Source organism: Poecile atricapillus, chromosome 11 (assembly GCF_030490865.1).
Source record: "Poecile atricapillus isolate bPoeAtr1 chromosome 11, bPoeAtr1.hap1, whole genome shotgun sequence".
In the NCBI taxonomy this organism is placed as follows: domain Eukaryota; kingdom Metazoa; phylum Chordata; class Aves; order Passeriformes; family Paridae; genus Poecile; species Poecile atricapillus.
Genome location: NC_081259.1, coordinates 18734746 through 18804781, shown reverse-complemented (window position 1 = coordinate 18804781; position 70036 = coordinate 18734746). Strand labels below are relative to the sequence as shown.

Sequence of the window (70036 nt, the reverse complement as noted above, 5' to 3'; positions counted from 1 at the left end):
GGCTACGGAAATGGATTTGTGCCATCCATGGATCCAGGGATCCACCCAGGGATTCCGGCCATCCATCCATCCATGGGATGTGGGGAATGGGAATGGGAATGGGGAATGGGAATGTGGGATGGGAATGTGGGATAGGAATGGGGAATGGGAATGGGAATGGGGAATAGGAATGCAGAATGAGGAACCGGGAATGTGAATGGAGAATGGGGAATGGGAATGGGGAATGGGGATTGGGAATGTGGGATGAAAATAGGAATGGGAATGGGGATGGGGATGGGAATGGGAATGGGAATGGGAATGGGAATGGGAATGGGAAATGGGAATGGGAATGGGAATGGGAAATGGGAATGGGGAATGGGAATGGGGAATGGGAATGGGAATGGAAATGTGGGAATGGGAATAGGAATGGGAATGGGAAATGGGAAATGGAAAATGGGAAATGGGAATGTGGGATGGGAATAGGAATGGGAATGGGAATGGGAATGGGAATGGAAATGGGAATGGGAAATGGGAATGGGAATGGGAATGGGAATGGGAATGTGGGAATGGGAATGGGAAATGGGAAATGGAAAATGGGAATGGGGATGGGAATGGGAATGGAAATGGGGATGGGAATGGGAATGGGGATGTGGGATGGGAATGGAGAGCAGGGAATGGGGAATGGGAATGTGGGATGGGAATGGAGAACGGGGAATGGGGAATGGGAATGGGGAATGGAGAACGGGGAATGGGAAACGGGAATGTGGGATGGGAATGGAGAACGGGGAATGGGGAATGGAAATGGGAATGTGGGATGGGAATGGAGAACGGGGAATGGGGAATGGGCGCGGCAGCCGCAGCTCGGGGCGGGGCCGGTGTCTGTCGCGACAGAGCCGGGTCGGCGACACCGGCAGGAGCCGCTCGACCCTCACCGCCGGCCGTGGGGTGGGCATGGAGAGATCGGGATCGGGATCGGGATCGGGAATGGGAAAAGGCGGGCTGGAGAGAGCCGGGAATCCACCCCGCTGCCCACACGGATGTTCCTGCCTGATTCCAGGGCCAGGAGCGGCACTGGGGGGGAGCCGCCCCCGCCTCCAGCCGGGATCCCTTTATCCCGTTTTTCCACAGGGATGAACCCTCCGGGAGCGGGGTGCGAGCCCCCCGCTCCCATCCCCGTCCTCCCTCCCTTCAAGGAGCGCCAGAATTCCCTCCCGGATCGGGAATAGCGGCCCGGGAAGATCCAACCTTCTCTCCCCGCGACTCCCGGGGACGCGCGGGCGGGACGGGGGGAGCCGCGCCTCGACGGCATCGCCGCCTCTCCGGGATGGGGGGGGTTGGAAAAGCGGGAACGGGGAGGGAAAATCAGCGGCTTTTTTTGGCGATTTCCGTATTTTCGGGGGTCAGCGGCGGTGCGGGAGCGGCGGCTGGCGGGCGGCGCCGCGGGGTGGGTGGGTGGCTGGGCCGGGAGGAGGGGGAAGCGGCAGAAATGCAAATCGCTGCCGCTCGCTGGCAGCGCACAGCCCCGCTCGGCCCCGGCAGGAGCGGGGACGGAGGGAGGGGAGGTCCCCCCAGACCTCCCCCAGCGCCCCCCGGAGCCCCTCGGGCAGCAGGAGGATGAGGAAGGGCTGAGGGTGGAGGAGAGGCAGCAGGGAGAGGGTGAGTGGCGGGGGACGAGGGGACAGGGGCGGTGACTGAGCGGGGAATGGGGCGGTGACGGAGTAGGGAGAGACGGGAGGGGGGAGAGGGAGGGGAGAGCCGGAGGGGAAGGGAAGCGGAGGAAAGAATTGGGGAAGGAGGAATGGAAGCAGAGGGGAAGGAAAATGGAGGGTAATTAAGTGGTAATTTATAGAGGGCGGGGGGGAGTGGGGAAAGGAAAGGCTGATTGAGAAGGGAAAAAAGAGTGAGAAGGGTGGGGAGAGCCGGGTGGGAAAGGGGGGAAGGACAAACCTGATCCAGCCGGGAAAAAGAGAGCGAGAAGGGTGGGAAGAGCCGTCTGGGGAAAACCCGATCGAGCAGAGAAAAAGAGACCGAGAAAGGTGGGGAGAGATGGGTGGGAAGGGGGAATAGAAAAACCCGATCCAGCCGGGAAAAAGAGAGTGAGAAGCGTGAGGAGAGCCGGCTAGGAAAGGGGGGAAGGAAAACCTGATCGAGCGGAGAAATAGAGAGTGAGAAGGGCGAGAAGAACCGTCTGGGGAGAGGGAAGGAAAAACCCGGTCGAGCCGAGAAATAGCGAGTGAGAAGGGTGAGAAGAACCTGCCAAGGAGGAGGAAAGAAAAACCCGATCGAGCCGAGAAACAGAGAGTGAGAAGGGCGGGGAGAGTCGGCTGGGAAGGGGGGGAAGAGAAGAACCTGATCGAGCCGAGAAATAGAGAGTGAGAAGGGCGAGAAGAGCCGTCTGGGGAGAGGGAAGGAAAAACCTGCTGGAGCCGAGAAAAAGACAGTGAGAAGGGTGGGAAGAGCCGTCTGGGAAGGGGGAATAGGGAAAAACCTGCTCGAGCGGAGAAACAGAGAGTGGAGAAGGGTGGGAAGAGCCGGCGGGAAGGGGCGGAAAGCGGCGGAGGCGGGCGAGGAGGGGATGAGCGGGAGGCAGCGGGCGGCAGCCGGGGGGAGCCGGGCACAGACAATGGGGCGCGGCCCCGCCGCCTCCACCTCCCGCGGCCGGGCGGGGCCGGGCGGCGCCGGCGCTGAGCCTCGCGCTGTCCCCTGCCAGGGGGACATGGCCCCGCTGCTGGCGCTGCTGCTGGCGGCCCTGCTGGGCTCGGGCCGGGCGTGCCCGGAGCCCTGCGCTTGCGTGGACAAGTACGCGCACCAGTTCGCCGACTGCGCCTACAAGGAGCTGCGGGCCGTGCCCGCGGGGCTCCCCTCCAACGTGACCACGCTGAGCCTCTCGGCCAACAAGATCAGTTCTCTGCCCCGCGGCGCCTTCGCCGAGGTGACCCAGGTGAGCTCGCTGTGGCTGGCGCACAACGAGATCGCCGCCATCGAGCCCGGCGCGCTGGCCGTGCTGGTGCAGCTGAAGAACCTGGACATCAGCCACAACCAGATCGTGGAGTTCCCCTGGCGGGACCTGCGCAACCTCAGCGCGCTGCAGCTGCTCAAGATGAACAACAACCGCATGGCCGCGGTGCCGCCGGACGCCTTCCGCACGCTCAAGGACCTGCGCTCGCTGCGCATCAACAACAACCGCTTCGCCACGCTGGCCGAGGGCATCTTCGACTCGCTGGGCTCGCTGTCGCACCTGCAGATCTACAACAACCCCTTCGAGTGCTCCTGCGCGCTGCGCTGGCTGAAGCGCTGGATGGAGAGCACGCTCATCTCCATCCCCGAGAAGGAATCCATCGCCTGCGCGCTGCCCGAGCGCCTCCGCGGGGTGCCGCTGGCCAGGCTGCCCGAGCTGCGCTGCGCCGCGCCCGCCGTCAGCATCAGCTCCTCGCCCAGCCTGGAGGCGGCCGAGCTGCCGGACGGCTTCGCGCTGAGCCTGCACTGCTCCGCCAGCGGCTCGCCGCCCCCCGAGCTGCGCTGGAAGATCCGCACGGCCGGACAGAGCCTGGAGCTGGGCGGGAGCGGAGCGGAGAGCGCGGCCAAGGAGGCGGCGCGGGCGGAGCCCGAGCGCTTCGTGGCCTTCAAGAACGGCACCTTGCTGATCCCGCGGGTGAGCAAGCGCGAGGAGGGCACCTACACCTGCGTGGCCACCAACGAGGTGGGCACCAACCACTCCTCGCTCAGCGTGGCGGTGGCGGGAGCGCAGAAATACCCGGCGGCGGCCGGCAGGGACCCGCTGGGCGGCAAGGCGCAGCAGGGAGACAAAAAGACCGGCGCCAAGGCGGCCAAAAACAGCGTGCTGACCCCCGAGGAGAGCGGCAAGGCGCAGGGCCCCACCCGGCAGAGCCGGCCCTCCCCGGCGGCGGGGCCGGAGCCTGAGGGCAGGGTCCCCGCCGAGCCGCCGGGGCTGGAGGAGAAGTGCGGCTCCTCGGCGGGAGACACCAAGTACATCTCCAACCACGCCTTCAACCGCAGCGGCGACTTCAAGCAGCACAGCTTCGAGCTGGGCGTCATCGCCCTGGACGTGGCCGAGCGCGACGCCCGAGTGCAGCTGACGCCCACCCAGCCCGGCTCGGGCCACCTGGGCGTGCTCTACCTGTGCCAGCAGGGCCGCCAGGGCCACTCCCTGCTGCAGTGGTCGCAGATCGAGGCCGGTGTCAACTCGTACTGGTTCCAGGGCCTGAGCCCCGGCACCAACTACTCGGTGTGCCTGAGCTCGCCGGGCGAGGAGTGCCGGGTGCAGGTGGTGTTCACCACCAAGAAGGAGATCCCGTCGCTCATCATCATCGTGGTGGTGGCCATCTTCCTGCTGCTGCTGGCCACGCTGCCGCTGCTGGGCGCCACGTGGTGCCACCTGCTCGCCAAGCTGCGGGCCAAGCCCTACAAGTTGATCGTCAAGGCGCAGAACCCCGACCAGATGGAGAAGCGCATGGCCGCCGACTTCGACCCCCGCGTCTCCTACCTGGAGTCCGAGAAGAACTTCGACGCCGGCGAGGCGGGCGAGGCCGAGGAGGAGGAGGAGGAGGAGGAGGAGGGAGATGAAGAAGGAGCGCGGTGGCGGCGCGGGAGGGAGGGGGAAGGCGCGGCGGAGCTGGAGCGGGAGGAGAGCGTGGCCGCCAGCTCCATGGCGGAGTCGCAGTCCAAGGGCGGCGCCGAGGAGTTCGAGGTGCGCTCCGAGTACAGCGACAAGCTGCCCCTGGGCGCCGAGGCGGTCACCATCTCCCCGGAGATCAACGGCAACTACCGGCAGCGGCCCCGCTGAGCCCCCCTCCCGCCCCCCCGAGCCCCGGCCCCGCTCCCCACCCGGGGGAAAACCTCTCGGAACGACCGGAGCCGTCATCCCCGCCTCTCCTCCTCCTCCTCCTCGCCCCTCGGCCCCCGGGCACGCTTCGGTGCCGCCGGGATGAGCCTCCCACGATTTCGTTGCCATTTCGGGCACCGGCTCGGCGACAACAACGATTGCCGCTCCCCCTCCTCCCCCCGCCGCCCGCCCGCGCCGGGCTCGCTTTCCCCTCCCAGGCAGAAAACGAAAAACAAAACAAAACAAAACAAAACCCGAGAAAACGGCAAAAAGCAAAAACCTCCCCGGCCCCAAATTCTCCTTGCTGGAATCGCTTCAGCCCCCGGCGGTTCCTCGGTGCCCGGTGAGTCCCCTCTGCTCTCCGGTTCTCTCCTGTCGAGCCGCGGAGCTGTTCCCGATGAGCCCGGAGCTGTCCCCGCCATCCCGGAGCTGTTCCCGATGAGCCCGGAGCTGTCCCCGCCATCCCGGAGCTGTTCCCGATGAGCCCGGAGCTGTCCCCGCCATCCCGGAGCTGTTCCCGATGAGCCCGGAGCTGTCCCCGCCGCTCCCCGCTCTGTCCCCGCTGTTCCTCTCTGTGTCCCCACCGCGTTCCGACTCATCCCAATTTTCCCCGGCGGGTGCCACATTCCCGATCCCGGCCTCTTTCCCGGCTGCTTTTCCCTCTCCCCGATGGATCCCGGGGTTCCTCTGTCCCCGCCGCTCCCGGGCGCTGCTCCTCGTTCCCCGCTGGGTGCCGAGATTCCCGCTCCCCGCCTCCCCCGGGCGGTTTTTTCCATCCCTCGATGGATCCCGGTGCTCCCGGATCCCCGCCACTCCCGTTCCCGCCGGATCCCGGTGCTCCCGGATCCCCGCCACTCCCGTTCCCGCCGGTCCCCGGTGCTCCCCTCTGGTTCCCGGTGCTCCTGGATCCCTGCGACTCCCGTTCCCGCTGGTTCTTGGTGCTACCGGATCCCCGATGGATCCCGGGATCTGCTCCCCGCTCCTCCCCACTCCGGTTCCCACCCGATCCCGCTGCTCCCGGATCCCCCCATTCCAGTTCCTGCTGGTTCCCGGTGCTCCCGGATCCCTGCGGCTCCCGCTCCCGCCGGTCCCCGGTGCTCTCCGCTGGTTCCTGGTGCTCCGGGATCCCTCCACTCCCTCTCCCGCTGGATCCCGGTGCTCCCGGATCCCCCCACTCCCTCTCCCGCTGGATCCCGGTGCTCCCGGATCCCCCCACCCCTCTCCCGGCTCCCCGCCGCTCTCCCCGTTCAGCACCGCGCTCTCCGGGACAGCTCCGCGCTCCCCGCTGAGGCTCCGGGGGCTCCCCCGTCCCATCCCCGGGGCTCCCCGCTCCCATCCCCGGGGCTCCTCGCTCCCATCCCCGCGGCTCCCCGGTCCCGTCCCCGGTGCCCTCCCCGCTCCCGGCGGGGCCCCTCGATGTGTTTTGGGTAGAGTAGCCTTGTAGCCAAGTGTGTGTGGCGCAGGTAGCCCCGGTAGCCCTGCTGGTCCCGGTGGTCCCGGTGCCCCCGGTGGCCCCGGTAGCCCCGGTGGCCCCGGTAGTCCTGGTGGCCCCGCTGATCCCGTTAGCCCCAGTGGCCCCAGTAGCTCCGGTAGCCCTGGTGGTCCCGGTAGCCCCAGTGGCCCCAGTGGTCCCGGTAGCCCCGGTGGTTCCCGTAGCCCCGGTAGCCCCAGTGGCCCCGGTAGCTCCGGTGGTCCCGGTAGCCCCGGTGGTCCCGGTAGCCCCGATAGCTCCGGTAGCCCCGGTGGTCCCGGTAGCCCCGATAGCTCCGGTGGCCCCGGTGCCCCCGGTAGCCCCGGTGGCCCCGGTAGCCCCAGTAGCCCCGGTAGCCCCAGTAGCCCCCGGGTCTCTCCCCGCCATCCCCGGTGGCCCCGGCGAGCGCCGCGGGCGCTTCCCCTGCGCGTTGTGTCCGTGAACGAGTCAATAAAAGGGATTTGAAAGCGAATCCGCCTCAGTGCCTGGAAAAGAGGAGGAGGAGGAGGAGGAGGAGGAAGGGGGTGGGAAAAAAAATCGGGAATTTTGGTCCCCTCGGGCGCATCGCAAAGAAAAACAAACCCCCAAAATAAAAATCCACATCCGTTCATTCTCCCGGCCGTAAAAAACGCAGAGGGAGAGGAAATGGAATCGCCCGAATCCATTAAAATCTTCCCTTGGAATTCATCCCGGAGGGAAAAAAAATGAAATTCCATTTTCCCCTCCCAGCCCGGAATCCGCTGGAGCGAGGAAATATCCCACGGATCCGCCTTTTTTATGGGATTTCCCATCATTTTATTAGTTTTTAGCATTTCTATTGGAATTTCTATCATTTTTTATATCGTTTGGATAACCCTGGGATCATTTTATCTCTCTTTTATATAATTTTATTTCTCTTTTATATCATTTTATCTCTCTTTTATATCATTTTATTTCTCTTTTTTTACCATTTTAGATCTCTTTTTTTACCATTTTATCTCTCTTTTATATAATTTTATTTATCTTTTTTATAATTTTATCTCTCTTTTTAACCATTTTATCTCTCTTTTATATCATTTTATCTCTCACTTAAAACATTTTATCTCTTATTGACATCATTTTATCACTGATTTATAAAATTTTATCTCTTATTTATATAATTTAATCTCTCTTTTATGCAATTTAATCTCTCTTTTATATATATTTTTTTCTCTTTGATATCATTTTATCCCTCATTTATTTCATTTCAGTTACAGTTCCCACCAAAACAAACCAAAAATCGCTTTTTTGGGGGTCTTTTTCCATCCCAAATTCATTAATTGTGGATATTCCCACTAATTGTGGATATTTTCATTATTAATTGTGGATATTCCCATTATTAATTGTGGATATTCCCATTAATTGTGGATATTCCCATTATTAATTGTTGATATTCCCATCATTAATTGTGGATATTCCCATCATTATTTGTGGATATTCCCATTATTAACTGTTGATATTCCCATTAATTGTGGATATTCCCATTATTAATTGTTGATACTCCCATCATTAATTGTAGATATTCCCATTAACTGTGGATATTCCCATCATTAATTGTAGATATTCCCATTAATTGTGGATATTCCCATCATTAATTGTAGATATTCCCATTAATTGCTGATATTCTCATCATTAATTGTTGATATTCCCATTAAGTGTGCATATTTTCATTATTAATTGTGGATATTCCCATTATTAACTGTGGATATTCCATGAAATGCGGATATTCCCATTAATTGTGGATAATCCCATTATTAACTGTTGATATTCCCATTATTAACTGTGGATATTCCATTAATTGTGGATATTCCCATCATTAATTGTAGATATTCCCATTAACTGTGGATATTCCCATCATTAATTGTGGATATTCCCATTAATTGTGGATATTCCCATCATTAATTGTGGATATTCCCATCATTAATTGTTGATAATCCCATCATTATTAACTGTGGATATTCCCATTATTAACTGTGGATATTCCATTAATTGTGGATAATCCCATCATTATTAACTGTTGATATTCCCATTATTAACTGTGGATAATCCCATTAATTGTGGATATTCCCATTATTAATTGTTGATATTCCCATCATTAATTGTGGATATTCCCATTAATTGCTGATATTCCCATTAATTGTGGATATTCTCATCATTAATTGTGGATATTCCCGTCATTAATTGTGGATATTCCCATCATTAATTGTGGATATTCCCATTATTTATTGTGGATATTCCCATCATTAATTGTGGATATTCCCATTATTAACTGTGGATATTCCCATCATTAATTGTGGATATTCCCATCATTAGTGGTGGATATTCCCATCATTAATTGTTGATAGTCCCATCATTAATTGTTGATATTCCCATCATTAATTGTGGATATTCCCATCATTAATTGTGGATATTCCCATTATTAATTGTTGATAGTCCCATCATTAATTGTTGATATTCCCATCATTAATTGTTGATATTCCCATCATTAATTGTGGATATTCCCATCATTAATTGTGGATATTCCCATTATTTATTGTGGATATTCCCATCATTAATTGTGGATATTCCCATTAATTGTGGATATTCCCATCATTAATTGTGGATATTCCCATTATTTATTGTGGATATTCCCATCATTAATTGTGGATATTCCCATTATTAATTGTTGATAGTCCCATCATTAATTGTTGATATTCCCATCATTAATTGTGGATATTCCCATCATTAATTGCGGATATTCCCATTAATTGTGGTTATTAACTAATCCGGCTCTCCCGGCTCATCTGGTGTTCCCCCAGTTTGAAATTCCCGGGAATTTCCCAGTTTGCCCAGTTTGGGGCTGGGCAGCGCTCCCGGCATTCCCAAGGTGGAATCTGCGGGATGAGATCCCAATATTCCCAATATTCCCAATATTCCCAATATTCCCAATATTCCCAATATTCCCAAATCCTGCCCCCAAATTCATCCCCAAATCCTGTCCCCAAACCCTGAGCCCAAAATTGTCCCCAATCCTGTCCCCAAATCCTTTTTTCTTGGGATTTTGGGGGGCAGAGATGGGCGAGAAATGGGATTTCAGGAGATTTTGGGATCAGGGGTGCAGAGGGAATGGGATTTTATGGGATTTGGGGGGGAAGAGATGGGAGGACGGGGTTTTGGGGGGTTGGGCTGTGGGGGAAATGGGATTTGATGGGATTTGGGGGGCAGGGGTTTGGAGGAAATGGGATTTTATGGGATTTTGGGGGGCAGGGGTGCGGAGGGATGGGATTTTATGGGATTTGGGGGGACAGAGGTGTAGAGGGAATGGGATTTGATGGGATTTGGGGGTCAGGGGTGTGAGGGATGGGATTTGATGGGATTTGGGGGGATTTTGGGGGGCAGGGGTGTGAGGGATGGGATTTGATGGGATTTGGGGGGATTTTGGGGGGCAGGGGTGTGAGGGAAAGGGAATTTTCAGGGAATTTGAGGCACGGGGTTCTGGAAGAAACGGGGTTTTATGGGATTTTGGAGGGCACGGGTGTGGGGGATATAGGATTTTATGGGACCTTGGGGGGCAGAGATGGGAGGACGGGGTTTTGGGGGGTTGGGCAGTGGGGAAAATGGGATTTGATGGGATTTTGGGGTCAGGGGTGTGAGGGATGGGATTTGATGGGATTTGATGGGATTTGATGGGATTTGGGCGGCAGGGGTTTGGAGGAAATGGGATTTTATGGGATTTTGGGGGGCAGGGGTGCGGAGGGATGGGATTTTATGGGATTTGGGGGGACAGAGGTGTAGAGGGAATGGGATTTGAAGGGATTTGGGGGTCAGGGGTGTGAGGGATGGGATTTGATGGGATTTGGGGGGATTTTGGGGGGCAGGGGTGTGAAGGAAAGGGAATTTTCAGGGAATTTGAGGCACGGGGTTCTGGAAGAAACGGGGTTTTATGGGATTTTGGGGGGGAAGGGTGTGGGGGAAATAGGATTTGGGGGGACTTTGGGGGACAGAGATGGGAGGACGGGGTTTTGGGGGGTAGGGCAGTGGGGAGGAAAGGGGATTTGATGGGATTTTGGGGCCAAGGGTGTGGAGGAAATGGGATCTGGGGGGATTTTGGGGTCAGGGGTGTGGAGGGAATGGGATTTGGGGGGGCAGAGGTGTAGAGGGAATGGGATTTGATGGGATTTTGGGGTCAGGGGTGCGGAGGGAAGGGGTTTGGGGGGATTTTGGGGGCAGGGGTGCGGAGGGAATGGGATTTGATGGGATTTTGGGGTCAGGGGTGCGGAGGGAAGGGGTTTGTGGGGATTTTGGGGTCAGGGGTGCGGAGGGATGGGATTTGATGGGATTTTGGGGTCAGGGGTGCGGAGGGAATGGGATTTGATGGGATTTTGGGGTCAGGGGTGCGGAGGGATGGGATTTGATGGGATTTTGGAGTTAGGGGTGCGGAGGGAATGGGATTTGATGGGATTTTGGGGTCAGGGGTGCGGAGGGAAGGGGTTTGGGGGGATTTTGGGGGGGACGGGTGTGGGGGAAATGGTATTTGATGGGATTTTGGGGTTAGGGGTGCAGAGGGAATGGGATTTGATGGGATTTTGGGGTCAGGGGTGCGGAGGGAATGGGATTTGATGGGATTTTGGGGTCAGGGGTGCGGAGGGATGGGATTTGATGGGATTTTGGGGCCAGGGGTGCGGAGGGAATAGGATCTGGGGGTATTTTGGGGTCAGGGGTGCGGAGGGATGGGATTTGATGGGATTTTGGGGCCAGGGGTGCGGAGGGAAGGCGCAGGAGGCGCCCGGCAGGCGGGATCGGGCCGGTGCCATGGAAAACAACCGGGCCCGGGGGACGGGGAGGGGACGAGAGCAGCAGGAGGAGGAGGAGGAGGAGGAGGAGGAGGGGGAGGAGGAGGAAGAGAAGGGCCCGGGAGCGGCGGGACCGAGGTCCGGAGGAGCGGGGACCAGCGGGGCTGCACCGCCGGTGACCGGGCAGGGGCGGCGGGGCCCCGGGAGCGGGGCTGGCAGGCGGGAAAACCGGGAAAAAATCCGGGAAAAAAGTCCGGGAGAGGAGGGAAGGAAGAGGGCAGGGTTATTCACGCCTGTGGAATGCGCCGCGCGGGCCCGCGGGGGGACTCTGGAAAAAAGCTGGGATGGGGCAGGGAGGGAAAAAAATCCGGGATCCACCTCCGTAATCCCTGGGAAATGGGGTCTGGCTCTCCCCGGGCATCCCAAAAATGCCACCGAGCCCTCGCTGGGCTCCTCCAGCACCGCCGGGGAGCCCCAAATCCCCGTCCCGGGGTGTCTCCCCCGCCGAGGAGTGCGGGGTTATTCCGCCTCCGCATTCCCAAGGAAGCGGCTCCCGCCGGGAATGTCGGGCTGGGAGCAGGGGAGCTCAGACAAAGGGCTCTGGCTGCCAGCTGCTGGCCGAGCGGGAATCCTTAACCTCTTCCCGGTGGGACACGGCCTCGGGAAGCGCGGCTGGAGCGGCCCGAGAAGCTCCGGAGAGGGGAAGAAGGAGTTAGTCGGGAAAAATTCCCCTGCAGAGAATTCCAGCGGCCGCGGGGCCTTGAGGGAGAATTTCCATGGGATTTTTTCCATGAGACGGGAAAAGCCGGAGCTCGGGGGTTTGGCTGGAAATCCCAAAAATCCCATGGTTCGAGGGGAGGCTGCTGGGGAAGGAGCCGCGGGTGCTCCGATCCTCCTGGGGAGGAGGAACCGGGAACCCTGCGGCCGCCGCTCCTCATCCCGAGGAGTTCCCATCCCAACTTCCCATCCCAAGGGCGCTTCCCGGAGGGGCCAGGAGAAGCTCGCCAGGGCGGGGGGAACTTCCCTGCTCGAGCCGGGATTTCGGGAACATCCCAAAGCGCCTTTCCCAGCCGGAATTCTCTCCGCGATCCTCTCCGGGGTAATCGCGCCTCTCTGTTCCCGGCAGGACGGGAGGATGAGGAGGGCGCTCGGTGTCCTGGCGCTGCTGGCGCTGCTGTCCCCGGGCCTGGCCTGTCCCAGCCTCTGCTCCTGCTCGGCCAAGAGGAACGGGCGGCTGCTGGCCGAGTGCGCCTACCGGGAGCTCCGCGAGGTCCCCCGGGGCTTGTCCCCCAATGTCACCATCCTGACGCTCTCCGCCAACCGCCTGAGCCGCCTGGGCCGAGCCTCGCTGGCCGAGGTGCCCGAGCTGCAGTCGCTGTGGCTGGGCTACAACCACATCTCGGCCGTGGAGCCCGGCACCTTCTCGCGGCTGCCGCAGCTCAAGAACCTGGACCTGAGCCACAACCGGCTGGTGGATTTCCCCTGGCAGGACCTGCGCGGGCTGGGAGCGCTGCAGATCCTCAAGCTGAGCAACAACCGGCTGTCCTCGCTGCCGGCCGGGGCCCTGAGCGGCCTCCGGGAGCTGCGCTCGCTCTGGCTCAACGACAACGAGCTCACCACGCTGGCCCGCGGAACCTTCGAGGCGCTGCCGGCGCTGGCGCAGCTCCAGCTTTTCCGCAACCCCTTCAACTGCTCCTGCAAACTCTTCTGGCTCAAGGAATGGGCCGAGGCCACCTCGGCCGTCATCTCGGGCTCGGGCTCCACGCTGTGCGCCGCCCCGCCGAGGCTGCGGGGGAGGCCGGTCAGGGATATTCCCGGAGAGTTGTGCGTGGCTCCCACGGCGCAGCTGACCTACCTGTCCGGGAGCCGCGGGGATGGGGAGAGCCGCGAGGGGCTGACGCTGAGCCTGCACTGCAGCGTGGCCGGCAGCCCCCCGCCCGAGATCCACTGGCAGATCCGCACGGCCGCTCGCCGCTTGGACATCCACGGGCCCACGGTGGCCCGCGACGGAGGCGTCAAAGCGGGCGGGAGGCGCTTCCTGGCCTTCAAGAACGGCACCGTGGCCATCCCGGATTTCGGGAAGGAGGATGAAGGCACCTACACCTGCCTGGCCATCAACGAGGTGGGGACGCGCGATGTGTCGGTCAACGTGGCGCTGTCCGGCTCCGGGAACCCGGCCGAGGAGCTGCCCAGGGATGACCCCCAGGCCGGGCAGCCCGGAGGGAAAAGCTGCTCCAAGGGGGATGAGCTGGATCCATCCGGGATGGGAGAGAAGTTGGTCATCGTCTACCGCCTGCCCAAGGAGGTGCGGAGCGCAGCGGCGGCGGCGGCCCGGGAATTCCGCCCGGGAATTTGGCCGCTGGTTCTGCTGATGTTGCTGCTCTGGTGAAGGGGGAGCGGTGGTTTTTTTGGGGGGGGAAATTCCTTTTTTCCCATAGTTTTTTCCCCTCTCGCGGAGCCTTTGCTGAGCTTCTAGGATCCCGGCGGGTCCGGCCCTTCCCGATCCTGGAGGGGCTCAGGGAATGCGGGGCAGATCCAGGCCGGATCCAGCTGCGATCTGCCGCCACTTCCCGCTTTTCTCCCGGCCCGGATCCAGGAGCAGGAGCCGGGACAATCCCTCCCCAGATCCCGCCCAGGGATCCAAGGATAAAATCCCTTCCCCTGGGAATGGGCTCCCGGGGGACCCAGGGGCTTGGATCGGGAAGAAATTCCTGGGTTTTCTCCTCATAGGAGCTCCGGGAACACCCCGAGCTCCCATCCCGAGCTCCCATCCCGAGCTCCCATCCCGAGCTCCCATCCCGAGCTCCTCCTGGAATGCCACGGGAATTCCAACACCGCGATCCCAAAGGACCCGTCTGGGCTGGACCCACCGCTCGAGCCAAAGATTCACAAAGCATTCCCAGTGGGAATGGGGGGAAGATGGGGAAAAGCAGGGAAGCGGAGCTGCCTTTAAGCCATGAACATTCCCGATGTGCTCCGGAATTCCCGGCAGGACAAACATTCCTTATCCAGCTTATCCCGGGAATCCCTCGGAGGGCGGGGATTTGGGAGTGGATCCAGCTCTGGAATTCCCAGTGGGATCTGGGCCCCTGTAGGGCCAGCAGTTAACGCCTTTAATTAACGCCTTTAATTAAGAAATACCTGTAATAAACACCTTGAATAGAGGAACGGTTTTTAATGAATGCATTTAATTAATGAGCACTTTGAATTAATAATGACTTCTTAATAAACACCTTGAATAAACTCCTCGGGTTTTTCTAAACCAGCCGGGCTTCGCTTGCTCTGTGCATCCCAAAATCCTCCCCCAAGAAATTCCCAAAATCCTGGGATACCCCAAAATCCTGGGATACCCAAAATCCCAAATCCCCAAAATCCTGGGATACCCCAAAATCCTGGGATACCCAAAATCCCAATCCTCAAAATCCTGGGATACCCCAAAATCCTGGGATACCCTACAATCCCAATCCCCAAAATCCTGGGATACCCCAAAATCCGCCCCCAACGGAAATCCCAAAATCGGCTGGAAAAGCAGAGCCTGGAGCTCTCCAGCGCCAGAATTCCTTATCCAGACAGATTTTAGGGAAAGGGAATTTGGCAGCCGAGGTCTCTGTGAGGAATTCCCACAAATTTTTCCCGCTTTGGGATAAAAACCGTAGCCCCCAAGGAAAATTTTGGGGTTCATTCCACAGGATCCAACTTTTAAGCTCTGGTTTATCCCTGGGCGATTATTCCCGAAATTCCAGCTGGGATGTGGGAAGAGTCAGGAAGGGCAAGAAAATCCTAAATTCCACCCAGGGTGCGGCTGCTATCCCAGAAACCCCAGAAATTCCATGGATCTCCCGGGAGCCTTGGGTGGGGATGTGGAAACAGATCCCAAAAATTCAGCCCCGCCCGTGGCATGGAGCTGCCACAGATTTTTGGGATTTTTAAAGGGATTTTTGGGATTTTTAAAGGGATTTTTTGGATTTTTAAAGGGATTTTTGGGATTTATAATGTGATTTTTAAAGCGATTGTTTTATTACTGTTTTCAAAGGGATTTTTGGTATTTTTTAAAGGGATTTTTAAAGGAATTTTTGGAATTTTTAAAGGGATTTTTGGGATTGTTAAGGGGTTTTGGGGATTTTTAATGGGATTTTTAAAGGGAATTTTTTAAAAATTATTTTTAAAGGGATTTTTGGGATTTTTTTTTAAGGGATTTTTAATGGGATTCTTGGGATTTTTAAAGGGATTTTTAAAGAGATTTTTTTTAATCTTTAAAGGTATTTCAGGGATTTTTAAAGGGATTTTTTAAATTTTTATAGGAACTTTTAAAGGGATTTTTGGAAGAGATTTTTGGAATATTTAAAGGGATTTTAGGGATATTTAAAAGGATTTTTGGAAGGAATTTTCAGCTGCCTTTGGAGCCGCAGGGGTCGGGATGGGCTGGGAGGGAATCCTGGGAAAAGGGGGGGGGATGCTCCAAGGAAACCCCAAAGCTCGGGAATCATCCTGAGGGTGAAGGGAACATTCCAGAAGGAGGAATGGGATCCTTGGGATCCTGTGGAGAACAGGTCCGGCCATTCCTGAGGAAATCCTGGGATGATCAGGCAGCTCTGTGTGGGCTGGGCTGAGAATTCCCAAGGGAATCTTGGGATGTTTGGGATGGAAGGAGCCACCAGGAGCCTGCTCATTCCAGCCCAAAAAGTCAGGAATTCCGGGATTTAAGAGCAGGAAGAGAGGATCCAGCACCGCCTCGTTCCCATCCCGCTGGCGTTTCATCCCCGAAATTCCCCGTTCTCAAATTGTGGGAGTGGTTTTCCCTTAAAACCGCCCTAAAGTGGGACCGTGGATTGGATCCCGACATTCCCAGCTGGAGAGGATCCCCAAAATCTCTGCTGTCATCCCAACCATTCCCTGGATTTGGGGCTGGGATGGTCCCAAATCCCGCCGGAGCTGGGAATATCCAAGGAAGAAGGCGCATCTCGGGAGCGGGAATGAGGTACCTGTTTATTCCCTTCCCCCTGCACTTCCCAGCGAGGTTTTCCATGGATCCCAGCCCTGGAAAACCCAGCAGGAATGGTAGAGGACGGGGAGCAGGGAGGGATTTGATCCTTCAAAACATGGCAGGATAAAAAAGTCCTGGGAGCGGATGTGGAGCCCAAACGGAGCCGGGATCGGGGAGGGAGAAGCTGGGAATGGGAATTTTCTCCCACGTGGAGCTCCAGGGGTAATTCCAGGCGGTTGGGGATTCCTTGGGATGGAGAAGATCCCTCGCGCTCCTCTCCCGGTTCCCTGGAAATTGTCCCGTGGTGGAAAAGCTGCTGAGAAAGGCGCTGGCCGCGGGAGTGAATCCCAAAATATTTTTGGGATGTTGGGAGTGTTTTCCTCGGCTTGGATCCATCCAGGCCGGGCTCAGAGGCATCACCTCCGGAGCTCAGGAGGGGATTTAGGGATAAACCCTTGGAGAGAGTCCGGAGGAAAAGGGAAAGGGGGAGGTGGGAAGAGCCCGAAATTCCCACCGGGGATGGGATGGGAGACGGGATGGGATTCCCGGGAATTCAGGGCCTGGGAACGCCCAGCTGGGCGCCGTTGGCAGCGGGATTGGCCAGCGCGGTTTTCCGGGAAGCGCTCAGCGAGGGATTGTGCAGGAGCGTGTAGGCCAGGCACCAGCGTGCCCGGATCTGCCGGATCCGAGCTTTTCCCAGAGCCGGATGCTTGGGATGCATCAGCTGGAGGCCTGGAAGGAGACGGGAGCAGCAGGGAAAGCATTCAGGGCCTGGAAAAGCACCAGGAGAGAGGGAGAGGGATTGGGATGAGGTGCAGGGGGATGGATTCCTGTTGGGAATTTGGGAGATTGGGGGGATATCGGGAAGGAATTCCTGGCTGGGATGGAATTCCCAGAGAAGCTGTGGCTGCCTCTGGATGCCTGGAAGTGCACAAGGAAAAGTTGGAGAGGGATTGGAACAGCCTGGGATAGTGGGAGGGGTCCCTGGATGGGCATCAAGGTCCCATCCAAACTGAAGCATTCCAGGATTCCCGGATTCCAGCCCCATTTCCCTCGAGCCACCAAGATCCCACCACACCCCAAAGAGCCAAACCTTGGCATGGGATCAGCCCTTGGATGGATGATGGATGGATGGATGATGGATGGATGGATGATGGATGGATGGATGGATGGATGATGGATGATGGATGGATGATGGATGATGGATGATGGATGGATGGATGGATGATGGATGGATGGATGGATGATGGATGGATGGATGATGGATGGATGGATGGATGATGGATGATGGATGGATGATGGATGGATGATGGATGGATGGATGATGGATGGATGGATGGATGGATGATGGATGATGGATGGATGGATGGATGGATGGATGGATGATGGATGGATGATGGATGGATGATGGATGATGGATGGATGATGGATGGATGATGGATGGATGATGGATGGATGATGGATGGATGGATGGATGATGGATGGATGGATGATGGATGGATGGATGATGGATGGATGATGGATGGATGGATGGATGATGGATGGATGATGGATGGATGGATGGATGATGGATGGATGATGGATGGATGGATGGATGGATGATGGATGATGGATGATGGATGATGGATGATGGATGGATGGATGGATGGATGGATGATAGATGGATGGATGGATGGATGATGGATGATGGATGATGGATGATGGATGGATGGATGGATGGATGGATGGATGATGGATGGATGGATGGATGGATGGATGATGGATGATGGATGGATGGATGGATGGATGGATGATGGATGGATGGATGATGGATGATGGATGATGGATGATGGATGGATGATGGATGGATGGATGATGGATGATGGATGATGGATGATGGATGGATGATGGATGGATGATGGATGGATGGATGATGGATGGATGATGGATGATGGATGATGGATGATGGATGGATGATGGATGATGGATGATGGATGATGGATGGATGATGGATGGATGATGGATGGATGATGGATGGATGATGGATGGATGATGGATGGATGATGGATGGATGGATGGATGATGGATGGATGGATGGATGATGGATGATGGATGGATGATGGATGGATGATGGATGGATGGATGGATGGATGGATCTGTGGATCCATGGATGGATGGAGGTGTCCCCACACCAACCCAAGGCATCACAAGCCACCATCCGTTTGTCCCTCCCCCTGTTCTGGTGCTTTCCCAGTTCCCACCTTCCTCCAGCTGGGTGTCCCGGGGCGGCTCCGGCCGGCGGGGCTGGAGGAGCAGGAAGCAGAAGGCCTTGAGCAGGGGGTGGCACTGGCTGACCTCCACCCGCAGGTAGTGGCAGTAGCTGTGGTACCCTGCGGTGACAGCGTGCCCTCAGCTGGGACTGCATTCCCTGTTCCCCATTCCCATTTCCATTTCCCATTCCCCATTCCCTGTTCCCCATTCCTATTCCCATTCCCATTCCCCGTTCCCCGTTCCCATTCCCCATTCTCCATTCCCCATTCCCATTCCCATTCCCATTCCCATTCCCATTCCCATTCCCTGTTCTCCATTCCCCATTCCCTGTTCCCCGTTCCCATTCCCATTCCCTGTTCCCCATTCCCATCCTGTTCTCCATTCCCATTCCCTGCTCCCCATTCCCATTCCCATTCCCATTCCCATTCCCCATACCCCATTCCTCATTCCCAATTCCCTGTTCCCCATTCCCCATTCCCAATTCCCTGTTCCCCATTCCCATTCCCTGCTCCCCATTCCCCATTCCCTGTTCCCTATTCCCATTCCCATTCCCTGCTCCCCATTCCCATTTCCCATTCCCATTCCCATTCCCCATTCCCAATTCTCTGTTCCCCATTCCCCATTCCCATTCCCATCCCCATTCCCATTCCCCATTCCCATTCCCCGTTCCCAATTCCCTGTTCTCCATTCCCTGTTCCCCATTCCCCATTCCCTGTTCCCCATTCCCAATTCCTATTCCCATTCCGATTCCCATTCCCACTCCCATTCCTAATTCCCAATTCCCATTCCCATTCCCATTCCCATTCCCCATTCCCATTCCCCATTCCCATTCCCCGTTCCCAATTCCCTGTTCCCCATTCCCTGTTCCCCATTCCCCATTCCCTGTTCCCCATTCCCCATTCCCATTCCTATCCCCATCCCCATCCCCATTCCCATTCCCATTCCCATTCCCATTCCCATTCCCATTCCCATTCCCATTCCCATTCCCATTCCCCGTTCCCATCCCCATTCCCATTCCCCATTCCCACTCCCATTCCCCATTCCTGCTTTCCAGCTCCTTCCCACCCCACAGCCGATGGAAGGATCCAGCTCTGCTTTCCCTGCTCTCACAATCCCGGCAGGAAAAACAGAGGAAGCTCCCCTGAGGTCTCCTCCCCTTTCTCCCAGGACACGAGGTCAAACCCCAAAGCTCATCCCACTTTTTTGGGGGGATAAAAGCAGGATTGAGCAGGAATCAGGAGAAGCTCCTTGCTCCTGTTGTCCCATTTCCAAGCCACCCTCAATCCCAGCTGGAAAAGCGGGACAAGGCCTAAGATCCTTTCTCCCAGGACATGAGGTCAAATCCAGAAGCTCATCCCACTTTTTTCTGGGACAGGAGAAGGCCTGAGATCCTTTCTTCTCTCCCCTAAGTCAAACCCCAAAGCTCATCCCAGTTTTTTTTTTGGGGATGAAAGCCAGCCACCAGGAGAAGCTTCAGGTGTCCCATTCCCAAGGTTTTGAGGCCACCATCAATCCCGACAGGAGAAACAGAGGAACCCCCCTGAGGTCTCCTCTCCTTTCTCCCAGGACACGAGGGTCAAGCCCCAAAGCTCATCCCACTTTTTTTTAGGATGAAAACCAGGAACAGGAGAAGCTCCAGGTGTCCCATTCCCAAGGATTTGGGGCTGCCCCCATCCCAGCCCCCGGTGCGCTCCCACCTGGGTCGAAGGTGTCGGCGCGGCGGTGCAGCAGGCTGATGTCCAGCCGGCAGAAATGGACGGAGTTGTAGAGGCCGGAGATGACCACGCGCCACACTCCGGCCACCAGGCCCACCAGGACGTTGGTGGGGAAGAGCAGGAAGGAGGTGACACTCAGGGCGCACCTGCAAGGCACGGAATCCCACGGGATGGCTTTCCCGGGAAAAATCCGGCCCATCCCAACCGCCCGGCCCCACCCGAGCTCCTGGAGAACCTCCAGGAGAACCCCCAGGAGCTCCTTTTCTCCTCGGGGATGGAGGGAACGGCCAAAATGTGGGGTTGGGATGTTGGGATGGAAGCCACCAGATCCAGGAGAGCATCAGTGCCACACCAGGGGGACACTCGGGGCCCTCTGTCACCCCATCTTGGGTGGTGACACCATCCCTGGGTGAGGGACATCTGCTGCTGGCCTGGGATGGACAGCGACTCCAGGAGAGCGTCACTGCCCCACCAGGAGGTGACAAAAGAGGTGGAAGGAGAACCCTCAGGTCCCTCAGGGTACACTGGGTGACTCTTGGTGACACTCGGTGACACTCGGGGACACTCAGGGGACACTGGGGGACACTCAGGTGACACTGGGGTGACACTCGGTGACAGTGGGTGACACTCAGGGGACATTTGGGGACACAGGGTGACACTGGGTGACACTAGGTGACACTCAGGGACACTGGGTGACAGTGGGTGACACAGGGTGACACAGGGTGACACTGGGTGACACAGGGTGACACAGGGTGACAGTGGGTGACACAGGTGACACTGGGTGATACTGGGGTGACACTGGGTGACTCTCGGTGACACTGGGTGACACTGGGTGACCCTGGGTGACACTGGGTGACACTGGGTGACACTGGGTGACACTCAGGTGACACTGTGGACACTGGGTGACTCAGGGTGACACAGGGTGACACTGGGGTGACACTGGGTGACACAGGGTGACACAGGGTGACAGTGGGTGACACAGGTGACACTGGGTGATACTAGGGTGACACTGGGTGACTCTCAGTGACACTGGGTGACACTGGGTGACCCTGGGTGACACTGGGTGACACTGGGTGACACTCAGTGACTCAGGGTGACACAGGGTGACACTGGGTGACACTGTGTGACACTGGGTGACACTCAGGTGACACTGTGGACACTGGGTGACTCAGGGTGACACAGGGTGACACTGGGGACACTGGGTGACACAGGGTGACACAGGGTGACACTCAGTGACACCGGTACCTGTGTGCCAGCTCGGCGCTCAGGGAGTTTCGCTGCAGGAAGTGGAAATGGGCCAGGAGGTGCTGCAGGAGCACGGCCAGGAACAGGAACAGCCAGAGGGGCCTGGAGAGCGGAACAACAGCGGGAACAAATGGAGCGGGAACAACACCGGGAACAACAGCGGGAATGGAGCAGGAACAACAGCGGGAACAACACCAGGAAAACACCGGGAATGGACCCCAAAACCGCCAGGAACAACAGCGGGAACAAATGGAGCGGGAACAACAAACACCGGGAATGGAGCGGGAACAGCAGCGGGAACAACAAACACCGGGAATGGAGCGGGAACAACACCGGGAATGGAGCGGGAACAACACCGGGAACAAATGGAGCGGGAACAACAGCGGGAAAACACCGGGAATGGAGCGGGAACCACAGCGGGAACAAATGGAGCGGGAACAACACCGGGAATGGAAACACCGGGAATGGAGCGGGAACAACACTGGGAAAACACCGGGAATGGAGCGGGAGCAACACCAGCAAAACACTGGTAATGGAGCGGGAACAACACCGGGAATGGAGCAGGAACAACACCAGGAAAACACCGGGAATGAAGCGAGAACAACAAACACCGGGAATGGAGCGGGAACAACACCGGGAATGGAGCGGGAACAACACCGGGAACAACACCGGAAATGGACCCCAAAAACACCGGGAATGGAGCAGGAACAACACCGGGAACAACACCGGGAATGGAGCGGGAACAACACCGGGAATGGAGCAGGAACAACACCAGGAAAACACCGGGAATGGAGCGAGAACAACAAACACCGGGAATGGAGCGGGAACACCAGGAAAGGAGCAGGAATACCGGGAATGGAACCGGAATCACCAGGAATGAACACGGAAAAACACCAGGAATGGAGCGGGAACAACACCGGGAATGGACATGGAATCACCAGGAATGGACCCGGAGCAGTGGGAATGGACCCGGAATCACCAGGAATGGACTGGGAATACTGGGAATTGACTCAAAACCACCAGGAATGGACCCAGAACACCCGGAATGGCCCCAAAGATACCGGGAATGGTTCCAAAACACCAAGAATGGACCCAGAACACCGGGAATGTTCCAAAATCTCAGAAATGTCCCAAAAATCCCAGAAATGGCCCCAAAACACCAGGAATGTCCCAAAATCCCAGAAATGTCCCAAAAATCCCAGGAATGGCCCCAAAACACCAGGAATGTCCCAAAATCCCAGAAATGTCCCAAAAATCCCAGGAATGGCCCCAAAACACCGGGAATGTCCCAAAATCCCAGAAATGTCCCAAAAATCCCAGGAATGGCCCCAAACCATGGCCCTGGGAAGCAGAAACCTCCAGAAGTGTTGGAAAACTATCCCAAATCCACACGGGGCCTTTCCCAGCTTTTCCCGAGGCCTCACCAGACGTTCCGGAGGATCCCGAGGAGCGGGGAGCCGCGGCCGGCCTGCAGCGGGAGCACCACCAGGAACGCGAAGGCCACGGAGCAGAGGAAGAAAATCACCTGCTGGATCAGGAGCCCTGGGAACGGGACACGGAATCCGGGAATCTGGGATCAGGGAACGGCTCCTCCTCCCCGCGCTCCCCGAAAACCCCAAACCGCCCTTTCCCGGGGATCCTGCCCGCCATTCCCGGGGGTTTTCCCGCTTTTTGGGATGCTGTTCCTGGCATGACCCGGGTCGGGATTGGGAAGGGATTTTTCCCATCCAAACATTCAGGATCCCACCGAACCCAGGCATCATCCCAGCCCTTCCCCCTCTTGGAATTCCCAGCCTGATTTTCCCAAGGTTTTCTGATTTTTCCTAATTTTTCCAGTTTTTCTGATTTTTCCCATTTCTCTAATTTTTTTCGATCTTTCTGATTTTCCCAATTTTTCCCATTTTCCCAATTTTTCCCAATTTTTCCCATTTTCCCCATTTTTCCAATATTTCATTTTTCCCCAATTTTTCCATTTTTTTCCATTTTCCCTATTTTCCCAATTATTTTTCCATTTATTTTTCCAGGTTTTGATTTCCCCATATTCCCCATTTTCCCCATTTTTCCCATTTTCCCAATTTTTCCAATATTTCAATTTTCCCCAATTTTCCCAATTTTTCCCATTTTTTCAATAATTTTTCTCATTTTTCTGATTTTTTCAATTTTTCCCATTTTTTCCAATGATTTTTCCCATTTTTCCAATTTTTCCCAATATTTTCCCTGTTTTTCCAATTTTTCCCATTTTCCCCATTTTTCCAATTATTTTTCCAGTTTTTGATTTCCCCATTTCCCCATTTTTTTCCATTTTCCCATCTTTTCCTGTTATTTTCCCATTTTTTCAGATTTTTCAGATTTTTCCGATATTTCTCATTTTTTCCCATTTTCCCCATTTTTCCAATTATTTTTCCAATTATTTTTCCAGGCTTTGATTTCCCCATTTTTCCCATTTTTTCCCCTCTTTTCCCACTTTTCCCATTTATCCCATTTTCCTCATTTTTCCAAATTTTGATTTCCCCATTTTTCCCATTTCCCCCATTTTTCCAATTATTTTTCTGTTTTTTCTGATTTTTCCAATTATTTTTTCCGTTTTTCTGCTTTTTCCCACTTTTCCCATTTTTCCAATTTTTGATTTTCCCATTCATCCCATTTTTTTCCAATTATTTTTCCCATTTTTCTGCTTTTTCCAATTTTCCCCATTTTTCTGCTTTTCCCACTTTCCCCATTTTTCCAATTTTTGATTTTCCCCATTTTCCCCCAATTCCCAACCCCCCCCAATTCCCAACCCCCAGCATTCCCAAGTCCCGCCGGATCTCCCGCGAGGAAAAGCCGATCAAAACCCGGGAGCTGCCTCTCCAGCCTTGGGAAAACCGGGATTCTCCCGGATCCCAGATCCCAGATCCCGGTACCCAGGCAGGCGAAGGCGGCCTGGAATGCGGAGAAGCCGATCCAGGAGACGATGGATTCCCGGGAAGGGCGCAGGATCTGGGCCTTGGAAAACACGTCCAGCACCGCGCCCTGGTACAGAGCCCGCAGGTTGGACCTGGAAAAACACCTGGAATGTCAGCGGGAGTGGCGGGAATGGTGGGAACGGCGGAAATGGGAATACTGGGAATATCATCAGGAATGGGAATATCAGGAATGGGAATCTCGGGAATGGGAATATCAGGAATATTGGGAACGGGAATATCAGGAATACCGGGAATATCGGGAGTGGGAATATCGGGAATATCAGGAATGGGAATATCGGGAATACCGGGAATGGGAATACCAGAATGGGGATATTAGGAATGGGAATCTCGGGAATGGGAATCTCAGGAATGGGAATATCAGGAATGGGAATATCAGGAATGGGAATATCAGGAATACCGGGAATGGGAATACCAGGAATACCGGGAATATTGAGAATGGGAATATTTGGAATGGGAATATCGGGAATGGGAATATCGGGAATGGGGCTGAGAATGTTGGGAATGGGGAATATTGGGAATGGGGATGGGAATATCGGGAATGGGAGTATCGGGAATGGGAATATCAGGAATGGGGATATTGGGAATGGGAATTTCAGGAATGGGCAAAGGAATGGCAGGAATGGGGCTGGGAATATCGGGAATGGGAACAGGGACATTGGGAATTGGGGCCGAGACATTGGGAATGGGGCTGAGAATATTGGGAATGGGGACAGGAATCTTGGGCATGGATCCAGGGAATTTGGGAATGGGGGTGGGAATATCAGGAATGGGGATGGGAATATTGGGAATGGGGGCAGGAATATCGGGAATGGGGATGGAAATATCAGGAATGGAGCCAGGAATATCGGGAATGGTGGTGGGAATATTGGGAATGGGGATGGGAATTTGGGAATGGGGATGGAAATATCAGGAATGGGGGCAGGAATGTCAGGAATGAGGCCGGGAATTTGGGAATGGGGGCAGGAATGTGGGGATTTGTGGATTTGGGAATGGCACCTGTGCATGGCCAGCGTCCTGAGGAGCATGGCACAGGTCAGCAGGCAGCAGAACACCAGGGAGCTGATGTAGCAAACTGCGGAAAATTGGGAAAAAACTCCTGGATTCGGGCTCGGGAACGCCGCCGGGAATGGGGTTTTGGCGGGAATTGGACGGGGGATGGGCGGCCTGCCTCAGTTTCCCGCCTTTTGTTGCCGTCTCCTTCGGCTCCCGAGGGACAGGGGGAGGGAAAAGCGAAATCCGGGAAAATCCTGGGATGGGATAATGGGATAACGGGATAATGGGGTGGGATGGGGGTCCTAGGAAAAGGGGATTGGCGGGAATGCGGGAGGAGGGAAGCGAACGGGATGAGAGAGGCTTGGGGATCCAGGAAAAGCCATGAAATTCCTCCCTGGAGTTGGTGGGATCCTGGAATCCCTGGAATTCCCTCATCCCCCCTATTCCCCGATCCCTGAAATTCCCTGATCCCTGCTATTCCCTGATCCCTGAAATTCCATGATCCCTGCTATCCCTTCATCCCTGAAATTCCCTCATTCCTGCTGTCCATCCCTGGAATTCCCTGATCCCTGATATTTCCTCATCCCTCCTATCCCTCCATCCCTGGAATTCCCAATCCCTGGAATTCCCAATCCCTGGAATTCCCGATCCCAGCCATCCCTCCATCCCTGCTATTCCCTCTTCCCTGCTCTCCCCTCATGCCTTCCATCCAAGGATTTTGGCTCTCCAGGGATCCAGGGCCCATCTGTTCTCTTCCCGCAGATTTCCAAGCCCGCGGCATCTGCCGCCTTTTCCCTCCAGCTCTTCCCAACAGCTTTTCCCAGAGTCTCTTCCCGCCTTGGCACGCGCCGGCCTGGCACAGCCCCAGCGCCACCAGCTGCTCCCGAAATCCCGCAGGAATTCTCCCAATCCCGTCCTCCGAGTGAGGAATTCTCCTGAAATTCCTCGGGAATCCTCCCAGTCCCGTCCTCTGAGTGAGGAATTCTCCTGAAATCCCTCGGGAATCCTCCCAATCCCAACTTCCAGGCCAGGAATCCTCCCAAAATCACCCTGGAACCTGCCCAATCCCCACCAGCCGCTCCTAAAACCCCCCTGGAATCTGTCCCATCCCAGCCTCCAGGTGAGGAATCCTCTGGAAATCCCTCTGGAATCTTCCCAGTCCTGTCTTCCAAGTGAGGAATCCTCTGGAAATCCCTCTGGAATCAGCTCTATCCCATCCTCCAGGTGAGGAATCCTCCCCATCCCAGCCAGCCGCTCCCAAATATCCACCTGGAATCCTCCCAGTCCCATCTTCCAGGCCAGGAATCCTCTGGAAATCCCCCCGGAATCCTCCCAATCCCCTCCTCCAGGCGAGGAATCCTCCCAAAATCTCCCTGAAATCTCCCCCATCCTGGCCAGCCACTCCCAAAATCCCTCTGGAATCCTTCCCCTCCCATTTTCCAGGCCAGGAATCCTCCAGAAATCCCCCTGGAATCTGCTCCAACCCATCCTATGGGCTGAGAATCCTCTGAAAATCCCTCTGGAATCCTCTCAATCCCATCCCCCAGACCAGGAATTCTCCCAAAATTCTCCCTGGAATTCTCCCAATCCCATTCCCCAGGTGAGGAATTCTCCCAAAATTCTCCCTGGAATTCTCCCAATCCCATCCCCCAGACCACGAATCCTCTGAAATCCCTCTGGAATCCTCCCCATCCCATCCTCCGTCCGAGGAATCCCGAAATCCCTCTGGAATCCCCCTCTGGAATGCCGATCCGGCCGCTCGGGCACCTTCCAGCGCCCACAGGTAGTGACGGACGGTTCCCAGCTCCTTTTCCATGTCCCCCGGCACGGCCGGATTCTCCGAGGGCACCAATCCCAGCTGGACCAGCAGCACCACCACGTCCTTGGTCATTCCCGCCCGGACAATCCGGATGGTGGGCACCACGGCCAGCAGGAGCAGCAGGGCCACCTGCGGGGCCGCCCGTCAGCTCCCGGCGGCATCCCGGCGTTTCCGGCCGGGATCCCGCCGGAATGTTCCCACGGGAATGTTCCCCACCTGGTAGACGGCGATGACGGCCGTGGTGACCGACACCAGCAGCTTCAGCGGGATCCGGAACCCTGCGGAAAAGCGGGATTTGGGGATGGTGGAGGGAGAGCCTGGAACGGGGTTTCCTCGTGGAATGGGAATTCCTGCCGGGACGGAGGTCTGGGAACGGATCCTGCTTTTCCACGGGAACTCAGGTGCCACCTCTGGGATGTTCCCCGGCTCCTCCACGGATGGAAAGAGCTGGGAGCGGCTCCACATTCCCAGAATTTTGTCCTCTCGGTGCTGGATAATTCCCTTCTCCAGCCCCCGGCTGCTCCCGTCCTTCCATGCCCGAGCTTTCCCAGGAAAACCACCCCAAACTCCCTGGAATCATCCCCAGACCGCTCCCAGGAGCCTTTTCCATGGAAATGGGGTCTCCGTGGGGTTCCCATCATTCCCAGGAACCTTTTCCATGGAAATGGGGTCTCCACGGGCTTCCCATCACCCCCAGGACCTTTTTCCATGGATTTGTGGATCCCTGCCCCAAGCATGGCTGGATTTGGGCTCCAACCCAGGCTGGCTGGGATGGGGCTGGGAGCAGTCTGGGATATCGGGAACGGCCTGGCTGATCCATAAATCCCAAACACGACCATTCCCCAATCCCACAGGATTTTCCCACGGATTTTTCCCACCTTCCTCGGGAATGTAGAAGTAGGAGCGCAGGTAGGAGCGGATCCGGGACCAGCGGCTCTCCTCGATCCCGACGGAGCTGCGGGAGGCGGGAGAGGCTGACATTTCCGACTTTTGGGAACTTTGGGATTTGCTGGGAATGGGAATGGCCGGCCTCACCTCCCCTTCCGGCCCCGCTTGGACAGCACGGCCTTGAGGTACTTCCTGTAATAACCTTTCCCAGGAATCTGCCGGGAAAGAGGGAAAAACGGATGGGTCTGGGAGAGCGGGAATATCCCAACAGGAATTGCCTGGGAGGTGGAACGTGCGATGTCGGGATGGAAAAGCAGGAATATTCCGGCCCCCATTCCCAAATCCCTCTGGAATCCCTCGTTCCTGCCTGCCGGGGTCACCTCGGGCCTTTCCAGGTTTTCCTTCCTCTCTTCCCGACAAAGGCCCGGCACCACTCCGAGTGCCAGGGATTATCCGGGAAAACGAGGAGAGCCTGGAGCCGGCCTGAACGGAGCCTTTGATGGCCGGAGCCCCTTGTGGAAGGGATTTATTCCAGAGGCGGATTTCCCACTCCCGGTGCCAGCCCCGGGAGAGCAACAGAGAGCACCCAGTGCCGGGAGGGGAACGGGCAGAGCTCTCCATCCCCATCCTGATCCCAATCCTGGTCCCAAACCCAGTCCTGATCCCAGTCCCAATCCTCATCCCAAACCCAGTCCTGGTCCTGATCCCAATCCTGATCCCAAACCCAGTCCTGGTCCTGATCCCAATCCCCATCCCAAACCCAGTCCTGGTCCTGATCCCAATCCCCATCCCAAACCCAGTCCTGGTCCCGATCCCAATCCAAATCCCACTCCTGATCCCACTGCTGATACCAATCTTGCTCCCAATCCTGATCCCAATCCCACACCCACTCCTGGTGCTGATCCCAACCTCAATCCCAAACCCAGTTCTGGTCCCGATCTTGATCCCAATCCTGATTTCAATCCCATTCCTAATCCCGATCCTCATCCTGATCCTAATCCCATTCTTAATCCCGATCCCCATCCTGATCCCGATCCCCTGGGCACTGTCCCCAAATTCCTGGTGCCAATCCTGGGATATCAAAGGAGAATCCCCAGTGTTGGGGCTGGGGGGGGAACGTGCAGAGCCCCCAAACCCAAGCTCAATCCCGATCCCAATCCTGATCCTGATCCCGATTCTAATCAGGCTCTCAATCCTGATCCTGATCCCAGTCCCAATCCCCATCTCCATCCCCATCCTGAACCCGATCCTGCTCCTGATCCCGATCCCAAATCTCAATCCTGCTCTCGATCACAATCCCAACCCCAGTCCTGATCCCAATCCCAGTCCCAGTCCTGATCCCAATCCCCATCCCCTTCCCCATCCCAAACCCAATCCAGATCCTGATCCCAGCCCTGGTCCCGATCCCACTCCCATTCCCGTGATCCCGGTTCTGATCCTGATCCTGATCCTGATCCCAGTCCCAGCCCCCATCCCCATCCCCATCCCGAACCTGATCCTGACCCAGGTCCTGATCCCAACCCCAATCCCAATCCTGTTCCCAGTGTCCTGTTCCCACTCTCCCGTTCCCAATGTCTTATTCCCAGTGTCCCATTCCCGGTGTCCCATTCCCAATGTCCCGTTCCCACTCCCCCGTTCCCACTCCCCTGTTCCCGGTGTCCCATTCCCAATGTCCCGTTCCCAATCTCCCATTCCCAGTGTCCCATTCCCAATGTCCCATTCCCGGTGTCCCATTCCCAATGTCCCATTCCCGGTGTCCCATTCCCACTCCCCCGTTCCCACTCCCCCGTTCCCGCTCTCCCGTTCCCACTCCCCCGTTCCCGGTGTCCGACCTGTGTCTCCGGGCGCTGCCGGAGGCTGCGGATCAGCAGTGCCGGGTACCAGAGGCTGAGCAGGGCCAGCGCCAGCAGCGCGGGGACGTGGGACAGTGCCGAGTACAGCCCGTGCACCTGGGGACATTGGGGACATTGGGGACATTGGGGACACTGGGGACATTGGGGACATCATGGGGACGTGGGACAGTGCCGAGTACAGCCCGTGCACCTGGGGACATTGGGGACATTGGGGAGATTGGGGACATTGGGGACAGTGACACCACCACCCTGGGGACGTGGCACAGTGCCGAGTACAGCCCATGCACCTGGGGACATTGGGGACATTGGGGACATTGGGGACATTGGGGACATCATGGGGACATTGGGGACATCATGGGGACGTGGCACAGCGCCGAGTACAGCCCGTGCACCTGGGGACATTGGGGACATTGGGGACACTGGGGACATTATGGGGACGTGGCACAGTGCCGAGTACAGCCCGTGCACCTGGGGACATCATGAGGACATTGGGGACAGTGACACTGCCACCCTAGGGACGTGGCACAGCGCTGAGTACAGCCCGTGCACCTGGGGACATCATGGGGACATGGGGGACATTGGGGACATTGGGGACATCATGGGGACATTGGGGACATTATGGGGACATTGGGGACATTGGGGACATTGGGGACATCATGGGGACATTGGGGACATTATGGGGACATTGGGGACATTGGGGACATTGGGGACATCATGGGGACGTGGCACAGTGCCAAGTACAGCCCGTGGACCTGGGGACATTGGGGACATGGGGGACCTTGGGGACAGTGACACTGTCACCCTGGGGATGTGGCACAGCCCATGCATATGGGGACATTGGGGACACTGGGGACATTGGGGACATTCAGGACATCATGGGGACGCTGCCACCCCGGGGACGTAGCACAGCGCCGAGTACAGCCTGTGAACCCGGGGACATCATGGGGACATTGGAGACATTGGGGACATTGTGGGGACATCGTGGGGACATCGTGGGGACGTGGCACAGCACCAAGTAGAGCCCGTGCACCTGGGGGGACACTGGGGACATGGGGACAGTGACACTGCCATGGGGACATGAGGACATCATGGAGACATTGTGGGGATGTTGTGGGGACATTGTGGGGACACTGCCACCCTGGGGACATGGCACAGCGCCGAGAAGAGCCCGTGCACCTGAGGGGACATCGGGGACATCATGGGGACATCATGGGGACAGGGACACTGCCACCACCCTAGAGGATTCGGTGCCACCCCAGGGCCACCCAAGGTGGTGACAACTCAGGACCACTCAAGGAGGTGACAAGGGAGCCATGGAACCTCAGAGCCGCTCCAGAGAGGTGACAACTCCTCAGTGCCATCCCAGGGAGGTGACAAGGGAGTCACAACCCCTCAGGGCCATCCTGGTGGACGCAGTGCCACCTCAGGGCCACCCAAGGTGGTGACAAGGGAGCCACAACCCCTCAGGGCCACCCAGGGAGGACTTGGTGCCACCTCAGGGCCACCCAAGGTGGTGAGAAGGAAGCCACAACCCCTGAGTGCCACCCTGCTGCCACCCCAGGAGGTGACAAGGAAGCCACGGAAGCTCAGGGCCACCCCAGCACTCGGTGCCACCCAAGGCCACCCCAGGAGGTGACAACCCCCCGGTGCCCCACGCACCTGTGTCCGCAGGGGACACTGCAGCCACTGGCCCAGCTGTGCCCCGCAGTGGCCCCAGGCCAGCAGGGCTCCGGCGGCGTAGCCACGGCGGCGCCGGGCAGCAGCGCAGGCCAGCAGCGGCCAGTAGAGAGCCGGGTAATAGAGCAGCGCCAGAAGCTTCCAGAACTCTGGGAAAAGCCGGAAAAACAGGGAATGAGACCTCGGCATCGCGGGGACGTCATGGTGGCGTCACATTGACATCGCGGTGACAGCAATGTGACATCATAATGACATCACGGTGACATCGTGTGGCATTACAGGTGACGTCACAGGTGACGTCTCTGTGACATCACAGTGACATCGCGGTGACATCATGGTGACAGCACATGTGACATCATGGTGTCATCACAGGTGATATCACTGCGAGTCACAGTGACACTGTAATGACACCACAATAACATCACAGTGACATCACAATGACATCACATGTGATGTCACAGTGACATCATGGTGACATCACATTGACATCACAGTGACAGCAATGTGACATCATAATGACATCACGGTGACATTGTGTGGCAATGCAGGTGACATCACAGGTGACGTCTCCGTGACATCACAGTGGCATCATGGTGATGTCATTGTGATATCACGGTGACAGCACATGTGACGTCACGGTGACATCATGGTGACATCACATCGACATCGCGGTGACATCAATATGATATTATGATGACATCACGGTGACATTATGTGGCATTACAGGTGACATCACAGTGACATCACGATGACGTCATGGTGACATCATGTGACAGAACATGTGACATCATGGCGACATCACATGTGATATCACTGTGAGTCACAGTCACACCACCTGTGTCATCACAGTGACATCATGGTGACATAACACTGACATCACAGTGACATCACAATGATATCACATGTGACATCACAGTGATATCGCACTGGCATAACAGTGACATCACAGTGACATCACAGTGTCACCACAATGACATCACAATGACATCACATGTGACATCACATGTAACATCACAGTGATATCTCACTGGCATAACAGTGACATTACAGTGACATCACAGTGTCACCACAATGACATCACAGTGACATCACATATGTCGTCACAGTGACATCACAATGACATAACACATGACATTACACTGATATCGCAATGACATCACACTGATATCACACGTGACATCACGGTGACGTCACAGATGACATCACCATGAGGTCACAGTTCCCCCCCCAGTGCGGTGCCCCCGGTGCTGTCCCCGGTGTCTCTCACCGCGGGCTCCGTGTCCGGCGGGCGCTGCCAGGGGCAGCGGTTCCGGCTCCAGCAGCAGCTGGAAAAGCGCCGAGAGCTGCAGGGCGAAGGCGGCGGCGGCCGGAGCGCGGCTCCCGTCCTCCTCCAGATTCCCGGAGCTGGGAAAGGATCCCGGGAACGGCGTCAGGAATTCCCAGGGAATGGGGAGAGGGGATTGGGGGAGGGGTCAGAGGGGCTTGGGGAATTCCGAGCCCTTTCCAGAGAGGGATCGTTGGGATTTTGGGAATGCCAAGACCTTTCCAATGAGGGATCCAAGGGGTTTGGGGATTTGGAGATGTTTCCAGGGATCAGAGGGGTTTGGGAACTCTGAGCCCTTTCCAGGAAAGGGATCATTGGGATTTTGGGAATGCCAAGACCTTTCCTGAGAGGGATCATTGGGATTTTGGGAATTCCGAGCTCTTTCCAATGAGGAGTCAGAGGGATTTGGGAGTTTGGAGATGTTTCCAGGGAGGAGAGGAATTTTGGGAATTCTGAGCCCTTTCCAGGAAAGGGATCAGAGGGGTTTGGGAATTCTGAGCCTTTTCCAGAGAGGGATCATTGGGATTTGGGGAATTCCGAGCTCTTTCCAATGAGGGATCCAAAGGGTTTGGGAATTTGGAGATGTTTCCAGGGATCAGAGGGGTTTGGGAATTCTGAGCCCTTTCCAGGAATGGGATCATTGGGATTTTGGGAATGCCAAGCCCTTTCCAGAGAGGGATCCAAGGGGTTTGGGAATTCGCAGCCCTTTCCAGGCAGGAGAGGAATTTTGGGAATTCTGAAGCCTTTCCAGGAATGGGATCGTTGGGATTTTGGGAATTCTGAGCCCTTTCCAATGAGGGATCAAAGGGGTTTGGGGATTCGGAGATGTTTCCAGGGAAGAGAGGAATTTTGGGAATTCTGAGCCCTTTCCAGGGAAGGAGGGGTGGGATTTTGGGAATTCCGATACCTGAGCAATCCCGGGACGCCGCTCCAGCAGCTCCGGTGGAGACGGCGGCGCTTGGCCGGGAAGGACAAGGCCAGGATCACGGCCAGCTGGGAAAGGGATGGGAATTTCATGGAAAAACGCTCCTGGGAATGCCGGGAACCCCACGGAGAACCCGTAAATCCATGGAAAAGGAATCCCGGGAAAGATCCGGGAGGGATTTTGGAGTTCTTGTCTCACAGGGAGCTGAAATCCCAGGAATCCGGGAATTCTGGGAGCTTTTCGGGGAGGAAAATTCATCCAAGATGGAGCCAGGGGCTGAATCCAATCCGTGGATTCTGGGTGGGGGATGGGATGTGGGAATGGGAATTTCTTTTTTTCCCTGGAATTTCCTTTTTTCCCCTGGAATTTCCTTTTTTTCCCTGGATTTTTTTTTTCTTTTTTTCCCCCTGGAATTTTTCCCCAGGACAGGAAAATTCCGGGATTTTGGGGCGGATACTCACGGAAACGGGAGCCATGATGGTGTGGTAGAGCCGGGGGGAAATGGTGGGGTGGCATTCTGGGATGGCGTCGGGAAGAAGGCTGGAAAAATGGGAAAAATCCCAAATTTTGGGGGTTTAACCCTGAAAGGAACAGGGAAAACCCTGGAAAAATGGGAAAATTACCAAATTTTGGGAGTTTAACCCAGAAAGGAACAGGGAAAAATGGGAAAATGGGAAAATTACCAAATTTTGGGGGTTTAACCCTGAAAGGGATGGGGAAAACCCTGGAAAAATTGGAGAATTCCCAGATTTTGGGGGTTTAACCCTGAAAGGGATGGGGAAAATGATGGAAAAACGGGAAAAATCCCAAATTTTAAGGGTTGAACCCTGAAAGGGACAGGGAAAACCCTGGAAAAATGGGAGAATTCCCAAATTTTGGGGGTTTAACCCTGAAAGGGATGGGGAAAATGATGGAAAAATGGGAAAAATCATGGATTTGGAGTTAATTCTGAAGGAGCTGGGAGAAATGATGGAAAAATGGGAAAAATCCCAGATTTTGGTGGGTTTAACCCTAAAAGGGCTGGGAAAATGCTGGAAAAAAGTGGAAAAAATCCCAGATTTGGGTTTAACCTTGCAGGGGATGGGAAAATTCTGGGGAAAATCCCAGATTTTGGTGAGGCAAAAAATCCGGGAATAAATCAGGGAATGATTTATTAAAAATTATTATTTTTAATAAATTATAAATAAATAAATAAATTTAATTATTTATTAAAAACTCCAGGATTTGTAGAAGGGCCCAAAATCCAGGGATTTTCTCCGTGGGAAGGGAACACTCACTCATCTCCCAGCGCAGATTCCGTGGATTCGTAGAGGTACCAGTCGGATCCCAGATCCTCATCCAGGAAAATTCCCGGCTCCAGGGGGGAATCCCGAATTCCAGAGGAGCCGTTGGAGGCCATGGCCAAACCCTCCGGCTCCGGGATCCCAGCACCGGCTGGAAAAGTGGGAAAAACTCCTGGAAAAGTGGGAAAAAGGCTGGGAGAGGAGGGATGGGGGCTGGAAAAGTGGGAAAAACTCCTGGAAATGTGGGGAAAACGCCTGGAAAAGTGGGATGGGGCTGGAAAAGTGGGAGAAAGGCCAGGAAAAGTGGGATGAGGGTTGGAAAAATGGGAAAGAAGATGGGAAATGCGGGATGGGGGCTGGAAAAGTGGGAAAGAAGCCAGGAGAGGAGGGATGGGGGTTGGAAAAGTGGGAAAAAGGTCAGGAAAAGCTGGATGAGGCTGGAAAAGTGGGAAAAACCCCTGGAAAAGTGGGGAAAAGGCTGGGAAAAGCCAGATGGGGGCTGGAAAAGTGGGAAAGAAGCCGGGAGAGGAGGGATGGGGGTTGGAAAAGTGGGAAAAACGGCGGGAGAAGCCCAAAATTCCAGCGGGATTGCAGCTGCTGGGTGGAGCGGGGGGAGGGGAGGATCCCGAGGGACGATCCCGACGATCCCGGAGCCGCTCCCAGCCTTTGTTTGGGTTTTCCAAGGAATTTTTGGGGCTGGAAAAGCGGCGCAAAGGGCACGGCCGGGGAGGGGCGGGAGCGGGAAGGTGCCGAGGCTGGAAAAGTGGGAATTGTGGGAATCCCGATCCCGGGAGCGGCCCCGGGACACTCCGGGATTTGGGATTTGGGGATTCCAGGGCCGGAATTCCCAGCATTCGGGATTGGGATGGGGATGGATCCAGGAGATTCCCGGGAAGCATTTCCAGGGATTCCCGCCGTGCCAGAATGGGAAATTTGGGGTTTGAGCCTCTCTTCCCAAAAAATCCGCCGGGAATCGGATCCTGCCTCTGCTCCGGTCCCGGTCAGGGGTTCCGGTCATCCCATGGGATCGGGATCCCAGAGATCCCAAATCCCAGAGATCCTAAATCCCAGTCTGGGATGCCAGAGATCCCAGTTCCCATCCGAAATCCTATCCCAAATCCCAAATCCCAGCGATCCCAAATCCTGGCAATCCTAAATCCCAGTTTGGGATCCCAGGGGTCCAAAATCCCAAATCCCAAACCCCAGCAATCCCAGTTCCCATCCCAAATCCCTGTTTGGAATCCCAGTGATCCCAAATCCCATCCCAAATTTCACATCCCAAAAATCCCAAATCCCATCCCAGATCCCAAATCCCAGCAATCCTAAATCCCAGTCTGGGATCGCAGATCCCAAATCCCAGTTCCTGTCCCAGTGCCCGTCCCCAGTCCCAGCGATACAAAACCCCATCCCAAATCCCAAATCCCAGTTTGGGATCCCAGTGATCCCAGATCCCTTCCCAGATCCCAAATCCCAGCGATCCCAGTTTCATCCCATCTCAAATCCCAGTTTGGGATCCCAGATCCCAAATCCCAGATCCCATCCCAGAGCCCATCCCGGGTTTGAGCCACTTCCCCATTTTCCAGCCCAGGGAAGGCTCATTCCCGATTTTCCAGCCCAGGGAAGGCTCATTCCCGATTTTCCAGCCCAGGGAAGGCTCATTCCCGATTTTCCAGCCCAGGGAAGGCTCATTCCCGATTTTCCGGCCTTTGGCACGCTCGGATCCCCCCGGGATAACGGGAATTTCCCCTCCCATGGAATTGGATCCCTCAGCTCATTCCTGGCTCCCAAAATCCCCCAAAAAACGGCGGGAGCGCCAAAATCCCAGCGGGATCCGCATTCCCGGCCCCGCCCATCCCAGATCCCGCCTTTTCCTTGGAATCCGATCCCTCTGCTCCTCCCGGGACCTCTCCCTTGTATCGGGAATTCCCAGGAATTTCGGCATCCCGGAATAAAATCGGGAAGAGGGAAAAGGATCCGGGAGGGAATTCCCAACTTTCTGTTTGGGATTTCATTCCAGGATGTTCCTGGGAATGTTTGGGTTGGGATAATCCCGATTTCCTTCAATTTCCGATCCCTGCCAACCCCGAGGATGGATTTGGGATCTGATCCCGCTCCGGCATCTCCCAAAAGATCCCAAATAAAAAATTTGGGAACAGAGGGACGAGAGTTCCCGAAGCCTCTCCCTGGTTTTGGGGGGGGGTTTTGGGGGAATTTTGGGGGTTTATTTGGGAAAACCCCTCTGGAAAAGGGGGTTTTCCAACCCCGGAGCTCTCGGAATTCCAGAGGGATCCCCAAAATCCCACGGGATGAGCTCATCCCAAGGGATTGAGGAGCTCATGGAGCCCCAATTCCCGATCCCGATCCCATTCCCGATCCCATTCCCGAGCCAATCCCCAAATCCCCCCGGCGCTCTCATTCCCAGAATTCCCAAACCTGATCCCGGGATTCTGCGGCCCCAGGGAAGAGAAATTGGGAAATTTTGGGAATTTTCCTGATCCTGGGATTCTGCAGCCCCTGGGAAAGGGAAAACCGGGAATGAAATCTCTCCTGGGGGGGGGGGGGGGGGGGGAGGGGGGAATTTTCCTGATCCTGGAATGCCGAATCCCGCAGGGAAGAAAAGCTGGGAATTTTGGGAATTCCCTGATCCTGGAATTCTGCAGCCCTCAGGAAAGGGAAAACCGGGAATGAAACCCCTCCTGGATGGGGCGGGTGGGGGGAATTTGGGATTTTTTTTGGGATTTTGCTGATCCTGGAATCCCAAATCCCCCAGGAAAGGGAAACCCGGAGTTAAACCCCTCCTGGGGGGAGGAATTTTGGGAATTTTGGGGAATTTTCTTGATCCTGGAATTCTGCAGCCCCCGGGGAAGGGAAAAGTGTGAATGAGAGCGCTGCTGGAAGGAAAAATTGGGAATTTAGGGAATTCCCGCACTCCCCGGTGTAGGATTTGGATCCGCTGGGGCTGAAATCCCAGCTGGGGATGGGAATCGGGAATTTCGGGGGATTTTCCTGATCCTGGAATTCTGCAGCCCCCGCGGAAAGGGAAAACCGGGAATGAAACCCCTCCGGGGTGGGGGGGAATTGGGAATTTTTGGGATTTTCCTGATCCTGGAATGCCGAATTCCCCGGGAAGGGAAAACCGGGAGTGAAACCTCTCCTGGGGGGAGGAATTTTGGGAATTTTGGGGAATTTTCTTGATCCTGGAATTCTGCAGCCCCCGGGGAAGGGAAAACCGGGAGTGAAATCCCAGCTGGGGGTGGGAACCGGGAAGTTTTTTTTGGGAATTCCCGCCGCCCTCAGGGCAGGATCCGCTCCCGAATTCCCAACCCAGGAGAGCGGAAACCCCAAAGCGGGGGAGGGGAAAAAAGGGAAAAAAAATTCCCAGATCCCGAAATCCCGAAATCCCGGTTACCTTTCCCTTCCTTCCTCCCCTCTTCCCTCCTTCCGGCCGCTCCTGGAATTTTCCCAGGAATTCGGGGCCGCGCTGGGCTCGATCCAAAGCCCGGGCCCGGAGACAAAGTCCGGGAAGCTCCAGAGGCTCCGGGAACTCCGGGAACTTCGGGAAATCTTTGGGAACTTTATCCCTTCCATGGCCGCGGGGATTCTCGGGATTTAATCCCGGTTTTTGGAGCCGCCCGTGGGGGTTTTTGGGATTTGATCCCGGTTTTAGCGGGAGGAGGAGGCGGCTCGGAGATTTTCCCGGGATTTGGGAGCTGCTGGGGTGGATGGGGAAGGTCGGGAATGGGATGGGGGAAAATCGGGATGAGGAGAGGAGGAATCCCGAAATTTCTGGGGGGATTCCCGGTTCCCGGAGAGGGAATTTGGGGATGAAATTTCCCTGGGATGGGGCGGGAAAAGCAGGGATTGGGATGGGGATCCCTCGTTCCCGCCGGGATCAAATCCAGGGAAAACTGAGCCCCCAAATTCCCCAAATCCCGCCGGTTTGGGGTTTTTTTGGGAATATTTGGGGGAAAAACCTTGGGATGGAGCGGGAAAATCAGGGATTGGGATAGGGATCCCTCACTGAGCCCAATCCGCCCTCAAATTCCCAAAATCCCACTTTTTTGGGGGGATTTTGCCTCTCCTGGCAGATTCGGGAAGGGAATTCCCAAAATCCCGCTGGTTTGGGGTTTTTGGGGGGAATATTTTGGGGAAAAACCTCGGGATGGAGCGGGAAAAACAGGGATTGGGATCCCTCATTCCCACCGGGATCAAATCCAGGGAAAACCGAGCCCCCAAATTCCCAAATTCCTGTGGTTTTTTGGCCGTTTCCTGGGAATTCGGGGCCACCGAACCCCGGGAAAAAGCGGGAAAAAGGAAAGGGAAAGATTTTTTTGGGATGCAAAAAAAGGAGCGGGAGCCTCAAATCCAGGGCAAAACCTCGGGAATGCGAACAAATCCCCCCCACGTGACCCCAAATCCCGGGAAAATGCGGCCGAGTGGAAAATCCCGATTAATTTTTAGCCCGACCCCCGTGACCGGAGGGACCCCGGGATTCGGGATCGCTTTTCCCACTTTTCCATGGGAAGGTTTAAAGGGAAAAGGCCCCGGGAGAGGCCGGAGGAGATTCCCGGGAAACGGGAAAGGGATTTGGGGGTTGGAATTCTGGGAGAGGGAATGCGGGGTTGGAATTGCGGGGTTGGAATTTTGGGGTTACGATTTTGGGGTCAGGAATTCCTGGTCTGGAATTGTGGGGTTGGAATTTTGGGATGGGGATTTTGGGGCTGGAATTTTGGGGCTGGAATTTTGGGAGAGGGAATTTGGGGTTGGAATTTTGGGGTTGGGATTTGAGATTGGAATTTTGGGCTGGGAATTTGGGAGAGGGAATTTTGAGGTTGGAATTCCTCATCTGGAATTTTGGGTCTGGGATTTTAGGGCTGGAATTTTTGGGCTGGAATTTTGGGATGGGGATTTTGGGGCAGGAATTTGGGATGGGAATTTTGGGGTTGGAATTCCCAGTCTGGGATTTTGGGACAGGGATCTTGGGGCTGGAAGTCTGAATTTGGAATTTTGGGGTTGGGATTTGGGCCTGGAATTTTGGGACAGAGAATTTTTGGGCTGGACTTTGGGAGAGGGAATTTTGGGGCTGGAATTTTGGGGTTGGAATTTGGGGTTACGATTTTGGGGTAGGAATTCCTGGTCTGGAATATTGGGGCTGGAATTTTGGGGTCAGAAATTTAGGGGCTGGAATTTGGGCCTGGAATTCTGGGACAGAGAATTTTGGGGTCAGGAATTTTGAGGCTGGAATTCCTGGTCTGGGATTTTGGGGTCAGAATTTTGGGGTTGGAATTTTGGGGGCTGGAATTTTGGCTCCGTGCCTGGTGGATGCCTGGGAATCCCAAAAAAAAAAATTCCCAAGATTTCCTGGGGCCGGGGCCTCTGGCGCTGTCGGATCCCGGCCCTTTTCCCTCGGCTGATCCTGTTGTTTCAGGCCTGGAATGTGGGATTTTCATGGAATGCGGAGCTGTCTGGGACCGGAGCCACCTGCGGGCCCGGCTTCCAACTCATCCTGGAAAAAATGTGGGAAAGGGGCCCTGGAGAAGGCTCCAGAATTCCTGGGAGGCTCCAGAATTCCCGGGAATGGGATGGGATGGATCCTGAATCCAGACCAGATCCAGAATTTGGGAATCTCCCAGTGAATTCCCAGGATTTGGCTGCTCCAGAGTTTAGGAATCTGTCCCAAAATTCCCAGGATTTGGAGGATCCAGAGTTCGGGAATCTCTCCCTGAATTCCCAGGATTTGGAGGATCCAAAATTGGGGAATTTTTCAGTGAATTCCCAGGATTTGGCTGCTCCAGAGTTCGGGAATCTGTCCCTGAATTCCCAGGATTTGGAGCATCCAAAATTGGGGAATCTCCCAGTGAATTCCCAGGGTTTAGAGGATCCAGAATTTGGGAATCTCACCCTAAATCCAAGCAAAGCTCATGGGAATCCAGAATTTGGGAATTTTCCATTCCAGCCTGGAGGAATTTTGGCAGATCCCAGCTCCCAGAGCTCCGATATCCCAGGAATTCTGCGTTTTGGGAGCCGCTTCCATCAGTTCCGGGAATCGGCACTGAGGGATGGGGATGGGATCGGGATTTTCCCAATTTTTTTTCGGGAGTCTCTGGAACCTTTGGATAAAGAATTCCCAGGGATTCAGGATTATCCCATGGATCATTCCCAGTGCCCGGGAGGGGAAAGAGGGAAAAGGAGGGAAAAAGGGGGAAAAGAAAGTAAAAACAAGGGAAAAAAAGGAAAAAAAAGAGGGGGAAGAAAAGGAAAAAAAGGGGAGAATAAAGAGGAGAAAAAAGTTGGAAAAATGAGGGGAAAAAGGAGGGAAAAAATGGGAAAAAAAGAGAGAAAAAGGAGGAAAAAATAATGGGGGAAAACCGGGAAAAATGATGGGGAAAGAGGGAAAAAAAGGGGGAAAAGGAATGGGAAAAAAAGAGGGGGAAAAAAAGAGGGGGGAAAAAGGAAAAATAATGGGGGGAAAAAAGGGAAAAATTGGGAAAAATGAGGGGGGAAAAGGGGGAAAAGGGAAAAAAAAGGAAAAAGGAGGGGAAAAAGGGGGAAAAGTTAAAAATAATGGGGAAAAAATGGGGGGGAAATAATGGGGAAAAGAGGGAAAAAAGAGAAAAAAAGTGGGAAAAGGAGGGAAAAAGGAGGTGGAAAAAAGAGGAAAAAAGGAGGAAAAAAAATCTGGAAAAAGGACAGAAAAAAGGAGGGAAAAAGAGAAAAAAGTGGGAAAAGGAGGGGGGGAAAAAGAGGGAAAAAAAGAGGGAAAAAAGAGGGAAGAAATTTGAGATGAGCGGGGTTTTCCCAGCTCTGAAAAACGGGATCCAGGCCCCTCCCGGCTCTATTCCCGCTGTGTTTTATCCCTTTGGAATTTCCATGGAAATTCTGGCTTCCCGAACATTCCCGTGCTGGAAAACGGGAACTTCCCGGCCCCCAAAATCCCAGGGATGAGGGGAAAAATCACCTGGGAGAGAAAATTCCCTGGATTTTCAATCGGGATGTGGAAAGGAAAGCCGGGAATCCACGGGAATTTGGGAATTCAGGAAGATTCAGACTGGAATTTCCCTCGGAGGGGTCAGAATCCCAAATTTTTGGAGGGGTGGAGAATGCAGGGCCAGGAATTTTGGGGTTTTTTTTTTTGGGATTCCCATTTTGGGAGTTTTGGGTTGGGTTTTTTTGGGATAATTCCAGGTTTGTGTCATTGATGAGGGATTTTTTGGGATAACTCTGGACCTTGGGGCAGATTTTTTGGGATAATTCCCATTTTGGGGATTTTGGGATGGGGTTTTTGGGTTGTTTTGGGATTTTTCTGGGATAACTCCCGGAATTTTGCTGTTTTGGGGGGTGGTTTGGGGTTTTTTGGGGGGATAATTCCTGGTTTGCATCCTTGAATTGGGGCAGGGATGGGAATTCCCAAGGAAATTCCAGCACAAAATCAGGATCCATCCCAAATTCCCGGGATCCAGGCCGGGAATCCACATTTCCTCCCCTAAAACAGAGGGGAAAAAAAGATTCTCAGATGGAAAAGCCGGAAAAAATCTCTGGAGTTTTTCAGTTCGCTCACCTGGAAAATTCCCGGATCAAATTCCCACAATTTTCCTATTACGGAGCAGCCGGATTGGGAATTGGCCACAGAATGGGGAAGGAAAATGAATTTGAAGGTTTGGGATCCTTCGGGGATTCCCCGGATCCGCGGGGAAATTCCGGGAGTTGGGATCGTTAACGAGCTCCGCTCCGAGGGGAACATTCCCTAAAATTCCTAATGAGGAGGAGAAGAAACGGAATTTATCCCAGGGAAAATTCCACCTGGGATGAATCCATGAATAAAACAGCGTTTGCTCGGCTTTTGTTTTCCCGGGAATCTCCGGAGGGGTTTTTCCTTGGAAGGGAGGCTTGGAGCCGCTGAAATTCCCATCTGGAACAAGAGCGGGATGGGCCGGTGTTTTCCCGGGAATGAGAACCGCTTGTTGCTGGTTTTTTGGGAAGATCTGAGGGCATTTTCCAAGGATTTTCGGGATTTTCCGGCAGATCCAGAACGTCCCAGTTTCTCTTCCCATCTCAGGGCCGGCAGCTCCAAGGAATCCGGGATGGGAAACCTCGGGGATGAATCCATGGAAAAGGGATTGATCCAGCTTCCTTCTCCCTTTTTTCTGGGATCCAGCCGGGTCCTGGAGCTGCGTTTTCCCACCCGGATGCTTTTCCCGGTTTTCCGCCTGTGGAGCCAGGCCGGGGCCTGATCCCGGAAATGAGATCCATTGGATCCGATCAGGGATTGGGAATGGGGTGGATCCAGAGGGACAGGACAGATCCATAGGAACGGGAATGGAGCAGATCCATAGGGATGGGAATGGAGCAGATCCATAGGCATGGGACACAATCCATAGGGATGAGACAAATCCATAGGAACAGGACAGATCCACAGGGATGGGACAGATCCATAGGGATGGGAATGGAGCAGATCCATAGGAATGGGAATGGAGCAGATCCATAGGGATGGGACAGATCCATAGGGATGGAAATGGAGCAGATCCATAGGAACAGGACAGATCCATAGGGATGGGAATGGGGCAGATCCAGAGGGATGGGACACGATCCATAGGGATGAGACAGATCCATAGGGATGGGAATGGAGCAGATCCATAGGAATTGGAATGGAGCAGATCCATAGGGATGGAGCAGATCCATAGGGATGGGACAGATCCATAGGGACGGGATTTTCACAGGATTTTCTGGGATGTCCCAATGATCCGTGGCAATCCAGCATCCCGAGCTCTGGGACACACCATCCAAATCCTGGGATATCTGGAATATCCCAGGATTCTCCGGCCCTTCCCCCTCCCCATCCCCACTTTGGCTGTTTAAATCCGTTATTCCCGTTATTCCCGCTCCGGGCGTTTGGGAGCCTCGATGGGAGCCTCGGGAGCCATTCCAGGCCTCTCCATCTTCCCTGATTATTTTATGGAGTCTCGGGAGTGGGATAAAGCTGCCGCCCTCCCAACGGCCGCTCGTAAATCACCGGCAGCGGCAGCGCGCCTGGATTCATCCCGGATTTATCCTGGATTCATCCCAGATTTATCCTGGATTCATCCTGGATTTATCCCGGATTTATCCTGGATTCATCCCGGATTTATCCCGGGTTTATCCTGGATTCATCCCGGGTTTATCCTGGATTCATCCCAGATTTATCCTGGATTCATCCCGGATTTATCCTGGATTTATCCCGGATTTATCCTGGATTCATCCCGGATTTATCCTGGATTCATCCCAGATTTATCCTGGATTCATCCCGGATTTATCCCGGGTTTATCCTGGATTCATCCCGGATTTATCCTGGATTTATCCTGGATTCATCCCGGGTTCTTCCTGGATTAATTCTGGATTGTTCCTGGATTCATCCTGGATTCATCCTGGATTCATCCTGAATTTATCCCAGATTTATTCCAGATTTATCCAGGATTTATTCTGGATTTATCCCGGATTTATTCTGGATTCATCCTGGATTGCTCCTGGATTTATCCTGAATTTATCCCGGATTGATCCTGAATTCATCCCAAATCTCTCCTGGATTTATCCTGGATGATTCCTGGGTTTATCCCAGATTCCTCATGGATTCATCCTGGATTGCTCAGGGATTTATCCTGGATTGGTCTCAGCTCTATCCTGGATCATTCCTGGATTTATCCTGAATCACTCTTGGATTGATCTCGAATTGCCGCTGGATTTATCCGGAATCGTTCCTGGATTTATCCTGGAGCGATCATGGATTGATCCTGGATTGTTTGGGGATTTATCCTGGATCACTCCTGGGTTTATCCCAAATCTCTCCTGGATTCATCCTGGATTGGTCCCGGATTCATCCCAGATCTCTCCCAGATTTATCCCGGAGCATCCTGGCCAAACTGAAGCCAAGGCGGGAACGCCAAAAATTCCAGGAAAATCCCAAAAGCAGCCGGGAAAACCCAGCCAGGAGCAGGCAGGGAACGGAGGAACCATTCCTGGATTTCCAGGGGCCATTCCCAGATTTCCCAGGGATGTGGGGCTGCCATTCCCAGATATCCCAGGACCATTCCCGGATATTCCTGGGATGTGAGGCTGCCATTCCCGGTTATCCCTGGAATTCCAGGCCTCCATTCCTGATCCGTTGGCAGCTCCCGGCTGGCAGCAATTCCATCCTGACGCTCCTCCGGGAACTGGAAAGCGCTGATGGAAAACCGACGGATTCCGGCTCGAGGCTCCGCTCATCAACCCCTGCCGTGAATAATTAACGAACCTCATTAACAAGGGCTGGAACGGGGCCGGGAGGTTCTGGGAATGCTCCGCGGGATTCCGGGATGCTCCGAATATCCCAAATTTGGGATGGAAGCAGGGGAAGGCTGGAAATTCCCGGTTTGGGAAGAGTTTCCCACCTTGGAAAACAAAGCCAGAGCTCGGCTTTCCTTCCAGGAGGGAATTCCGAGCCTCGGGAGAGGCCGGGATTTTGGGGCTGGAATTTTGGGAGAGGGAATTTTGGGGTCAGGAATTTGGGACAGGAATTTTGAGGTCGGAATTGTGGGGTTGGAATTTCGGGGTCAGGAACTTGGGACAGGGATTTTGGGGCTGGAATTTTGGGAGAGGGAATTTTAGGGTTGGGATTTTGAGGCAGAGATTCCTCATCTGGGATTTTGGGGCTGGAATTGTGGGTCTGGAATTTTGAGGTCAGTAATTTGGGACAGGGATTTTGGGGCTGGAATTTTGGGGCTGGAATTTTGGGAGAGGGAATTTTGAGGTTTGAATTTTGAGGTTGAGATTTTGAGGTTGGAATTTTGGGTCTGGAATTTTGGGGTCAGGAATTTGGGACAGGGATTTTGGGGCTGGAATTTTTGGGAGAGGGAATTTTGAGGCTGGAATTTTGAGGCTGAAATTCCTCATCTGGGATTTTGGGGCTGGAATTTCGGGGCTGGAATTTGGGGGGCATTTTTGGGGGGATTTTCGGCATTTTTCTCCTGCCGCTGGGAAAACCGGCTCGGTTTTTTGGGAAGATGGGAATAAGCACGGCCGGGGTGAGGCTGAGAGCCGGAGAACCTGGGAATGTGAAAGGAAATAGGGAATAAACCACAAGGAAACGGCCAAAAGTCAGATCCGGAGCTGGGAATGAGGGCTGGGAGAGGGATACGAGGAGCGGGAACAATTAAAGCGGGAATTCCCGGCTGGAATTCCTCCAGCTCGGCTTTCTGGGAGCGTTTGGAGCTCGGCCGAGGCTCGGAGCGCTCCAGGATAACGGGAAGTGCCCACGGAATGGGATCGGCTCCAGCTTCCCTTCCCAAAGAAATAATTCTGGGATATTCGGGCTGGGAGCACTCGCCAGAATTCCAGAGGATCCCTGATTCCCGCCTGGAATTCACACCGGGAATCCCTGAGGGATGGATTGATCCTGGATTGTTTGGGGATTTATCCTGGATCACTCCTGGGTTTATCCCTAATCTCTCCTGGATTCATCCTGGATTGGTCCCGGATTCATCCCAGATCTCTCCCAGATTTATCCCGGAGCATCCTGGCCAAACTGGAGCCAAGGCGGGAACGCCAAAAATTCCAGGAAAATCCCAAAAGCAGCCGGGAAAACCCAGCCAGGAGCGGGCAGGGAATGGAGGAACCATTCCTGGATTTCCAAGGGCCATTCCCGGATATCCCAGAGCCATGGCCAGGGAATGTCCCCGCTCCCTCGGTGTCGCTTTTTGGCCCAGCAGGAAAAGCGCCGATCCCGAGGATTTTCCGGGATGTCCCTGGACAGAATCCCAGATTTCCAGCCCGGGGGCGGATTTGGGATCGTTATTCCAGAGGCTGAAGGCCATGGAAGGCAGGGAGGGACATTGGGGGACATTTGGGGACACTGAGGGACATGGGGGGGACACTGAGTGACCCTGAGGAGCCCACGGGGCTGGAGCCACTCCCGCTGTGCTAGGAATGCCCTGATCCCGGATTTTAACCCCAAATCCCAGCCCCAAATCCCAGCTTTTCCAGCCCATATTCCCAGATTTTCCAGTCCCCATTCCCAGCTTTTCCAGCCCCAAATCCCAGCTTTATCAGCTCCAAATCCCAGCTTTTCCAGCTTCAAATCCCAGCTTTTCCAGCTCCAAATCCCAGGTTTTTAAGGCCAAATTTCCAGGTTTTCCAGCTCTGAATCCCAGTTTTTCCAGGCCCACGTGCCGGGAGCCGTTCCTGGTGCTGGAGCCGTGCCCAGACGCGCAGTCTCGCACCCGGCCGGGAGCAGCCGGAGGCGGCAGCTGCTGGGAATTAACGAGCGGGGCCGGATCCTCCGTGGGCTCCGATCCCAATCCCTGTCCCCAGGGATCCCAATCCCTGTCCCCATGTCCCAATCCCTGTCCCCATGGATCCCAATCCCTGTCCCCATGTCCCAATCCCCGTCCCCATGGACCCCAATCCCTGTCCCCATGTTCCAATCCCTGTCCTCATGTCCCAGTCCCTGTCCCCATGTCCCAATCCCTGTCCCCAGGGATCCCAATCCCTGTCCCCATGTCCCAATCCCCGTCCCCAGGGATCCCAATCCCTGTCCCCAAGGATCGCAATCCCTGTCCCCATGGATCCCAATCCCCAGGGCTGGCAGGAGGGGACAGGGGGTGGCCAAGGGGTGGTGGCAGCGCCAGATACTTCCGTGGACTCCTGGAACCCATGACATGCTCCGATCCCAATCCCTGTCCCCAGGGGTGGCAGGAGGGGACAGGAGGTGACCAAGGGCTGGTGGCAGCACCGGATCTTCCATAGATCCCAATCCCTGTCCCCATGTCCCAATCCCTGTCCCCAGGGATGGTGGGAGGGGACAGGAGGTGACCAAGGGCTGGTGGCAGCCGGGGGCACACGGTGGTGCTCGGGGTGGGATTTTGGGCTGGATTTGGGACATGGCCGTGTGCTCCTGGCGAGGCCGGCACTGCGGTGACACCGCCACACCCAGCCATGGGACGGGGACGTGTCGGGGTCCCCAAACCACGCCCTTGGGGACATCCTGGGGACTGTGGAGGTGTCCCCGATGTGTCCCCTCCCTGCAGACTGTCACCACGGAGCAGGGGACAAGTTTGGGATGTGCTGGGACACAGTTCCCGATCTGTCCCCTCCCTGCAGGTCCTCGGCACTAAACGGGAGAAGTTTGGGATGTGGGAATGTTCTGGGGAACATCAGGAACACCTTTCCCATTCTGTCCCCTCCCTCCAGGTCCTCAGCACTAAATGGGACAAATTTGGGACGTGGGGAAGTGTTGGGGACATTTGGGACATCATCCCTGGATTTGTCCCCATCCCTGCAGGCCCTCACCATTACAATGGGGACAAGTTTGGGATGTGGGGATGTTTTGGGGACATTGGGGACACCGTTCCCAATCTGTCCCATTCCTCCAGGCTCTCACCGTTAAACGGGACAAGTTTGGGATTTGGGAATTCATTGGGGACACCATTCCTGATCTGTCCCCATCCCTCCAGGTCCTCAGCACTAAATGGGATAAATTTGGGATTTGGGGATGTTTTGGGGACATTGGAGACACCGTTCCTCATCTGTCCCATTCCCACCATTAACCAGGGGACAAGTTTGGGATTTGGGAATGCGTTGGGGACACTGGGGACACCATTCCCGACCTGTCCCATCCCTCCAGGTCCTCAGCACTAAACGGGACAAGTTTGGGACGTGGGGAAATGTTGGGGACAATGGGGACATCATTCCTGGACTTGTCCCTATCCCTGCAGGCTCTCGCCATTAATCAGGACAAATTTGGGATTTGGGGATGTTTTGGGGACATCATCCCTGGATTTGTCCCCATCCCTCCAGGCTGTCACCACAGATCGGGGTGTGAGGAGGAGGAGGGATGGGAAAAGCCAGGCCCATGGAGCCGGGAATGCGGGGAAGGAATGAAGGAATTCCCAATATTGGAAGTGCCAAAGGGAGCCAGAGGATCCAAGGGCTGATAAATTAAATAAAATAAGGTTGATAAATTAAATAAAAGGGGTTGATAAATTAAATAAAATGGGTTTGATAAATTGAATAAAGGGGTTGATAAATTGAATAAAAGGGGTTGATAAATTAAATAAAGGGGTTGACAAATCGAATAAAAGAGGCTGATCCATTAAATAAAAAGAGGTTGGTTAATAAAAAGGATTGATGAATAAAATAAAATGAAATAAAATTTTAAAAAGTACAATAAAAATAAAATTTTTAAAAAATTAAATAAAAATAAAATTAAAAAAAATTAAAAAATTAAAATAAAATAAAAAATTAAAATTAAAAAAAATAAAAATAAAGTAAAAAATAAAATAAAATAAAATAAAATAAAATAAAATAAAATAAAATAAAATAAAATAAAATAAAATAAAATAAAATAAAATAAAATAAAATAAAATAAAATAAAATAAAATAAAATAAAATAAAATAAAATAAAATAAAATAAAATAAAATGGCTGAGGATGAAACGAGAGGAGCAGGGCTGGCACGAGGAGCAGGAAGTTTCTCTTTCTGCTCGTGCATTATGCAGGAGCCGGGGGATGCAATTAGCGGGCCTGAGCCCCGAGAGCCCGGCCCGGGGGCTCCTGTTCCGTGGAAAAGTGGATGGAAAGCAGCTCCTTTTCCATGGAAAAGTGGGGGGAAACCAGCTCCTGTTCCATGGAAAAGCAGGGGGAAAGCAGCTCCTTTTCCATGGAAAAATGAGGGGAACGCAGCTCCTTTTCCATGGAAAACTGGGGGGGAAACAGCTCCTTTTCCATGGAAAAGCGGGGAGAAAGCATCTCCTTTTCCATGGAAAAGCGGGGGGAAAGCAGCCTCTTTTTCCATGGAAAACCGGATGGAAAGCATCCCCTTTTCCATGGAAAACCGGATGGAAAGCATCTCCTTTTCCATGGAAAAGCGGGAGAAAACTCCAGGGGCATCACCTGACTGCAGGATCACCTTTTCCAGGACATCTCCCCAGCCAGGATTTTCCTTTTTCCAGGGAAAAGGAACACCCAGCACCAGCTGCTTTCCCCCCATTTTTCTATGGAAAAGATTCCTGAGCTGCTCCAGCCATGCCTGGCCCAGGGACATGGGGTCAGAAAAACTGGAATGTCTTCCCATGGAAAATAAACTGTAACTGGCCGGGGGGTTGCATGGAAAATGGGGGCTCCATTCAGGATGGATGGATGATGGATGGATGATGGATGGATGATGGATGATGGATGGAGGATGGATGGATGGATGATGGATGATGGATGGATGATGGATGATGGATGATGGATGGATGGATGGATGGATGGATGGATGGATGATGGATGATGGATGATGGATGGATGGATGGATGGATGATGGATGATGGATGGATGGATGGATGATGGATGGATGGATGATGGATGGATGGATGATGGATGGATGATGGATGATGGATGATGGATGATGGATGATGGATGGATGGATGGATGGATGATGGATGGATGGATGGATGATGGATGGATGGATGGATGGATGGATGGATGGATGGATGATGGATGATAGATGGATGATGGATGATGGATGATGGATGGATGGATGGATGGATGGATGGATGGATGATGGATGATGGATGATGGATGGATGGATGATGGATGGATGATGGATGGATGATGGATGGATGATGGATGGATGATGGATGGATGATGGATGGATGATGGATGATGGATGGATGGATGATGGATGATGGATGGATGATGGATGGATGGATGATGGATGGATGATGGATGGATGGATGATGGATGGATGGATGGATGGATGGATGGATGATGGATGGATGGAGGATGGATGGATCCAAGGATCCATGAATGGATGGATGGATGGATGGATGGATGGATCCATGGATGATGGAGGGAGTTGTTTGGGATGTCCACCAGGAGTTTTCCCCTCTAGATTTTGGATTTTTCGGAATCCACAGCTCTGTTCCCCCCCCTCCCCGTGCTCCCCTCACTCCGCGGCCGCGCTCCGGCTGCTGGAGCCGCCTCCATTTCCATAAAGCAATTAGCGCTGGATATCTCCGGAGATTCCGACATCTGCATCCCAAGCTCTGGGATCAGCAGCACTCCATCCCGGCGTTGCCGTGGCGACCGCTGGCTTTTCCGGGATGTGGGACATGAGAGGGGCCTTCGGGAACCACAGCCGGGGAGCCGGGCCGGGAGGGAGGGAAAAATGGGATATTTCATCCTTTCAGGGAGAAACGGGATCTGATGGAAGTGGACAGGCACAGATCCCCCCCCGCCAAACGTTCCCACTCCGAAAGGGTGCGATCCCAGCACGCTGGATCCGCGAGATTCCAGGAAATTCCCGGGGTTTGGGAAGGAAAAAGAGGTGGGAGATCCCTGATCTTCCTTTTGGGATACTCCAGGGTCCTGGAATCACCTCGGCCCCTCTCCTCAGCCCTGGATATCCCAAAAATCTCCCATTCCCCCTTCCAGGGGTTCAGGGTGTTCCTGGACATTCCCAAATCCCCCATTCCCGCTTCTGGACATTCCCAAATCCCCCATTCCTGCTTCTGGACATTCCCAAATCCCCCATTCCCGTTTCCAGGGGGTTCGGAGCCCCTCCCTCCCCCTCTCCCTGGGTGCCGCCGTTCAGGGCTGACCTTGGCTCCGCGGCCCCAATTAAGACAATTAACGGCGGCCCCGCCCCCCACAGAGCCACCGAGCGCCCCAAGGCCACAGGGAGGGGCCGTGCTGTCCCCATGGCCACCCTGTCCCTGTCCCCATGGCCACCCTGTCCCCATGGCCACCCTGTCCCTGTCCCCATGGCCACCCTGTCCCCATGGCCACCCTGTCCCCATGGCCACCCTGTCTCTGTCCCCATGGCCACCCTGTCCCCATGGCCACCGTGTCCCTGTCCCCATGGCCACTCTGTCCCTGTCCCCATGGCCACCCTGTCCCCATGGCCACCGTGTCCCCATGGCCACCCTGTCCCTGTCCCTATGGCCACCATGTCCCCATGGCCACCCTGTCCCCATGGCCACCATGTCCCCATGGCCACCCTGTCCCTGTCCCCACTGCTGCACTCTCCCCTTGGCCATGGTGTCCCCATGGTCACCATGTCCCTGTCCCCATGGTCACTGTGTCCCCATGGCCACCCTGTCCCTGTCCCCATGGCCACCCTGTCCCTGTCCCCATGGTCACCCTGTCCCCATGGCCACCCTGTCCCTGTCCCCATGGTCACCCTGTCCCCATGGCCACCCTGTCCCTGTCCCCATGGCCACCCTGTCCCTCTCCCCATGGCCACCCTGTCCCCATGGCCACCCTGTCTCCAGGGCCACCCTGTCCCCATGGCCACCATGTCCCTGTCCCCATGGCCACCATGTCCCTGTCCCCATGGCCACCCTGTCCCCATGTCCCACTCCCTGTCCCCATGGTCACCATGTCCCTGTCCCCATGGCCACCATGTCCCTGTCCCCATGGCCACCCTGTCCCCATGGCCACCCTGTCTCTGTCCCCATGGCCACCCTGTCCCCATGGCCACTGTGTCCCTGTCCCCATGGCCACGCTGTCCCTGTCCCCATGTCCCTGTCCCCAGGGCTGTGGGGGAATAGAATAGAAGAGAAAAAAATAAAATAAAATTAAAAATTAAAACAAAATAAAATAAAAAATATAAAATACAAAAAACCAAAACAAAATAGCATAACATAAAATAATACAAAATAAAATGAAATGAAATAAAATCCAAAATAAAGCATAACAAATAAAATAAAATAAAATAAAATAAAATAAAATAAAATAAAATAAAATCCAGGGCTCCTCAATCCCTGCTGAGCTGTGCCCTCCCCCCCAAAGCATCCTGGTGGGATGAGGATGGAGCAGCCCAAGGCTGGAATATTGGGAGCGGTGGGAAAAGCAGGATAATGGATCTCCCTGCAGGGATAATAACTTGGGATGGGGATAATTCCTTATCTTTTAGCTCTTATCAGCTCTTATCAGCTCTTATCAGCTCTTATCAGCTCCCATCTCCAACTCTTATCGCAGCGGCTGCTCAGCATGCAGGGGAAGGACGGAGAATCCATCCTGGAATATCCCAGAGGGAATGGGATGGAGAATCCATCCTGGAACACCATGGGAGCCGCTCCAGGCAGGGAAGGGATGGATTCTCCATCCCAGAACATCCTGGGAGCCACTCCTGGGGCACCCTGGGGGAATGGGATGGAGAATCCATCCTGGAGAATCCCAGGAACAAATCCAGAACATTCCAATTTCCAAATTTTCCAATTTCCTTGGACCTTGAGTCCAGAACGTTCCCATCCCTTGAGCCCCAAATCCAGAACATTCCCATCCCTTGGATCATAAATCCAGAACATTCCTTAGAGTCTAAATCCAGAACATCCCATGGACCCTAAGTCCAGAGAATTCCCATTCCATGAACCCTAAATCCAGAACAATCCCATCCCTTGTGTCCTAAATCCAGAACAATCCCAATCCTTGGACCCTAAATCCAGAGAATTCCCATTCCCATTCCCATTCCCATTCCCATTCCCGTTCCGTTCCCATTCCCGTGTCCCCATGGATGTCCCCCACCCTCCCCCACAACGGTTTTTGGGGTTCCCAGAGGACAACGGAGACCCCAAAAATTCCCGCCGGCCCCACTGAACTCTGGGGGAGCTCGTTAATTACCCGAGCTAATTAGGGGGCGATTAATTGATCCAGGTGGCCGCAGGTGAAGGATCCCCCTAATTAATGAGCCCCGAGCACCCCCTAATTAATCCGTGCCGGTCCTAATGAGGCTCTCGTTAACATTCCAACCCCTCTCCCTCTTCCCGGCGGCCTTTCCCTGTCCCCTCATCAATTCCGGGATAATTAACCCCAAAGAGCCTGGAATGGCCTTTGGGATAAATGGGATTTAAAAAACAAAATGAATCCCCCTGGATCCGGGAATAAATCTGGATTCCCCCCGAGCCCCATTCCCAAAAAATGCGCCGAAAATTCCTGCTTTTTTTTTTTTTTTTTTTTTTTCCTGGAGCTGGGAGTATTCCTGGAATTGGGGACGGGGATTGGGATTCGCCTCCTCCGGGGGTTATTTGGGATTTCGCGGTGTCCAGGAGTAGGGACGGGACATTCCCGGGATGGATCCATGATTCCCACGGCATCCCTCGGGAATCGCCGCCGAGCTCGGAGCCACATCCCGCCGCTTTTCCTGGGATGGGGCCAAAAAACCCAGGGAATTCGGGCCGGGATTTGGTTACAAAAGCGGCTCCTTACAAAACAAACGGCGCGAGCCGCCCTCGGCCCCGGCTCCGATCCCTGATCCCAAGAAAAATGAGGAGATCTGAGGGATTTTCCTGCTCCGGGAGAGCCTCCAGATGTTCCCAGCTGTGCCACCTCCCCTCCCCAGCTGCCATTCGCAGGTGCACCTGGAAACGCCACTGCCACCCTCCGCATTCCCACAAATCCCATGGAGACCCTCCCGGGGCCACATTTCTTATTTTTCCTTTTTTTTTTTTAATTTTTTTTATTTATTTGCCCAGAAAAAAAAGCGCGATTTCCATGGAAATGGGGCAATTCCCGGGAAAACGCCAGCCGCGCTCCTGCCTCATTCCCGATTTTTTTCCTGGCATTCCCGGCTCGGCCAAGCAGGAGTTAAAGCGGCCGGGCTGGGGGAAGGGAAGGCTGATGGCAGCATAAAGAGAGGGCGGTTTTCCCTTCCATCAGCTCCTTGGAATTCTTTTTTTTTCCCCCTGTTTCCATGAAAAGCTCCCACTCGCTCCCGCCTGTCACCGCAATTACGGCTCGGCGCTAATTGCAGGGGGGTGGCGGAGGCGCTGCCGGGGATGGGGAGGGATGGATCGGAGGGAATAAAGGGAATTTCAGGGGTTGTTCCCCTGCCCGGAGGGGTTTGGGATGAGCGGGGTTTTGCTCCCGGTTTGGGGTTGAAAAAGGGAAGGAGCCGCCGGAATTGGATCCAGCCCCCATTCCCTGCCCAAAATCCCAGATCCAGCCCCCATTCCCTGCTCCAAATCCCAGATCCGTTCCCCATTCCCTGCCCCTTCCCAATCCCTGTTCCCTACCCCAAATCCCGGATCCATCCCCCATTCCCTGCCTCAAATCCTGGCTCCATCCCCCATTCCCTACCCCAAATCCCAGATCCATCCCCCATTCCCTGCCCCTTTCAATCCCCATTCCCTTCCCCAAATCCCAACTCCAGCCCCCATTCCCTGCCTCTTCTCAATCCCCATTCTGTGCCCCAAATCCCAGATCCATCCCTCATTCCCTGCCCCAAATCCTGGCTCCATTCCCTATTCCCTGCCCCAAATCCCGGATCCATCCCCATTTCCAGCCCCAAATCCCAGATCCATCCCCCATTCCCTGCTCCCAATCCCAGATCCAGCCCCCATTCCCTGCCCCTTCTCAAATCCCCACTCCCTGCCCCAAATCCCAGATCCATCCACATTTCCAGCCCCAAATCCCCATTCCCCACCCCAAATCCTGGCTCCAGCCCCCATTCCCCACCTCAAATCCCAGATCCATCCCCATTCCCAGCTCCAAATCCCCATTCCCTGCCCCAGATCCCAGCTCCAGCCCCCATTCTCTGCCCCAAATCCCGGATCCATCCCCCATTCCCCACCTCAAATCCCGGATCCAGCCCCCATTCCCTGCCCCGAATCCCAGCCCCAAATCCCCATTCCCTGCCCCAGATCCCGGCTCCAGCCCCCATTCCCTGCCCCAAATCCCCATTCCCTGCCCCAGATCCCGGCTCCCGTTCCCATCCCTCCATCCCTGCCCCTCCCGCGGGAGGACAAATCCTCTGGGGAGTCCTTGGGGACAATTCCAGCCGGGTTCAGCTCCAAGATTCCCGATTTCCATGGGATTTCTCCCGGGTTTAGCCTTGTGTAAGGCTCTAATCCCGGTGGGAACAGCGCAGCCTGGGAAAGGCGCCCAAAGCGCTTTGGGAACAAGGCCGGCCTTGTGCCGCCTTGGGAAAGCAGGAAGGGAAAAGCGGGATTTTGGGAAAGGCTTTTCCCGCTCTGGATCCCGGGAAGGGGCGCGAGGCAGGGCCAGCTCGTTAAGCAGCCGGCTGTTAACGAACCTCGGGGAGAAGCGGCTTCCCGACCTCATCCATTTGGGATTTCTCCCGCTTCTCCCGTTCCAGGGAGCTCTGTGCGCTGCTGAGACCTGGAAAAGTCATGATGTTCCCCAAAATCCACCTGGTGGGAATGGGATCCCCCCAAAATCCACCTGACAGGAATGGGATCCCTCCAGAAATCCACCTGATGGGAAAGGGATCCCCCCAAAATCCACCTGACAGGAATGGGATCCCTCCAGAAATCCACCTGGTGGGAATGGGATCCCCCAAAATCCACCTGGTGGATGGGATCCCTCCAAAAATCAACCTGGTGGTAATGGGGTCCCCCAAAATCCACCTGACAGGAATGGGGTCTCTCCAAAATTCATGTAGTGGGAATGGAATGCCCCAAAATCCACCTGGTGGGAATGGGATCCCCCCAAAATCCACCCGGTGGGTAATAGGATCCCCCAAAATCCACCTGACAGGAATGGGATCCCCCAAAATCACCCCATGACACCATTGCAGGGCTGGGTGTGACCCCAAAGCGGGGCTGGGTGTGACCCTACAGGAACTGGGTGTGACCCCATTGTAGGGCCAGGTGTGACCCCAAAGTGGGGCTGGCTGTGACCCCACAAGAAAGTGTGACCCCACAAGTGAGAGCTGATCCCTCAGGATGGAGGGAGGGAGGGAGGGAGGGAGGGAGGGAGGGAGGGAAGGAAGGAAGGAAGGAAGGAAGGAAGGAAGGAAGGAAGGAAGGAAGGAAGGAAGGAAGGAAGGAAGGAAGGAAGGAAGGAAGGAAGGAAGGAAGGAAGGAAGGAAGGAAGGAAGGAAGGAAGGAAGGAAGGAAGGAAGGAAGGAAGGAAGGAAGGAAGGAAGGGAGGAAGGGAGGAAGGGAGGAAGGGAGGAAGGGAGGAAGGGAGGAAGGGAGGAAGGGAGGAAGGGAGGAAGGGAGGAAGGGAGGAAGGGAGGAAGGGAGGAAGGGAGGAAGGGAGGAAGGGAGGAAGGGAGGAAGGGAGGAAGGGAGGAAGGGAGGAAGGGAGGAAGGGAGGAAGGGAGGAAGGGAGGAAGGGAGGAAGGGAGGAAGGGAGGAAGGGAGGAAGGGAGGAAGGAAGGAAGGAAGGAAGGAAGGAAGGAAGGAAGGAAGGAAGGAAGGGAGGAAGGGAGGAAGGAAGGAAGGAAGGAAGGAAGGGAGGAAGGGAGGAAGGAAGGAAGGAAGGGGAGGGAGGAAAGGAAGGAGGGGAGGGAGGAAGGGAGGAAAGGAAGGAGGGAGGGAGGGAGGGAGGCACTCAGGCCGCGACCTTCTCCTCCCCGCTCCTCAAGTACCGCCGGGCATCTTCAAACTCGCCGTTGCCACGGCAACCGATGCTCGGGGCCCCGCTTTTGTTCCCCAAAATCAGGGAGGAGGGCTGGAGCCAGCAGGAAGCTCCGGCTGGAGCTGCTGCCTCCCCCGGGAAGCGCGGCCGGGGGCAGAGGTCCGGCCGCCCCTGGAATACGGATCCAGCTGGTGGAGCACAGGTTGCTCCGTGCGCTGAATTTTGATGGCGCTTTCGGAGCAGAATTCCCTGGATCAACACGTCCCCGGGAGGCCATAAATAAAATATCATGGAAAGAAGGCCGGCAGAATTCCAGGTGGGCCGGGAGGCACTGGATTGTCACGAAAACCGGCGCGGTTTTCCGAGGATTCTGGGTTTAGGAAGGATCCCCCCCCTCCACTTCAGTTTGGGGCCGGCGTGGATTTGGGATTTGAATTTTTCGGGACGGAAATCCCTGTCCTCTTCCCCCTCCTCCCCAGCAGGGATTTGGGATTTGGGATTTGGAGAAGGAAATCCTTGCCTGCTTCCCAATCCCCGCCGTTTCCCCGGGATATTTCCCTGCTTTGAAGGCCCCCACCCCGCCCCGGGAATGCGTTTCTGTGGGATTTGGGGATGGATTCAAGCACAGCCGCCAGGAACTTGTGGGATTCGCGGATCCCGCATCCCCGGCGCTGCCGGGAGGGAGGAAAATTAATCCCGGCCATCTGGCCTGGCCACCAGCCTCCTCCTCCTCCTGCTGCTCCTGCTTTTCCTCCTCCTCCACATCCCTGAGGAGCCTCCCCCACATCCCCTGCCTCAGTTTCCCCACCTGTAGGCCGCGCTTTGTTCCCGAGGCTGGGGGGAGAAATATTGGGAGAGGCCGGGAAAAAGAGGAGGAAGAGGAGGGGGAGGAGGAGGAGGAGGAGGGGGAAGCGTGGCCGCTTCCAGAGGTTAATGGCTTTCCCTGGGCTCGGGATAATGGGATTCCAGGATCCCACGTGTCTCTCGCCTGTCGCTTCCCATCAGACCCGCGCTTGGCTTCACCTCCAGCAGGACATTCCCGCTCCCCGGGTTTGTTTTTTTTGGGATCCCGGGCGTTTAACCCTTCCCTGGGATCACAGAGACCTGGAATTCCTGGCCAGGACTCGGAGATTCCGCAGGGATCCACCGGCTCTCCCCGGGTGTTCCCATGGTGCCAAAAAACTCCCGCTTTTCCACCAAAAACCGTGGATTTGGACGTGCTGGACAGAAAGCAAACCCACGTGGATGTGGAAAGCCTCATCCCACCCTCCCTCCCGCCACCAAACCCCGGGAATTCCGGCTTTTTTTGGGGATAAATCCATTTTTGGCATCTTTTCCTTGTGGATTCTCCAGTGGAAGCCGCTCATCCCTTGGGATTTCCGAGGCTTGGGGCCTTGGTTCCCAAGGGGATGAAGGTGGATCCTTCCTCCCTCTCCTCCTCCTCCTCCTCCTCCTCCTCCTCCTCCTCCTCCTCCTCCTCCTCCCGGTCCCTTTGTGGTGGAGGTGCCAAAATCCTGGCGGATCCGAGCGACATCGCCCACGGAGCCGCCATCTGTCCCCCTGGCCCCCGCATGGAAAATCCCAGGAAAAAGCGGGAATGTGGCCGGTCGGGGTCAAATCCCGAGTTTGGCTTTTCCCTGTCCCGCTGGGGCTGGAGCGGAGCCGTCTCCAGGGCCTCGGATGATGCCAGGGAAAGCAACCGGAGGCGGAATTCCGGGAGCTTTTCCCGGCAAATTGGACTTCCCGAGGGCTGGGAAAGGACAGGAGGGTGCTGAGCATTTTCCTGAGGATTCCCAGCATCCAAATGCAGCCGTATCCCTGCCAAAAATCCCTCGGGAAGCAAAGCTGGAAAACTCCTGCTGCTGAGCCAAGGGATTTTCCCGACTCTGGAGCATCCCAAGGCCTCATTCCCAAGGCTAGACAAAGCGTGATCCCATCCCCATCCCAAAGCTGGGAGCCATGGAGATTCCACCACTTTTCCAGCCTCCCCGGGAAGCGGGAATGTCAGGAGCTGCTGTCGATAAATTGCTGGCGTTGGGATGGCGGTGGCAGGGATGACCTTTGGAAAACCCTCCCGGGGCTGGGATGGGCCGGTGTCATTCCGATGAGCCGATGTCATTCCCGATGATGGATTGTGGAGCTGGGGACGGACGCGCTTCCCACTGCTCTGTATGACCTGGAATTCCAGCTTGGGAAGGGGTTTGAGGGTGACAGATGGACACCGAGAGCCTTCCCAAGATCCGTGTCCCCCACAAATCCCAAATTCCCCGTTTTCTCCTGAGAAATGGATGGATGGATGATGATGGATCCATGGATGGATGATGGACGGATGGATCCATGGATGGAGGGATGGATCCATGGATGGATGATGGATGGATGGATCCGTGGATGGAGGGATGGATCCATGGATGGAGGGATGGATCCATGGATGGAGGGATGGATCCATGGATGGAGGGATGGATGGATCGGGGTTTCTGGGATGCAGACCCCACCTCCAAGCCTGGATCCACAGCCTGTCACAGAATTCCAAAGCAATCCCATGGGAAGCCAGCACCTCGGCTCCAACCTCAGCTCTGCCCTCTGGATTAACACCAGGACAACTCCAGATCTGCCCAGAACTCCATGGAAAACCCAATCCCAGCCTTCCGAACCGGGACCATCCCAAGCGTGGGGCTCCGCCTGCGATCCCAGATGCGATCCCGGAAATGCCGAATCCCGCGGCCGGGAGCGACAGAGACAGGGACGAGGATGAGGATGAGGAAGGGACATGGACGAGGCTCTTCGGAGCTGCCAGCCCCTCCCCATCCCTCTCAGCAGGGCCGGATCCCGCTTTTATCCCTCAGGGATAAGTTGGCCCAAATCCACAAATCCACGGCTTTTCCGGGAATGTCGGCACATGCCGGTATTCCCAGGAAAGCTGAGCGGGAGGCTGGAGGGGATTGAGGAGCAGGGGGGAAAGGCCAGGCTGCTTAACCCTGGTGACAAACATCCATCTGTCCCCATCCCCGGGGACGGCCCCACCACCCCCGCTTTTCCAGGGAATCGCGGCCTCGGAAAAGCCGGGATGTGCCTCCAGCCCTATCGATCTCATTTCCACATCCCCAAATCCCCTCCGCCGGCAGAATTTGGGAAGGGAGAGGCTCTGGAATGAGGAGGGAAAGGGGGGATTCGCGTGATGAATTATTCACGGGTCCGGGATTAATCCCGGCACTTCCAGCTGGCGCTAAATTATCGCTTGTGGTCATGCGGGAAAATGCCTTTGGAATTCATTTCCCTGATTATTATTTGGATCTCAGAGCTGCCAGGGGCTTTTTTTTTGGGAATTTTTCCTTTTTTTTCACCCCCTTTCCCTCAACCTCTCCCATTCCCCGCTCTGGCTTCCCGTCGTGGATGGAAGAGCTGGGAGCGGAGACGAAAAACAGGGAAGCAGATCCAGATAATTTATCTGGAGTGAAGGAAATGAGGGAGAGAATTCCTGCTGAGCGAGGCCGTGGCCCTGCCTGCAGCTCGGGATTTTCTGAGGAATGCCACGGTTTTCCAAGGAAAGCCATGGTTTTCCAATGAAAAACCCGGATTTTCCAAGGAAAGTCGGGATTTTCCAAAGAAAGCTATAATTTTTCCAAGGAATGTCACGGTTTTCCAAGGAGAGTCCCAATTTTCCAAGGGAGGTCACGATTTCCCGAGGAAAAATCCGTATTTTCCGGGTCAGGATTCTCCAAGGAATATCACGATTTTCCAAGGAAGGTCAGGATTTTCCAAGAGAGGTCAGGATTTCCCAAGGAAAGTCACGCTTTTCCTTGGATCCTGGAATCCCACAGTCCCTGCCCATCCCTGGATCTGACAAACCCCACAAATCCCTGGATTTGAGGAATCCCACAATCCCTGGATCGGAAGAATCCCACAATCCCTGCGAGGTCTGTGAAAATCCCAGAGCACCACGAGCAAATCCCAGGAATGTTATCCCGGGCACATCTCTTGGAAAAAGGCACCAAGACCCCAAAACTTTCCCTTTTCCATGGATTTTCCCCCTTTTCCCGCTGCGTTCTCCCTCTGGAGGACAAAAGCCTTTGATCATCTGCGGGAGACAAAGAAATCAAAGACTTCAGCAAAACGCTGCTGTTTGAGCCAATTAACGTCGGGAAAACTCCACCTTTCCCAGCTTTCCTTCCAGGATTTTTTTCCAGGTTTTTTTTCCCCCCAGGAGAAACCCGCAGTCGAATTCCTCCTCCCGCTCCCGGCTCCTCTTTTCCCTTTCTCTTTCTTTTTTCACCCCAAATCCGGCGTTTCGTCTGCTCCCCCCCCCAAAAAAACCCCAAACGCTGCGTTTGAGCGGTGATAAATCCCGGGAAAACACAAATCCCGAGGGATCGGTTTCCATCCAGATTTAATCACCGGCCGCGTTTTAGGCTCGGTTTTAACCCAGCTCAGAGCCCTTAATTCGGCACCTGAGGCTTTTGGGGTGTCCCCAGCCTGGCGGTGTCACCTGGACGGGGATTTGGGGACATCCAGACACTGGAAAAGCTGGGAAATCAGGGAAAAGACATGGATTTGATTTATGGGATTGCTGGCGCTGAGCGGAGCCGAGGCTGGCATCGATCAGCGCTGATTGTCACCGCGCCAGACCCGGCCCCAGGACGGCCAAAAAAAACCGGGATTGCCTTTGGAATGGGAGCAGGAGGTCGCTTGCTGTGGATTCAGCCTGGTTTGGGCACCAAAATTGGGGGTTTTATCCCTAAATCTTGGGGGGAAAGGTTTGGGTTGGGGAATCCCAGAATTTAGGTTTTTATCCCCAGGAAAGGTTTGGGTTGAGGAGTCCCAGAATTGAGGTTTTGACCCCAAAACAGGCAGGACTTGCTGGTTTGGGGAATCCCAGAATTGAGGTTTTTATCCCCAAGAAAGGCTTGGATTGGGAATCTCAGAATTGGGGTTTTTACCCCCAGGTAAGATTTGGGAATCCCAAAATTGGAGTTTTGACCCCCAGTTTGGTTTGGGAGTCCCAGAAATGGGGTTTTGTCCCCAAGAAAGTTTTGGGGAATCCCAGAATTTAGGTTATCATCCCCAGGAAAGGTTTAGTTTGGGAATCCTAGAATTGAGGGTTTTATCCTCAAGAAAGGCTTGGATTAGGAATCCCAGAATTGGGGTTTTATCCCCAGGAAAGATTTGGGAATCCCAGAATTGGGGTTTTCATCCCCAAGGAAGGTTTGGGTTGGGAATCCCAGAACTGGGGTTTTGGCCCCAAAACTGGGGGGACTTGCTGGATTGGGGAATCCCAGAATTGAGGTTTTTATCCCCAAGAAAGGCTTGGATTGGGAACCCCAGAAGTGGGGTGTTTATCCCCAAATCACAGTGAGGAAAGTTTGGGTTGGGAATCCCAGAATTGGGGTTTTGGCTCCAAAACTGGGGGGACTTGCTGGTTTGGGGAATCCCAGAATTTGGGTTTTGTGTCCAAGGTTGGTTTGGAAATCCCAGAATTGGGGGTTTATCCCCAAGAAAGGCTTGGATTGTGAATCCCAGGATTGGAGTTTTGGACCCAAGTTTGGTTTGGGAATCCTGGAATTGGCTTTTTTATCCCCAAGAAAGGTTTGGTTTGGGAATCCCGGAATCGGGGTTTTTATCCCCAGGAAAGGTTTGGTTTGGGAATCCCAGAACTGAGGTTTTTATCCCCAGGAAATATTTTCCTGGGGGAATCCCGGGATCCCAGGCTGGGCTGGGTTGGACAGGACCCCAAGGCCCATCCCATGCCACAGGCAGCTCCCACCATCCCAGAGGTCCATCCTTGGCCATTCCCGGGATCCAGGAACCCTCCCTAACCCCCATTCCCATCTTTTCCCCAGCTCAGCCCCGCCCAGCCACTGATTGACAGCTGCCAATCATCCCCTTCCCATTGTGGCAGGATTCCAGGCGCGGCCGGAGCCGGGAATGTCTTTGTTAGGAGCAGCTCGCCCGGGGCTCCCGGGGGAGCGCTCGGGGCGGCGCTAATTGAATTAATTGAATTAAGGGCCCCGCGGGCGCAGCTGGGCCCTGATGGGGTTAATGAGGCGGGCACGGCCACGGCCGGCTCCCGGAGCGCCGCCATCCCCGGCCCTTCCCGGAGCCATTCCTGTCATTCCCGACCCTTCCCGGAGCCATTCCTGCCATTCTCCGTCATTCCTGGCCCTTCCCGGAGCCATTCCTGTCATTCCCGGTCATTCTCCACCATTCCCGGCCCTTCCCAGAGCCATTCCTGTCATTCCTGGTCATTCCCAGTCATTCCCGGTCATTCCCCGCCATCCCCTGCCCTTCCTGGAGCCATTCCCGCCATTCTCCATTCCCACCGTTCTCCGTCATTCCCGGCCCTTCCCAGAGCCATTCCTGTCATTCCTGGTCATTCCCGGTCATTCCCGGTCATTTCCGGAGCCATTCCTGTCATTCTCCACCATTCCCGGAGCCATTCCTGTCATTCCCCGTCATTCCTGTCCCTTCCCAGAGCCATTCCTGTCATTCCTGGTCATTCCCAGCCCTTCCTGGAGCAATTCCCGTCATTCCCAACCCTTCCCAAAGCCATTCCCGTCATTCCCGGTCATTCCCAGAGTCATTCCCATCATTCTCCATCATTCTTGGCCCTTCCCAGAGCCATTCCTGTCATTTCTGGTCATTCCCGGCCCTTCCTGGAGCTATCCCATCATTCCTGGTCATTCCCAGAGCCATTCCCAGAGCCATTCCCAGCCATTCCCATCATTCCTGGCCATCCCCGGAGCCATTCCCAACCATTCCTAACCATTCCCAGAGCCATTCCCAGAGCCATTCCCGGTCACTCCCAGAGCCATTCCCAACCATTCCAAATCATTCCTGAACATTCCCAGCCATTCCCAAAGCCATTCCCAGAGCCATTCCCAGAGCCACTCCCAAACTTTCCCGACCATTCCCAGTCACACCCAGAGCCATTCCCAATCATTCCCGAACATTCCCAGAGCCACTCACAATCATTCCCGACCATTCCCAGAGCCATTCCCAGAGCCATTCCCAGCCATTCCCAGCCATTCCCAGAGCCATTCCCAAAGACATTCCCAGAGCCATTCCCAGAGCCATTCCCAGCCATTCCCAGCCATTCCCAGAGCCATTCCCAAAGCCATTCCCAGCCATTCCCAGCCATTCCCAGAGCCATTCCCAGAGCCATTCCCAGAGCCATTCCCAGAGCCATTCCCAGCCATTCCCAGAGCCATTCCCAGCCATTCCCAGCCATTCCCAGAGCCATTCCCAGAGCCATTCCCAGAGCCATTCCCAGAGCCATTCCCGGCCATTCCCAGAGCCATTCCCAGCCATTCCCAGAGCCATTCCCAGAGCCATTCCCAGAGCCATTCCCAGAGCCATTCCCAGAGCCATTCCCAGCCATTCCCAGAGCCATTCCCAGAGCCATTCCCAGCCATTCCCAGAGCCATTCCCAGAGCCATTCCCAGCCATTCCCAAAGCCATTCCCAGCCATTCCCAGCCATTCCCAAAGCCATTCCCAGAGCCATTCCCAGAGCCATTCCCAGAGCCATTCCCAAAGCCATTCCCAGCCATTCCCAGCCATTCCCAGCCATTCCCAGCCATTCCCAGAGCCATTCCCAGCCATTCCCAGCCATTCCCAGAGCCATTCCCAGAGCTATTCCCAGCCATTCCCAGAGCCATTCCCAGCCATTCCCAAAGCCATTCCCAGCCATTCCCAGCCATTCCCAGAGCCATTCCCAGAGCCATTCCCAGCCATTCCCAGAGCCATTCCCAGCCATTCCCAGCCATTCCCAGAGCCATTCCCAGAGCCATTCCCAGCCATTCCCAGCCATTCCCAGAGCCATTCCCAGAGCCATTCCCAGAGCCATTCCCAGAGCCATTCCCAGCCATTCCCAGCCATTCCCAGAGCCATTCCCGGCCATTCCCAGAGCCATTCCCAGCCATTCCCAGCCATTCCCAGAGCCATTCCCAAAGCCATTCCCAGCCATTCCCAGAGCCATTCCCAGCCATTCCCAGAGCCATTCCCAGAGCCATTCCCAGAGCCATTCCCAGAGCCATTCCCAGAGCCATTCCCAGCCATTCCCAGAGCCATTCCCAGAGCCATTCCCAGCCATTCCCAGAGCCATTCCCAGAGCCATTCCCAGCCATTCCCAAAGCCATTCCCAGCCATTCCCAGCCATTCCCAAAGCCATTCCCAGAGCCATTCCCAGAGCCATTCCCAGAGCCATTCCCAAAGCCATTCCCAGCCATTCCCAGCCATTCCCAGCCATTCCCAGCCATTCCCAGAGCCATTCCCAGCCATTCCCAGCCATTCCCAGAGCCATTCCCAGAGCTATTCCCAGCCATTCCCAGAGCCATTCCCAGCCATTCCCAAAGCCATTCCCAGCCATTCCCAGCCATTCCCAGAGCCATTCCCAGAGCCATTCCCAGCCATTCCCAGAGCCATTCCCAGCCATTCCCAAAGCCATTCCCAGAGCCATTCCCAGCCATTCCCAGCCATTCCCAGAGCCATTCCCAGCCATTCCCAGAGCCATTCCCAGCCATTCCCAGAGCCATTCCCAGAGCCATTCCCAGCCATTCCCAGAGCCATTCCCAAAGACATTCCCAGAGCCATTCCCAGCCATTCCCAGCCATTCCCAGAGCCATTCCCAGAGCCATTCCCAGAACCATTCCCAGAGCCATTCCCAGAGCCATTCCCAGAGCCATTCCCAGAGCCATTCCCAGCCATTCCCAGAGCCATTCCCAGAGCCATTCCCGGCTCCAGCGAGGCTAAGCCAGGCCTAGGCACATGTCCAAGGCCCTCCCGCACCGGTAGCGCATTTCCCGGGATGCAGCTCCATGAATCCCGGTGTCAAGGTGGCCGTGACGCTCCGGCCCCTGCGGCCAGGAGCTCCATCCCTGCTTTATCCCATTAGGATCGCGCTTCCCGGCCTAACCGGATTAGGCCGACTCCGTCAGAGCCAGGCCGGAGCGGGAAATGAGGGGCCGGGAAATCGAGTTAGTGCTGCCGGCAGTGTCTGGCACGGCTCCGGCCGCGGGGCTTGGGGGCACACAGGAGGGCCTGGAGAGCCCTCCTGGGGCTGGGGAGCTCCTCCTCTTCCTTACTGTGGAACCCCAAAACCCCCAAACCCCAAAATCCCCCAATCCCAAAACCCCCAAACCTCAAAATCCCCAAATCCCAAAACCCCCAAAACCCCAAAATCCCCAAACCCCAAAATCCCAAAACCCCCAAACCCCCAGCTTCTCCTTCTCATTCCAGTGTGGCATTTTGGGGACCTGGATTTTGGGGGATGGAGACATCAACTCAGTCCCAACCTCACCTCACAGCCCTAAAACCCCCAAACCCCCAAAATCTCCAAACCCCAAAACCCCCAAACCCCAAAACACCCAAACCCCAAAATCTCCAAGCCCCAAAATCCCCAAACCCACAGCTCCTCCTCATTCCAGGGGCATTTTGGGGACCTGGATTTTGGGGTCCCTCACCCTGAACCCCCAAAACCTTCCTGGTGCCGACCCCCAGCTCCTCCTTCTCATTCCAGTGGTGTTTGGGGACCTGGATTTTGGGAGATGGGGACATCAACTCGGCCCCATCCTCACCCTGAAACCCCAAAACCCCTCAAACCCCAAAACCCCCAAACCCACAGCTCCTTCTCCTCATTCCAGCAGTGTTTTGGGGACCTGGATTTTGGGGTCCTTCATCCTGAACCTCCAAAACCTTCCTGGTGCTGACCCCCAGCTCCTTCTCATTCCAGAGGGGCATTTTGGGGACCTGGATTTTGGGGGATGGGGACATCAAGCTCAGCCCCATCCTCACCCTGAAACCCCAAACCCCTCAAACCCCAAAACCCCCAAACCCCCTTTCCTCCCCTTTACTCCCAGGGGCATTTTGGGGACCTGGATTTTGGGGTCCCTCACTCTGAAACCCCCAAAACCTTCCTGGTGCCGACCCCCAGCTCCCCGCTGTCACTCCCAGTAGAGTTTTGGGGACCTGGATTTTGGGGGGCAGCCCAAATTTTGCCAGAGTCCGGGGGAATTCCCGACCCCAGCGGGCAGCGATGCCCTCTGGACCCTCATGAAGGTCTCACCATCATCACCCTGCTGAAAAACCCCCAAAATTCCCAATTTTCCACCCATTTCCCACGGCCGGGAGCTCAGGTCGTTCCCTGGGCACCGATCTGTGGTGCCGCTGGGATCCCAGCACTTAATCCCGAATCCATGGAGCGAATTCCATCCCGTTCCTCCTCCTCCTCCTCTCCAGCCCTTCGTGCAGATAAACGGAGCCTGGCCATGGATCCAAACTCGGCTCTGGAATTTTCCAATCCAGCTGGCTCCCAGAAGAGCAGCTCCTTGACGGAGAATTCTGCTCCTGGAACACCCCCAGAGCCGCTCGGAGGGGAAAAAACGGGGAAAATGGAAAAATAAATAAATTTGGTTGCTTGGAGATGGAATAAAAGTGAGAAAAGCCCGGCTAGGAGGAGGAGGAGGAAGAAGGGCCACGGAATTTTCCTCCGGATGTTCTCATTCCCCCAGCCCAGAGAGCTTTTCCCGTTCTTCCACCGCTTCCCGTTGATCTGGGCTTGGCCTGATGGGAATGGGTGGGCAGGCACGGCTGGAATGCCAGGAGAGCTCCCAGGGATGGATCCCGTCCTTCCAGGGATGGATCTGTTCCTTCCAGGGATGGATCCCATCATTCCAGGGATGGATCTGTTCCTTCCAGGGATGGATCCCATCATTCCAGGGATGGATCTGATCCTTCCAGGGATGGATCTGTTCCTTCCAGGGATGGATCCCATCATTCCAGGGATGGATCCCGCCCTTCCAGGGATGGATCTGTTCCTTCCAGGGATGGATCCCATCATTCCAGGGATGGATCCCATCCTTCCTGAGGATCTGGAGCAGCCCTGGAACCTTCTAGCTTTGGGATCCAGCTCTGGGATCCAGCCTGGATCCATTCCTGGGAGCCATCCCTGGGATCCAGCCCTGGATCCATCCAACTCTGGCCTCCATCCCCAAGATCCATCCCTGGGATCCATCCTTGGGCTCCAGCTCTGGGCTTCAGCCCCAATCCATCCCTGGGCTCCATCTCTGGGATCCATCCCTGGGATCCATCCCTGGGATCCATCCTGGGATCCGTCCTTGGGATCCATCCCTGGGATCCATCCTGGGATCCGTCCCTGGGATCCATCCCTGGGATCCATCCAACTCTGGCCTCCATCTCCAAGATCCATCCCTGGGCTCCATCCCTGGGATCCATCCCTGGGATCCATCCCTGGGATCCATCCCTGGGATCCATCCCTGGGATCCATCCCTGGGATGTGTTTCCCCCTGGAATTGCTGCTCCCAGAACCCCAAATCCCGCTCCTCACTGCAGCGGGATCTGTGGGAAGCGGCCTCGGGGCTGGTTTTTTCAAACCCCAAATGGGCCAACAAAACCCCAGGAATATTTCCCGGGATATTTTCCCTTTTCCAACCCCTAGTGGGCCAACAGAACCCTGGGATATTTTCCCTTTCCCAGCCCAAGTGGGCCAATAGAATCCCAGGAATATTTCCCAGGAATATTCCCTTTCCTGGCTCAAAGCGCTGCCGGGATGAACGTTTTCTTCCTCTCCATCCATGGATTTTTCCCTGGTTTTCCCCTCGCACCCCGGAGCGGGAATTATTTGCACTCGGCTGCCGAGGCCTCTCCTGCCAGGCCGGGAGGAATCATCGGGAATGACGGGAGGAATGATCGGGAATGACAGGAGGAATGATCGGGAATGTTGGGAACAGCGGGATCAGAGCGCTGTCGCTTCTCCCCGCGGGGCGGCTCCTGATCAAAGGCCAAGCCCGGAGCGGCCCCCAGGATCCCTGGAAAACACAAAAAAAGGGAATGAAGAGGAGAAATAAAGAGTTATCAATGAAATAAATTAAATAAATTAAATCATTTTCATTAAATAAACAAACAAACACAAACACAAACACTAATAATAGTAATAATAATAATAATAATAATAATTATAATAATAACAATAGTAATAATAATAATAATAATAATAATAATAAACAATAACAATAATATAATAATAATAAACCATAACAATAACAATAACAATAACAATAACAATAATAAAATATATTTTAATAAAATAATAAAAATAATAAATATATAACAAGAACAATAAAAATAATAAAATATAATAAAATCATAAAATATATACAAATTTTAATAAAATATAACAATAATAATAACATAATCTAATTATAAATTATAATTAATAATTTATAAATAATACATTTATATTCATAATAAAATATAACAATAACAATAATAAAATAAATAATAATAATAAATATAACAATAATAAAATATAACAATAACAATAACTAACAGTAATAAATAAGTAAATAAGTAAATAAATAAATAATAATATATAAAGACAAAAAGGAAATATTTGAAAAATTAAAAATGAAAAATAATAAGAAAAAGAAAGAAAAACATAAAAAAATTAAAAATAAAAATGAAAATTAGTAATAAATAAATAAAATAATAAATAAATAAAAAATAAATAATTTATATAGATGTAAAGATAAGAAAATTAACAAAAAATTAAACAATTAAAATAATAAAATATAAGTAAAATAAAGTAAAAATAAAAACCCTAAAAAAAACCTAAAAAACCAACACCCTTAAAAATTAAGAATTAAATAAAAAATATAAAAAAACTAAAAGTTAAAAAATAAAAATAATTAAAAATAAAAATATTAACTA

The 70036-nt window shown here is 54.6% G+C and overlaps 3 protein-coding genes across 5 annotated transcripts; 2 read left to right on the top strand and 1 right to left on the bottom strand.

Annotated features, from left to right (window-relative positions):
- Positions 1-2449: 2449 nt before the first annotated feature.
- LOC131583194 (immunoglobulin superfamily containing leucine-rich repeat protein 2-like) lies at positions 2450-4789 on the top strand. The gene has a single exon (XM_058847055.1). It carries the CDS (start codon positions 2555-2557, stop codon positions 4781-4783), a length of 2229 nt encoding a protein of 742 aa, XP_058703038.1. The 5' UTR covers positions 2450-2554; the 3' UTR covers positions 4784-4789.
- Positions 4790-11163: 6374 nt separating this feature from the next.
- Positions 11164-14345, top strand: LOC131583198 (immunoglobulin superfamily containing leucine-rich repeat protein-like). 2 transcript variants are annotated; one of them, XM_058847063.1, is made up of 2 exons: positions 11164-11221; positions 12210-14345. In XM_058847063.1, exon 2 carries the CDS (start codon positions 12219-12221, stop codon positions 13470-13472), a length of 1254 nt encoding a protein of 417 aa, XP_058703046.1. In that variant the 5' UTR covers positions 11164-11221; positions 12210-12218; the 3' UTR covers positions 13473-14345. The 2 variants fall into 2 exon arrangements, with proteins under 2 accessions (XP_058703046.1, XP_058703045.1); XM_058847062.1 differs by having other exon boundaries at positions 11175-11258.
- Positions 14346-15290: 945 nt separating this feature from the next.
- STRA6 (signaling receptor and transporter of retinol STRA6) lies at positions 15291-38531 on the bottom strand. 2 transcript variants are annotated; one of them, XM_058847057.1, is made up of 18 exons: positions 38415-38531; positions 35000-35177; positions 34184-34262; positions 33705-33790; positions 32741-32877; positions 31456-31622; positions 29776-29892; positions 28091-28158; positions 27934-28010; positions 27272-27333; positions 27004-27184; positions 25240-25315; positions 24181-24314; positions 22702-22819; positions 21278-21379; positions 20015-20178; positions 18308-18436; positions 15291-16799 (listed from the first exon to the last, which is right to left on the bottom strand). In XM_058847057.1, the coding sequence occupies exons 2-18, from the start codon at positions 35119-35121 to the stop codon at positions 16621-16623; spliced, it is 1998 nt and encodes a 665-aa protein (XP_058703040.1). In that variant the 5' UTR covers positions 35122-35177; positions 38415-38531; the 3' UTR covers positions 15291-16620. The 2 variants fall into 2 exon arrangements, with proteins under 2 accessions (XP_058703040.1, XP_058703041.1); XM_058847058.1 differs by lacking the exon at positions 38415-38531 and having other exon boundaries at positions 16702-16838; positions 35000-35138.
- Positions 38532-70036: the final 31505 nt, after the last annotated feature.

Excerpts from the sequence above, each read along its gene's own strand:
- LOC131583194 (XM_058847055.1), top strand. The coding sequence starts at position 2,555 with ATGAGCGGGAGGCAGCGGGCGGCAGCCGGGGGGAGCCGGGCACAGACA.
- LOC131583198 (XM_058847063.1), top strand. The coding sequence starts at position 12,219 with ATGAGGAGGGCGCTCGGTGTCCTGGCGCTGCTGGCGCTGCTGTCCCCG.
- STRA6 (XM_058847057.1), bottom strand. The coding sequence starts at position 35,121 with ATGGCCTCCAACGGCTCCTCTGGAATTCGGGATTCCCCCCTGGAGCCG. Across the intron at positions 20,179-21,277 it reads AGCGCCGAGCTGGCACACAG|GTGCGCCCTGAGTGTCACCT; the intron begins GTACCGGTGTCA and ends CGTGCCTTGCAG. Across the intron at positions 16,800-18,307 it reads GGACACCCAGCTGGAGGAAG|GCCTCCAGCTGATGCATCCC; the intron begins GTGGGAACTGGG and ends GTCTCCTTCCAG.